General features: G+C 42.3%; 2 protein-coding genes across 2 annotated transcripts; one reads left to right on the top strand and one right to left on the bottom strand.

The window, feature by feature from the left end:
* The first annotated feature begins 31,556 nt into the window (after positions 1-31,556).
* On the top strand, positions 31,557-50,358 carry LOC110529486 (transmembrane protease serine 9). Its single transcript, XM_021611717.2, has 10 exons — positions 31,557-31,769; positions 39,546-39,566; positions 44,872-45,034; positions 45,230-45,498; positions 45,636-45,781; positions 45,879-46,197; positions 46,694-46,865; positions 48,533-48,798; positions 49,080-49,189; positions 49,593-50,358. The coding sequence occupies exons 1-10, from the start codon at positions 31,715-31,717 to the stop codon at positions 49,887-49,889; spliced, it is 1,818 nt and encodes a 605-aa protein (XP_021467392.1). The 5' UTR covers positions 31,557-31,714; the 3' UTR covers positions 49,890-50,358.
* A 16,801-nt stretch (positions 50,359-67,159) lies between these two features.
* On the bottom strand, positions 67,160-71,501 carry LOC110529485 (zinc finger protein Pegasus). Its single transcript, XM_021611701.2, has 4 exons — positions 71,091-71,501; positions 70,663-70,808; positions 69,730-69,903; positions 67,160-69,516 (listed from the first exon to the last, which is right to left on the bottom strand). The coding sequence occupies exons 2-4, from the start codon at positions 70,793-70,795 to the stop codon at positions 68,549-68,551; spliced, it is 1,275 nt and encodes a 424-aa protein (XP_021467376.2). The 5' UTR covers positions 70,796-70,808; positions 71,091-71,501; the 3' UTR covers positions 67,160-68,548.
* Between the last annotated feature and the right edge of the window lie 588 nt (positions 71,502-72,089).

The following is a 72,089-nucleotide window of genomic DNA, read 5'->3' as shown; positions in this document are numbered from 1 at the left end:
TCATAACTAGTTTTTCAACCACTCCACAAATTTGTTGTTAACAAACTATAGTTTTGGCAAGTCGGTTAAGACATCTACTTTATGCATGACACAAATCATTTTTCCAACAATTGTTTACAGACAGATTATTTCACTTATCACTGTATCACAATTCCAGTGGGTCAGAAGTTTACCTACACTAAATTGTCTGTGCCTTTAAACAGCTTGAAAAATTCCAGAAAATGTTGTCATGGCTTTAGAAGATTGACATAATCTGAATCAATTGGAGGTGTACCTGTGGATGTATTTCAAGGCCTACCTTCAAACTCAGTGCCTCTTTGCTTGACATCATGGGAAAATCAAAAGAAATCAGCCAAGACCTCAGAAAAAACAGCAAAGGACCCTGTGAAGATGCTAGAGGAAACAGGTACAAAGGTATCTATATCCACAGTAAAATAAGTCCTATATCGACATAACCTGAAAGGCCGTTCAGCAAGGAATAAGCCACTGCTCCAAAACCGCCATAAAAAAGCCAGACTACGGTTTGCAACTGCACATGGGGACAAAGATAGTACATTTTGGAGAAATGTCCTCTGATTTGATGAAACAAAAATAGAAGTGTTTGGGCACAATGACTATCGTTAAGTTTGGAGGAAAAAGGGAGAGGCTTGCAAGCCGAAGAACACCATCACAACCGTGAAGCACGGGGGTGGCAGCATCATGTTGTGGGGGTGCTTTGCTGCAGAAGGGACTGGTGCACTTCACAAAATAGATGGCATCACGAGGGAGGGAAATTATGTGGATATATTGAAGCAACATCTCAAGACATCAGTCAGGAAGTTAAATCTTGGTCATAAATGGGTCTTCCAAATGGACAATGATCCCAAGCATACTTCCAACGTTGTGGCAAAATGGCTTAAGGACAACAAAGTCATGGTATTGGAGTGGCCATCACAAAGCCATGACCTCAATCCCTTACAATTTTTTGGGGCAGAACTGTAAAAGCGTGTGCGAGCAAGGAGGCCTACAAACCTGACTCAGTTACACCAGCTCTGTCAGGAGGAATGGGCCAAAAATAACCCAACTTATTGTGGGAAGCTTGTGGATGGCTACCCGAAACATTTGACCCAAGTTAAACAATTTAAAGGCAATGCTACCAAATACTATTTGAGTGTATGTAAACTTCTGACCCACTGGGAATTTGATGAAAGAAATCAAATTTGAAATAAATCATTCTCTCTACTATTATTCTGCCATTTCACATTCTTAAAATAAAGTGGTGATCCTAACTGACCTAAGACAGGAAATTTTTACTAGGCTTAAATGTCTGGAATTGTGAAAAACTGAGTTTAAATGTATTTGGCTAAGGTGTATGTAAACTTCCGACTTCAACTGTAAATGCAACATGCAACAATTAACCATTTTAACCCACTGGGGATCCAGGACCTGCCAATCAGAATGAGTTTTTCCCCACACAAGGGATTTATTACAGACAGTCAGCTTTCTGGTCTCAGATGATCCTGCAGGTGAAGAAGCCAGATGTGGAGGTCCTGGGCTGGTGTGGTTACACGTGGTCTGGGGTTGTGAAGCCGTTTGGACTTACTGCCAAATTCTCTAAAACAACGTTGGAGGCGGCATATCATAAGTAAATTAACATTTAATTTTCTAGCAAAAGCTCTTGTGGACATTCCTGCAGTCAGCATGCCAATTGCACGCTTGAGACGTGGCATTGTGTTGTGTGACAAAACTGCAAATTGCTGTTTAATCAGCTTCTTAATATGTATTCATGTATTCGGGCTGGGCCCCTTAGTTCCAGTGAAGGGTTAATCTTAACGCTACAGTATACAATGACATTCTAGACGATTCTGTGCTTCCAACATTGTGGCAACAGTTTGGGGAAGGCCCTTTTCTGTTTCAACATGACAATGCCCCCGTGCACAAAGCGAGGTCCATACAGAAATGGTTTGTCGAAATCTATGTGGAAGAACTTGACTGGCCTGCACAGAGCCCTGACCTCAACCCCATCAAACAACTTTGGGTTGAATTGGAACGCTGACTGCGAGCCAGGCCTAATTGCCCAACATCAGTGCCCGACTTCACTAATGCTCTTGTGGCTGAATGGAAGCAAGTCCCCGCAGTAATGTTCCAACATCTAGTGGATATTAATGCCCATGAGTTTGGAATGAGATGCAGTGCATATGTTGAGTTAAAGTATTCAGTAAATTATTAGCCAACATTGGAGTCACAATTAATTACAATTCTAGAAGTTGGCAGCTAAGATATGAGGTGAAGAATATTCAGATAATAATCTGCTGCCATGGATAATAAACCTCACTCTCAGGCACATTTCTTACATCTCAATCCACTCTTTTAATGGCACCTCAAGATATCTACTGGCATTGTTTCTGCTGGTATTTCTACATGGCATTGTTTCTGCTGGCATTTCTACTGTCATCCTTCTCAGTTAATTTCATAAAAATACTGGAATATTTTAAAAAGTTATCCTTTTTAGATAAAACTATATTAAATATATTCACATGTCACCAAATAATTTATTAAAACACAGTTTTACAAAGAAGTTCCACAGTAGCCTCAGCAGCACTCTGGTCCACCATGGTGTAGCTGGAGGACAGCTAGCTTCTGTCCTCATCTGGGTACTCATTGACTTCAATACAAAACCTAGGAGGCTCATGGTTCCCACCCCTTCCATAGACTTACACAGTAATTGTAACAACTTCTGGAGAATGTCCTCCAACCTATCCGAGCTTCCAAAATTGAGACACAAGAGATTTTTTAAAACTTTCACACAGCTAGAAAATGCAGCTAACTAGTTTAGCCTACTCAAACACCCAGCTCAAACAGAGAGGGATGCTATGTTAGCTAGCTGGCTATGGCTATCCAATGCTGGAACTCTTCCAAGTCAAGGTAAGCTTTTGGTTTCATTCATTTATTGCCACCGGGGTACACTTGTGTAACTGCTAAACTGCTTTCCGACTGTACACTGTACTGCATGATTGTAGCTAGCGAGTTTACTAATGCATTAGTTCTAGTAGCTATATTAACTGACGTGACAACGATGTAGGCTGTGTGCAGTTAGCGGTCCTGATGTGAAGATTTGGTATGGAAAGTTTTTTTTGTTGCCTGGTCATACTGTATACTGATGTGTTGTGCACTGAAGTCCATAAGCGAAGGGAAAAGGTGAGAGGATGAGAGTACGTAGATAGTTGCGAGAAGGAATTATATATACAACAAGCAAAGTGTTCACGCTGATATGAAAAGCGAACTGTGTTTGCTTGTGATCAGGGGTGTATTCATTCCACCGATTCGGTTCAAATGTTTCATAAACGTAAGCAAACAATGAAACGGGATTAAAAATACCTGAATTTGTCCAACAGAAATGCACATTTGCAAGTGTTGGACTACTGATTGCTCCCTAGATCAGCTAGATGCAGGTAAGTGTGTGCAATGCGGTATTGAATGTGTCACTGTCTGTCCCCTTGAAAACTAAATGATCTACGTTGTAAACTTTCATTCATAGGCTAGGTTGTAGAAAACTCATGATGGTTATGGGGAAAATGTTAGTATCATATAGTAGCCTAAACTCAGCGATGATACATTGAGCTGGGTGAATGGAATTTGAATGACCGTCATCCAAAATGCTGTAATTGAAATAAGGTCATGCTTAAACTGCACTGACCATCACTGGTATGGGTATGGTCAAATATGCAAGCATGTGTGCCTTTCTCCACATGGAATTCAAAAGTGAACAGAATGCATTTACATTTTAGGGACCAAATTTTGCACAGTGTCAGGTTGGACACATTACATTTTTAACAATGCTTTTTCTGGTAAAACTGGTTCATTACATCGTTGCAACCCCTATTACTAGCCTGTTCAACCTCTCTTTCATGTCGTCTGAGATTTCCGAAGATTGGAAAGCAGCTGCGGTCATCCCCCTCTTCAAAGGGGGTGACACTCTTGACCCAAACTGCTACAGACCTATATCTATCCTACCCTGCCTTTCTAAGGTCTTCGAAAGTCAAGTTAACAAACAGATTACAGACCATTTCGAATCGCACCGTACCTTCTCCGCTATGCAATCTGGTTTCAGAGCTGGTCATGGGTGCACCTCAGCCACACGCAAGGTTCTAAACGATATCTTAACCACCATCGATAAGAAACAATACTGTGCAGCCGTATTCATTGACCTGGCCAAGGCTTTCGACTCTGTCAATCACCACATCCTCATCGGCAGACTCAACCGCCTTGGTTTCTCAAATGATTGCCTCGCCTGGTTCACCAATAACTTCTCCGACTGAGTTCAGTGTGTCAAATCTGAGGGCCTGTTGTCCGGGTCTCTGGCAGTCTCTATGGGGGTGCCACAGGGTTCAATTCTTGGGCCAACTCTCTTCTCTGTATATATCAATGATGTCGCTCTTGCTGCTGGTGAGTCTCTGATCCACCTCTACGCAGACGACACCATTCTGTATACTTCTGGGCCTTCTTTGGACACTGTGTTTGACAACCTTCCAGACGAGCTTCAATGCCATACAACTCTCCTTCCGTTGCCTCCAACTGCTCTTAAATACAAGTCAAACTAAATGCATGCTCTTCAACCGATCACTGCCTGCACCAGCCCGCCCATCCAGCATCACTACTCTGGATGGTTCTGACTTAGAATATGTGGACAACTACAAATACCAAGGTGTCTGGTTATAGACTGTAAACTCTCCTTCCAGACTCACATAAAACATCTCCAATCCAAAGTTAAATCTAGAATTGGCCTCCTATTTCACAACAAAGCATTTTTCACTCATGCTGCCAAACATACCCTAGTAAAACTGACCATCTTACCGATCCTCGACTTTGGCGATGTAATTTACAAAATAGCCTCCAACACCCTACTCAACAAATTGGACGCAGTCTATCACAGTGCCATCCGTTTTGTCACCAAAGCCCCAATACTACCCACCACTGTGACCTGTACGCTCTCATTGGCTGGCCCTCGCTTCATACTCGTCGCCAAACCCACTGTCTAGAGGTCATCTACAAGACCCTGCTAGGTAAAGTCCCGCCTTATCTCTGCTCGCTGGTCACCATAGCTGCACCCACCCGTAGCAAGCGTTCCAGCAGGTATATCTCACTTGTCACCCCCAAAGCCAATTCCTCCTTTGGAGGTGCCAATGACTGGAACGAAATACAAAAATCTCTGAAACTGGAAACACTTATCTCCCTCACTAGCTTTAAGCACCAGCTGTCAGAGCAGCTCACAGATCTCTGCGCCTGTACATAGCCCATCTATAAATAGCCCAAACAACTATCTCTTCCCCTACTGCATTTATTTATTTATTTTGCTCCTTTGCACCTTAGTATTTCTACTTTGCACACTCATCTACTGCCAAATCTACCATTCCAGTGTTTTAATTGCTATATTGTATTTACTTCGCCACCATGGCCTATTTATTGCCTTTACCTCCCTTATCTCACCTCATTTGCTCACATTTTATATAGACTTATTTTTCTACGGTATTATTGACTGTATGTTTGTTTTACTCCATGTGTAACTCTGTTTTGTTATATTTGTCGAACTGCTTTGCTTTATATTTCCCAGGTCGCAGTTGTAAATGAGAACTTGTTCTCAACTTGCCTACCTGGTTAAATAAAGGTGAAATTAAAAAATGTAAAAAATAAAATCTGTTTCATAATATTACCATATGTCCCAGCTGCTTGCTGTAGTTTTGAAGTAATCACGAAAAAACAGGCCTTATTTTAGGGCATTTTTCACCCTGCCAGCTCCTACTGTATTAGTTCTATTGAGCACTGTGGCACCAACTCGCCCTCTGAATGTTCTATTCCCAGTTTATTGTTCTACGTTACAATGCCTGCTTTGCTATTGATGGCAAAGAGACCTGCCCACGTTGCTGGTAGTTGTAAACTACCAAATGTAAACAACAACAAAAAATTACTCTGAGGTCGTCCTATTGTTTACTATAGGGAAATATAGGTATGTCTGTCTATTTTGCCAAATATCTCGCAATGTGTATATTTAGATTTGTTCAAATTGGACCCCATTTTAAACATGATAATTGTTATGTGTGTAAGATGGTGCGGTGTTGCCATCTGTTGGTAAATGTTAATTACTGCAACTCCAGTGTTTTTACCGGTGTACTTGAGATTCCTGGAGGTATTGCAATGTACTGAAAAAGACTGGTTACTCGCATCAATGCCTCTGTCTCGTCATTTAACATTCAAACATGGTGTCAGAGTCGGATAACTAACCATGATTTCCGCAAATTAGAGTCACCTGTTCTGGTTTACAAAAGAAATGACAGAGAAACTCCAACAGAGCAGAACTATCCCCAGATAGAGAAGGAGTGCCTCAGCATTGTGTTTGCATGCCAACGCTTCCACCACTACCTGTACTGGCATGGCAACATTACAGCAGAAACAGATCACAAGCCCCTAATTGCTATATTCAGCAAGCCTCTCCTGAATGCCCTTAAACGACTGCAGAGCATGCTACTGGCCCTACAAAACTACAACCTCATGAGTGACACGCTCAGCAGGTCTACTGCATCAGGCACACACACACACACGCTCCATGCATGAACAACACGCAGTGTGCAGCTTACAAACAGAGCAAGTGGATATTAAACACATCAACCAGGCTGAACACCTCAATGTTACGCACCAGCGCCTTATACAAATCAGACAGCACACAGATGAACAACTCCAGGCATTGAGGCATTGTGAGTCTGATGGGCTGGCCCGACTGCAAGGAAGAAACTGCTTTAGCCATCAGAGAATATTGGCCAGTCAAAGAGGAGCTCAGTGTTCAAAACGGAGTAATATTCAAGGGTCAGAGAGTCGTTATTCCCCGGTCTCTGCGCCCTGAGATGTTGGCGTGGGTGCACTCAAGTCACATAGGAGGTGAGGCCTGTTACAGACAAGTATGTGACACACTGTATTGGCCAGGAATGCAGAGTGAAATCAAAGACTATTTCAGTAAATGCACAATCTGCAATGAATATGCCATTGAGCAACAGAGAGAGACGATGATGTCCCACGAGCTACCGATGCACCCCTGGCAGATAGTAAATCTAAATCTCTTCCAGCACAGTGGCAAAGACTTTCTGCTGGTAGTCGATTATTACTCAGACTTCTGGGAGATTGACCTCCTCCCCGACCTCTTAGCAGAGACAACGATAAAAGGCTGCAAGGCTCAGCTTGCCTGCTATGGCCAGCCAGATTTCAGATAATGGACACCAATTCCTTCGACAGAAGGCATGGATAGCAGCCCGGCCCAGGGCCTCATGGCACGGTGCTTAAAAGCAGCTCTGCCAGTAGCCAGTACTCTCCTGGAGCCATGTGTGGTGACAGATGTGCTGGTGAAGCTATGTCATAGAAGACAGGTCTCCAAGTTCTTCTACAACAAATCAGCAAAATACTTACCTGAGCTCAGGGTGGGTGAAACAGTGCGAATGAAGCCACTAATGGACGTGCTACCTGTCCCAGACCTGCTATTTTCAACTCTCTAGAGACAGCAGGAGCGATAGAGATACTCTGAATTTTTGGCTGAATAATTGGCTATGAAAAGTCAGCTGACATTTACTCCTGAGGTGCTGACCTGTTGCACCCTCGACATCCACTGTGATTATTATTATTTTATCCTGCTGGTCACCTATGAACATTTGAACATCTTGGTCATGTTCTGTTATAATCTCCACCCAGCACAGCCAGAAGAGGACTGGCCATCCCTCATAGCCTGGTTCCTCTCTAGGTTTCTCCCTAGGTTCTGGCCTTTCTAGGGAGTTTTTCCTAGCCACCGTGCTTCTACACCTGCATTGCTTGCTGTTTGAGGTTTTAGGCTGGGTTTCTGTACAGCACTTTGAGATATCAGCTGATGTAAGAAGGGCTTTATAAATACATTTGATTTGATTTAGCTGCAAATAGATGACCACACCTTCAGGAGACATCTGTTACCCACGCCCAGTTTGACAACCTTACCATCCAACTGAAACAGCAGGAGCTCGACGACACACATCAGCCTGAACGTTGCCCTAACGTTCCTCTGATCAATGAAGTCCTGGGGCCTCATTTATGAATCATGCATAGGCACAAATCTGTGCATAAACCATGCATGGGATTATTTCCACTCAAAGTGTGAGATTTATTGATATGAACATTTGCTTCAGAGTGTGCATAAATTTACCCACAGCCATGACAATGAATATGCACAGGTGCCAAGTAGTGGAATAAGGGAACTGCTTGTCAAGCGTAGAATGGTGAAAATACTGTATCTGTTGAAAATCTCTGAAATTGTAAGAGTAATGAAATAATTGTTTGATTTCCATTGTGAATTCATGCAATATAACTTCACAGGCTATAGCATATAATTTGACCACAGTGAGTGCATTTGTTACCTTAAATCCATGCAAAGTACAGTCATTTGTTAAATTTGAGGCACATGTGAAAGTGACAAACCATTGTTGAAATACTATAACAATGTGATAATGGGAAATTGAATGAGAGATGGCTGATCTTCCTCTGTTGTAGGATTTGGCACACTCTGCAGAGAGCAGGGTTTTGGAGACAGGTGGGACTTTTTTGCATAAAGTACAGATTGGTTTTAGGAAACAAAATCTCCTAGGAGTGTTGCGAGGATTTAAGACCTGTTTTAGAAAAGTAAATGCATGCTTTTCCAGTGCACTTCCAAGTGCTATCCATCCTCGGGTTTTTGGCAATGGGCACTTTTCAGCAGGAGCTTGCCCATCGGCATCTCACAGCCCTCAATGAGCCAATGTTTTGCATGCAATCATCAGAAAAACTAACAGTATCATACAATATCCATGCAACATTATACAACAGGTTGAAGGTGAGGGGTTTCTTTGCCATCAATGGGTTCCTAAAACATTAATGGAGCGGTGGCGACCCGTCATTCAGGACAGGTGGGGAAGAGCCCCACCTGTTTTGAGCCCCACCTGTTTAGCAAAAAAAACAATTACAATTATTTTTTGTTGTTGCCTGTTTCGCATGTTATTTTTGAATTAATACGTGTCACATATCAGTTTGCAAACAATCCCAAAAATATTTGATTATGTTAATTAAGCCACCTACTAACATGGTCTCTTTTTTGCTTTCTTGAGTAAGGCAGCTCCAAAATGCAGGTGTTTCAGCCTAGCTCAGTGCTTTTTGTGGCTGAGGGGCAGCCAGTGGAAAATACAGAGCATAGGGGTTGGTAATCTTCTCTAGTTGCACCGTGATTGGCTCAGTGTTCTGTCACTCATGGGGACACTGTCACCAAAAAATCTTCAAGGAGAGCTAAGAAATTCAAGCCCCATTGGGTGCTGCCATAGATTTACAGTAAAAGTGTCTATCCAAGAAGGCTCAAGTCATTGGAAATAAATAAAATATCTACAGTAGCTTTGCTTGGACTAATGTCAAAATCAAAATTTTAGCTAGCAAGCTTGACACGCAGTCATCATGAATCACGTCAACAATCTACTGGCAAATCCCTTTCAATCCTTGTCATGTGAAGATAAATTGTAGCTAAAATGTATCGGTCCTCATCGGCCATAAACATTACATAAATTGGAAATTGCAAATTCAACAATAAGTGGTTTGTAAGGAATCAGTGCAAGCTAAATGCAAGCTTTTCAAAGCAATCACTATTTTTCTTACCCTGCTTGATCTTCGGTGGAGAGGGTGTGTGGTCAAAGTCTGAGTTTAAGGCTCTCTTTTTCAAGCTTAAAAGGATAAACATTCACACTCAACACCATGGGCCAGAAAAGGTTGAATACATTGGCCATGCTGTCAATCCAGCATGATTTCTGCCAAGATCAAAACAACTGGAAACTCAGAACTGGGAAATCTCAGACTTCAGTGAGTCCGAGACAAAACGAGCTCCGACTGGGAAAATACATTTTTGAACGGTCATCCAACTCGGAATTCAAAGTCGGGAACTCGGGACTTTCTAGAGCTCTGACCTGAAGATCACTGACATCATGATTCAACCTTGTTTTTTTCCCAGTTGTCTTGAAAAAAACATAAATCCAGAGAATGACAGACTTTGATGAAAGTTTCATGACAAAATTTGCCCACAAGTAGGAACGCCGCGCCACCTTCCTCTTCAAGTGAGCACAGCACAACAACGGTGAGTAACAATGTCTTGTATGCTGCTGCATAAATGATTAAATATGACAGGGAGACATGTATACTGTAGCTAAGAAAGTAATACTAAGTGTATGTTGTGTAGTAAGCTGTTAGTAGCCCATGTGCCTTACCCTAATAATTGGGTCCCTTTCCCCCTCATTACTTAGCCTACTGTTCTGACTTGCTGGTGTGCATGTAGCCTATAGCCTGTTTTAGGGAGATGTCAGCATCGAATATTGTAAGAGCTTTCATTGTCTTCTTATATACCCCTTTATTTATCCTACGGTTCTGACTTGGTTAAATGCAGTAAATGAGGCTGAATGAACTGTTTCGCTTCCAGACAAGGCTCTACTGATAGCCAGGTGTAGCAATGGTAAGGATTCACTCCATGGTGCTGAAAAGAAAGCCAAGCTGTCGGGACAGCTTTATATAGGCCCTAACAGTTTGTGGGCACAGTTTGTCACTGTTATAGTGCAATTAATGATCAAGGCCCTTCTCCTCCGATTGCTCAGTTTGGGCGGGTGACCAGCTCTAGGAAGAGTTTTGATGGTTCCACACTTCTTCCATTTGAGAATGTTGGAGGCCACTGTGTTCTTGGGGCCTTCAGTGCAGCAGAAATGTTTTGGTACCCTTCCCCAGATCTGTGCCTCGACAAAATTCCTCATGGCTTGGTTTTTAGCTCTGACATACACTGTCAACTGTGGGACCTTGTATAGACAGGTGTGTGCCTTTCCAAATAATGTCCAATCATTTGAATCAAGTTGTTGAGACATCTCAAGGATGATCAATGGAAACAGGATGTAGCTGAGCTCATTTTCGAGTCTCATAGCAAAGAGTCTGAATACTTATGTAAATAAGGTGTTTTTTATTTTTAATAAAATTGCAAACATGTCTAAAAACCTGTTTTCGCGTTTGTCATTATGGGGTATTGTGTGTAGATGGATTAAATACATCATTTTCCGGATACATTTTTGAATAAGGGTGTAACGTACTGTAACAAAACGTGGAAAAAGTCACTTGGTCTGAATACTTTCCGAATTCACTGTACATCAGCGGACATTTCTTGAGCAGTTTGAGGTGACGTTGCAGGCCAGCTCAGTGCTGCCACCTCTCATTGAGTATCTCAAGTTGAAGGCCGACCGGTGTACTGCAGGGGCTGCCAGTAGTAACTAAACTATCCTTCTTGTGTGCTTTTATTTTATAGAAAAAAATAATCGGTTTAAGGACATACATCTGGTGTAATATAATAAATGATTGGTAACAGGAATGAGTTTTAACATGAATATCGCACACGAAGATGGCCATTTTCCCCATTCACTATATCTCCTGGTTCGGGCGGCGTTCGGCGGTCGACGTCACCGGCCTTCTAGCCATTGCCGATCCACCTTTCATTTTCCATTGGTTTTGTCTTGTCTTCCCTCACACCTGGTTTCAATCCCATCAATTACATGTTGTGTATTTAACACTCTGTTTCCCCCATGTCCTTGTCCGGAATTGTTTCTTGTAAGTGCTTGTGCACGTATTGTCTGGTGTGCGTCGGGTTATGATTGTTCTGTTTTCCGGTGGGTTATTATTATTCAACTGCGCCGTTGGAAACACAGTTTTTGCTCTCCTGCGTCAGACTTCTCTGCCGCCAGTAAGCACCCCTTACAATTCCACTATAGTAAATGACAGATTGGAAGTCTGTACAGAACAAACATTTTCCAAAACATCTTGACAGTTTGAAATATTGCACTAAAATAATACTGCAATAAATGTGGCAAATAAATTATCTTTTTGTCCGGAATACAAAGCATTATGTTCGGGGCAAATCCAACACATCACTGAGTACCACTTTTCATATTTTCAAACATACTAACCTGAATGAAAAGAAAAAATATTTCAAAACATGCATACAGTTTGCAATAAGGCACTGAAGTAAACCTGAAAGAAATGCGACAAAGAAGTTAACTTCATGTCCTGTATTTGGGGCAAATCCAACAACACATCACTGAGTACCACTCTTCATATTGTCAAGCATGGCGGTGGCTGCATAATTTTATGGGTATGCTTGTCATCGGCAAGGATTTGTGAGTTTTCTGTTAGGATAAAAAGAAACGGAAGAGCTAAGCAAAAAAATTATAGAGGAACACCTAGTTCAACAGATACTTTCCAACAGATACTGGGAGACAAATTCACCTTTCAGCAGGACAATAACCTTAAACACAAATATACTGGATTTGCTTGCCAAGACGACAATGACTGTTTCTGAGTTTCCGAGTTACCGTTTGGATTTAAATCAGCTTGAAAATCTATGACAAGACTTGAAAATGGCTGTCTAGCAATGATCAACAGCGAACTTGACAGAGATTAAATTTTTTAAAGAATGATGTGTGAGTATCATACCATCCAGGTGTGCAAAGCTTTTAGAGACTGGGGCGGCAGGGTAGCCTAGTGGTTAGAGTGTTGGACTAGTAACCGAAAGGTTGCAAGTTCGTATCCCCGAGCTGACAAGGTACAAATCTGTCGTTCTGCCCCTGAACAGGCAGTTAACCCACTGTTCCTAGGCCGTCATTGAAAATAAGAATTTGTTCTTAACTGACTTGCCTAGTAAAATAAAGGTAAAATAAAATAAAATAAAATAAAAACTTACCCAGAAAAACTCACAGCTGTAATCACTGCCTAAGGTGATTCTAACATGTATTGAATGTAGGCAGGTATAATGTTGAGGGTGAAAATTGTTTAATAATATACAGTTGAAGTCGGACGTTTACAAACACCTTAGCCAAATACATTTAAACTCAGTTCTTCACAATTCCTGACATTTAATCATAGTAAAAATTGTGTGAGTAAAAATTCATTATACTCCACGATGCGTCGTGCCTAAGAACAGCCCTTAGCCATGGTATATTGGCCATATACCACACCCCCTCGTGCCTTATTGCTTAAATTGCTTAAAAGAAAACAACATTATCTTCAGTTAATGCGAAGTAGAATGTTCTGAAAGGTCATAACATTAACACACTATGTCACGTAGAGTAGGCCAGAAGGCTAAACTGGATAACCTAACCTCTATCAAAATAAAAAGATGGCGGAGCCGCAAAAGTTCTTCTGTGCAAAGGTGTTTATTTACAAGTGATTCCGGAACAAAAAACAACAGTACTGCCATCAACGTCTACCTTTTGGGACAGCTTAAAAACAATGCTGCCCCATCCACAGCTCAATCCAAAAAATGCCTTCCTTAGAGACTGGAGAGAGGCTCCTTTTGTAGGGCTAGCCCCTCCCCTCGGAACAATTAACCCTAATTAATTAATCAATTTACAATACAAACCTACATTTTCCATGAACTAAACATACTAAAGGATATACATTGCAACACGGTTTTAAACAATATCACAACATAACATTTACAACATTACATCACTACTGACAATATCTTTCAATATGCCCATATGCATTAATGAGCCATTTGGGACAGGCACTATAAAGCCAACCCAATTCCCTTAGCTCAGGTCCTTTTCCAGCATACCCGGAAGCTACAGAGATGGAGAGAGAGGAACAGAACAAACAAACAATGCGCTCATCCACAACATTGATAAGTATAATAATTATTGTATCTCTCAAATATGAACATTGACAAGTGTGAAATGCCTGCACCAAGACAGAAGTTAATTTGTGTGTCGACCCACATTGTTAACTTAATGGCGCAGGGAGGAGTGATGAATATGTGTGTGCGTTAAAGAACCAAATGCTGCCCGCGGCCAGTGACGGACTTCTACGTCACATTACCTTCCTCCTCTCCTGAAGCGACCATGTTCGGGAGCCTTGATAGGTAGTCTGCAGTAACGTTCTCTTTTCCTGCCTTGTGACGGACACAGAACCTGAAGGGCTGGAGCTCCAGATACCACCTGGTCACACGAGAATTCCGGTCCTTCATGGTCTGGATCCAGGTCAGTGCTCTGTGGTCCGTGTGCAGGTCAAATTCCCTCCCAAGAAGGTAGTAACGGAGGCTATCTAGGGCCCACTTTATAGCCAGGCCCTCCTTTTCGATTGTAGAATACCTGGTTTCCCTGGGCAACAGCTTCCGACTCAGGTACAGCACAGGAAGCTCTTCTCTTGGCTCCCCTTGGGCCAGTACAGCTCCAATTCCTACAGCCGAAGCGTCCACCTGCACGAGAAATCTCTTCTTAAAATCAGGGGTCTGGAGAACAGGGAATGAGCACAGTCGTTTTTTCAGTGTCATGAAGGCTTCCTCACACTCCTCAGTCCACTTCACAGGGTTGCTGGCCCCCTTCGAAGTGAGGTTGGTCAGAGGGACAGCGATGGTCGAAAACTGTGGAATGAATCTCCGGTACCACCCTGCCAGACCTAGGAAGGACTTCACCTGTGTCTTGGTTCTGGGTTGAGGGCTATTCCTGATGGACTCCACTTTCTCCACCTGAGGCCGAACTTCACCCTTACCCAGCTGGTACCCCAGGTACTTTGTCTCCTGTTTCACCCACTCACACTTCAGGAGGTTAAGCGTGAGGCCTGCTTCATGGATCTTCCCCAGGACGCTGCTAAGATGCTGTATGTGCTCCTCCCAGGAGTGGCTGTAGATCACCACGTCGTCCAAGTAAGCAGCACAGTAATCGTCACAGTCCTGGAGGACCTTGTCCATCAGCCTCTGGAAAGTCGCAGGGGCCCCATGAAGGCCAAACGGCATGACCTTAAACTGGAACAGGCCCATTGGCGTCCGGAATGCAGTGTAGGCCTTGGATTGTTCATCCAGGGGCACCTGCCAGTACCCTTTGCAGAGATCCAATGTGGTGATGTAATGAGCTCTACCTATTCTCTCCAGTAAGTCGTCAATGCGGGGCATGGGATAGGCATCAAACTGGGAGATGGCATTCACCTTACGGAAGTCCATGCAGACGCGCAAAGAGCCATCCTTCTTTGGGACAATGACAATAGGGCTGCTCCATTCACTTGAAGATGGCTCGACAACATCCATCTCTATCATGGTGTGGACCTCTTCCTTGAGGGCTACCACCAGCCTCTCAGGCACACGGTAAGGATGCTGGCGGACAGGGTTCTGGCCAGGTTTCAAACGAATGACGTGTTCCAGGACTTTGGTTCTTCCTGGTCTCTGACTGAAGAGGGCCGGATACTTGCCAAACAGCTGCTTCAGCTCATCTTGCTTGTCTTCTTCCAGGTGAGCCAGTATGACTTCTGCTCGTTCTTTCCATGCCTCTGTGACCCCATCCGACTCATCCTCTTCTACTCTGCGGACCAGAAAGGACTTTCCTTTGGAGAGTTCCTCTTTCTCCTCCCAGGCCTTGAGAAGGTTCACATGGTAGGTTTGCTTCTTCTTACCCTTGTCCGGGTGCAGCACCTCGTAGGTCACTGGGCCCATCTTCCTCCCGATTAGGTACGGTCCTTGCCATTGCGCAAGGAGCTTGCTGGTAGACGAGGGAAGGAGGAGCAGGACTTTCTGTCCTGGCTCAAACTCTCTGTGGCGAGCGTGCTGGTCATAGCCTCTCTTCTGGGCCTTCTGGGCTTGCTGAAGGTTTGCTCTAGCTTCCTCTCGGTACCGTTCCAACCTGTCTCGCATCTGGAGGACATACTGGACAATCCCCTGTCCTGAGGTAGCTACTGGGGAACCTTCCCAGCACTTCTTCAGCAGGTCCAGTGGTCCTTGCACTGGCCATCCATAGAGTTCGAAAGGCGAGAAACCTGTCGATGCCTGAGGCACCTCCCTGTAAGCAAAAAACAGAAAGGGTAACCACTTATCCCAGTCTTTACCAGTGTCAGCCACAAACTTCCTCAGCATGTTCTTGAGCGTTTGATTGAATCTCTCTACGAGCCCATCCGTTTGGGGATGGTAGGGAGTAGTCCTCAAGCCTTTAATGCCCAGCTGTTGGTGGAGTTGAACCATCAGTCGTGAGGTGAAGTTTGTCCCTTGGTCCGTCAGGATTTCATCTGGGATTCCTACACGAGAGAAGAGCTGAACAAGAGCACTGATTATTTTTGGAGTGGTTATGGAACGGAGTGGGAAGGCTTCTGGGAACCGGGTGGCATAGTCCCAGATCACCAATATATACTTGTAACCTGCACTACTCTTCTCCAAGGGTCCAACAATGTCCATTGCAATTCTCTTGAATGGGGTAGAGATAACTGGCAGTGAACATAGAGGAGCCCGTTCAGACCTACGGACAGCACTGGTTTTCTGGCACGTGGGGCATGATTTGCAGTATTTCTGTACATCAGTATACATGGAGGGCCAAAAGAAACGGGAGCCTAGCCTAAGATAGGTCTTATGTTGCCCTAGATGGCCTGCCCATGGAACTGTATGTGCAAGGTTGAGAACAAGTGGTCTACAGGTAGATGGCACCACCAACTTCCTGCTATCTGCCTCTGACCCAAGGTAGAGTATGTGGTTGTCTACTGTGTAAATCCCCCCACATGAAGATTGACTGTCCCCAGCTAAGGCCTTGTCAAACAAACATTTCAAGGTTGCGTCAGACTTCTGCAGTGTAGCAAAATTTTGTGGAACATCCCATTGCACCTCTAACCCAGACACATCAGCTACAGGTACAGGGGTTCCCACATACTTCTCAAGACGCCGCTGGCGGCGTGACTTTCTGGGCCCTTTGGTTCCCCCCTCGCACAGACTATCACACAAGTCAGGCAGAGGTTGTAAACCAGCTTTGGCCTGGGCACGAGTGACAACTGAACATGCCATCTGAACATCAGACTGGCAAACTGACTGCTCATATAGCTGACCCCCCACACTTCCCAACAGATCAGAGAGTACAGGCACATCCCTCCCCAAAATCATCTCAAAAGGTAGCTTCTCCATCCCCCAACTTTGAGGAGGTATTTCTGACCCTGAATCTCAACTGTGAGCTCAGCTGTGGGCTGCTGTGACTGGTCACCATGGACACATTGGATCAGTGTCTGATGACCATAATCAATGTCATTAACAGGTACATTCCCTTTTCTGATCAATGACAGGGAACTGCCGGTGTCAATCATTGCAGTAAGACTTTTACCATTCACTTTTACAGGTACCAAGCATGACCCTTCCCGAGTCTGTCTATTCTGAACGCCATCCCCCTCTCTGGGTACATAACAGTAACCTGAGAGCTTGGATTTACGTAGCGGACACATTGAAGCTTTGTGCCCCTGCTGCCGGCAGTAAAAACAAGTCAGACCCCTCCCATCAGAGCGAACTGCATGATCCCTTACCTCCCTCCCAGACACATAACCCCCAGAGTTACCTCCACCATCTCTGGCGTTTCTGATGTCCCTTGTGTCTCTGAGACTCCTTGGAGCGGGTGCTGCAGGTTGTGGTGGGCCCCCTTTACGTGCATTAAGATACTGCAGTGCAAGCTTGGCCGCCATAAGCCCGTCCTTGGGCTCGTGCTCTCGGACCCAGGTTCGAATGTCGTGTGGTAGAACTTGTAGAAGTTGCTCGAGGATGATGACCTCCCCGATTTCGTCCTGTGTCTTCTCCCCCGGTCGAACCCATCGTCGGTAGAGACCCTTGAGGCGGTGGTACGTCTCTGTCGGTGACTCACCCGATGGCGTTGATGCAGCTCTGAAGCGTTGACGGTAGGTTTCCGGTGATATGTCAAACTTCACCAGCAGCGCTTCCTTCAAGCCCTTGTAGACATTGGCCAGCCCCTCATCCATTGCTGTGTAAGCCTCTAAGGCCTTGCCCGTGAGCAATGGGACAAGCCTGCAGGCCCACTCTACCTCAGGCCACTGCCACGTCTTAGCCATGCGCTCAAACCTCAGCAGGTAGTTTTCAATGTCCTCCCCCTGCTGGTATGAGGGCATCTTTGGCTCCTTCCTCAGGAATGCTGGAAGATGGACGTTAACACTGCTGGACTGGTCTCCTGGTGCTGGCCTCATTACTGCTTGGGGTGCCTGCTGTGGAGTTGAAGTCCCTGCTGCATCGAGCCTTTGTCGTCCTGGTGTTGGAAGACCCAATCTTGGGCTCTCACTGACGAGTTCCGCCTGGTGGGGAGCTGTGAGGATAGATTGGCGTAGGCCACGTAATTCCTGCTTGAGGTCTTCGTCCCTCCTCTCAAGGCAGGTGAAAAGTTGCTGAAAAAGGGTTACCATGGTTGGGTGTGGTTCTGGTCCCCCAACTGCTCCTTCAGTCAGCAGCTCACCCAGTTCTGGTTGTCTTTGGCCCCGCGGTCGGGCTCCTAGTTTCTCATACTTGACCTCTTCTTCTCCAGACGATTCCATGGTATTCCACCCCGGTTCAACTTCAGGTACCTTTTCTGACAGTTGCTGCTGTTGCTGAGAACGCAATCCTGTACGCATTCCTTTACCTCTCTTGTTGGAATTCACTTATTTGCGGTACGCCATCCCACCACACATTAATTCAACCAGAGGTTTCATAATAGCCAGTGTGTGGATTAGTTACTTGGAGAAGTAATACATTACATATTACTTGTTATATTTAACAAAAGTAACGCATTACTTGACAATACTTTCATGAAAAAAATCTTTATCTCACCGTTAGTTTGACTGTTGGGGGGAGCAAGGCGAGCCGCGTGCGCTGTATCAAGGAATGTGAATATATTTAGGTGATTTAAATGATTAGGTTAACTTTCTAACTACATATCACAGACAAACTGAATTGGTCCACCCACACAGACAGCATCGTGAAGAAGGCGCAGCAGCGCCTCTTCAACCTCAGGAGGCTGAAGAAATTCGGCTTGTCACCAAAAGCACTCACAAACTTCTACAGATGCACAATCGAGAGCATCCTGTCAGGCTGTATCACCGCCTGGTACGGCAACTGCTCCGCCCACAACCGTAAGGCTCTCCAGAGGGTAGTGAGGTCTGCACAACGCATCACCGGGGGCAAACTACCTGCCCTCCAGGACACCTACACCACCCGATGTCACAGGAAGGCCATAAAGATCATCAAGGACAACAACCACCCGAGCCACTGCCTGTTCACCCTGCTATCATCCAGAAGGCGAGGTCAGTACAGGTGCATCAAAGCTGGGACCGAGAGACTGAAAAACAGCTTCTATCTCAAGGCCATCAGACTGTTAAACAGCCACCACTAACATTGAGTGGCTGCTGCCAACACACTGACTCAACTCCAGCCACTTTAATAATGGGAATTGATGTAAAATATATCACTAGCCACTTTAAACTTTAAACAATGCTACCTAATATAATGTTTACATACCCTACATTATTCATCTCATATGTATATGTATATACTGTACTCTATATCATCTACTGCATCTTTATGTAATACTTGTATCACTAGCCACTTTAACTATGCCACTTTGTTTACATACTCATCTCATATGTATATACTGTACTCAATACCATCTACTGTATCTTGCCTATGCCGCTCTGTACCATCACTCATTCATATATCTTTATGTACATATTCTTTATCCCCTTACACTTGTGTCTATAAGGTAGTAGTTTTGGAATTGTTAGGTTAGATTACTTGTTGGTTATTACTGCATTGTCGGAACTAGAAGCACAAGCACACTCGCATTAACATCTGCTAACCATGTGTATGTGACAAATACGATTTGATTTGATTTAGTTAAATAAAGCAACCCCTCCACTACAGGGAGGAGAGGAGGGCCCTGGCAGAGTGTTTCCAGGAAAATAACCTCTCCCTCAAAAAAATGAAGGAGCTGATCGGGGAGCACCCATCCACATTGATGGCACCGCAGTGGAGAAGGGGAAAGCGTAAACGTCCTTTGCATACACATCATTGGCAATCTGAAAATGGTCCACCCACACAGACAGTATGGTGAAGAAGGTGCAACAGCACCTCTTCAACCTCAGGAGGCTGAATAATTTATTCTCGGCCCCTAAGACCCCCACAAACTTTTAAAGATCCACTGCGCGCATCCTGTCGGGCTGTATCACCGCCTGGTATGGCAACTGCACCAACCTCAACCACAGGAATATCAAGAGGGGGCACACTGTCTGCCATTCCAGGACATCTAAAGCAGCCAGTGTCACAGGAAGGCCAAGAAGACCCCCCCCTCGAGTCACGGCCTGTTCACCCTGCTACCATCTAGAAGGCGAGGTCAGTACAGGTGCATCAAAGCTGGGACCCAGAGAGTGAAAAATAATAATTGTGTGACTTAGCAGTAAGCTAGAATTACAGTGCTATACAAAGTCTTACCAAGACACCAACATTTGCGTTGAGGTAGGCTATTATGAAACCTCTAGTTGAATTAATGTATTAATGTTTTTTCCTTTCAGAACATGCTACTTGGCATTAATTGAAAACTGTTGTTTTCAGTTTTAGATTTACTCACACTAACATTACATAACAAAAAGATGGAAGCAACACAAAGCTCATCTTTCAAATAAAAGTTAATAATATACTTTTTGTGTGTTTTTACAACAACTTGTTGTAGGGGCAGTTGACATATTTAGAAACGCTTCCTGCTTCCTTGAATATTTCAGCTGACAACACAAAAGGAAACCTGAGAAGGGTGATGCCGATTAGTCATGAAGTCGAGACAATCGGTTTCTTGAGAATTACACTCGCAAACTAGATGGAAAAACCACAACTGTATTATTAAGCCATTATTCACCCTCCACATCATACTTGTCTAGCTAAAACTAACATACTGACCTCAACCATGTTTCCATCAATAGTTACACAAAACATATAAAACATGTATTATTGATTTAAGTACATAACCATGTGCTTAGATTGAATACATCTATGTTACATAGTCCTTTCCTGCAGTCAATCACCAAAAGCACCCTCTTTGGCCTCATGGGTGGAATGTTATTAATATTTTTCATAATTGGTAGATACATTCTTTAAAAAAATACGAAAATCCAGTGTTTTTTGCTAGAGGTCAACCGATTATGATTATGATACCGGTTATTGGAGGACCAAAAAAAGCAGATACCGATTAAATTGCTCGATTTCAAATAATGACAATTATAACAATACTGAATGAACACTTTTATTTTAACATAATATAATACATAAATAAAATATTTTTAGTCTCAAATAAATAATGAAAAATGCTTTATTTGGTTTAAATAATGCAAAAACACAGTGTTGGAGAAGAAAGAAAAAGTGCAATATGTGCCATGTAAAAAGCTAACGTTTAAGTTCCTTGCTCAGAACATATGAAAGCACATATGAACATATGAAAGCTGTTCTAATAGGCACTATAGTATTGCCAGCCTAATCTCAGGAGTTCAATATTCCCAGTTCTTCAAACTACCCCGTAAAGAAATATTAGGTTGCAGTTATTATAGGAATGGTCACGTGAACTATTTCTCTCTATACCATTTGTATCTCATAGAACTTTGACTATTAGATGTTCTAATAGGCACTATAGTATTGCCAGCCTAATCTCAGGAGTTGATAGGCTTGAAGTCATAAACGGCGCTGTGACCAAGCATTGCTAAGAGCTGCTGGCAAACGCAGTAAAGTTTGAATGAATGCTTTCGAGCCTGCTGCTGCCTACCACCGCTCAGACAGACTGCTGTCGTGTCTTTGGCTATGCCGGATTAAGTGATATGACATGCTATTCTATAAAATCATTTCTCTGTAATTAATATCACCTGATTGAGCTAATCATGTAAATGTAATTAACTAGAGAGTCGGGGCACCACGTAATAATATTTATAGAGCTGTTATCTCCCAAATAAACTCTTAAAGACCTAGTAATATTTTACATCAATAGCAGTCAATATTAATCGTCACCTTAATTCAGTCTCATCTGAAAGTTGTAAATTCTTGGTCTTCACGAACCCTGGCTAACAAGTTGAATCAGCAATACAAAATTGGGTTTAATAATTTATTTACTAAGTACCTAACTAATCACACAGAATTACACATACACATAATTAATCATAACTTGATTACAAATGACGTCATAAAGGAAAAGGTCCCTAGCGGGCGGAACAGATATGACAGCTTGTTACACAAAAGAAAAGGGGCTGGGTTTGACTGAAAGAGCGGGAAGATTGAGGAACAAAGGGCGAAGCTGTGCTATTGTAAATACAGTATCCGATGCATTCTAAATTACCGCCCATTTGGAAAAGGAAAATGTAATACATATTTACTCTGAGCTGCGCTTCGGTAGGTTGGTGGTAGATGGAAGGCCGTGTTGCCAAACAGAGTCCTTTGTCCTTTGAAGAATGTCTCTGGTGGTCAATTGGATACGTTGTAGTAACGTCGTTGTGTGATAGACGGGATACTCTGTCTGTTCCTTCCTAACCCTCGTTTGCAGCTGCTGTTGCTAACTCAACGGCTAGGAGGTATCACTTCTGTAGTGAAGTTCAAAGTTCATATCATTTGCAACCAAAGCTCACGCTGATGTTGGCTTCGTTCTGTTGTTATTATCTGAACCATTCTGACATCGGACCTCACATCCTCGGAACAGGAAACGTTGTCGTCAAGGCTTTATATAGGGAGAAAAGGGGTGTGTTTCATAGTTTACAACCTATGTCTCTTCACGTGGGCGGGCCACTGAGTCGTGCCAAATTCACTCATGAAAACCCAATTATCACATTTTAGAAGCTATAATCACAATTCATCCCATCACAAATAATTTCATATTCAAACATTTAAATTGAACAACAATTCTATGTGAATCCGATAACTCTGATGTGTAGACTTTACACTGTAGAGTTTATGTCATCTTATCATTGATGAGAATGTATCAGATGACAACCGAACTGACATCATATTCATTAAGTACCACTGCATATGTTCAGTTGGTCAGATTGCCAGAATATAGTTAATTTCCCCCCACCTTCTGATGTTCCCAGAATCTCTATGTTAACCAAGAGGTTTGCAAATGTAACATCAGTAGGGTAGAGAGAGAGGAAAAAGGGGGAAAGAGGTATTTATGACTGTCATAAACCCCCAGGCCAACGTCATGACACTGCTCTATCAAATATCAAATCATAGACTGAATTATAATATAATAAACACAGAAACACGAGCCTTTGGTCATTAATATGGTCAAATCCGGAATTTTCATATCGGAAAAAAACATTTATTCTTACAGTGAAATACGGAACTGTTCCATATTTTATCAAATTGTGGCAACCCTAAGTATAAATATTGCTGTTACATTGCACAACCTAAGTATAAATATTGCTGTTACATTGCACAACCTAAGTCTAAAAATTGCTGTTACATTGCACAACCTTCAATGTTATGTCATAATTACGTAAAATTCTGGCAAATTAGTTGTTCTGGCAAACTGTTGCATATACCCTGACAGTGTGTGCAATGAACGCAAGAGAACTGACACAATTTCCCTAGGTAATATTGCCTGCTAACTTGAATTTCTTTTAACTAAAAATGCAGGTTTAAAAATGTATACTTCTGTGTATTGATATTAAGAAAGGCATTGATGTTTATGGTTAGGTACATTTGTACATTTCGCGAATGCGCCTTTGTTATCTAATCATCACCTATTTGGCAAAGTAGGCTGTGATTCGATGATAAATTAACAGGCACTACATTGATTATATGCAACACAGGACAAGCTAGTTAACCTAGTAATATCATCAACAATGTGTAGTTAACTAGTGATTATGTGAAGATTGATTGTTTTTTATAAGATACGTTTAATGCTAGCTAGCAACTTACCTTGGCTCCTTGCTGCACTCGCGTAACAGGTGGTCATCCTGCCACACAGTTTCCTCATGGAATGCAATGTACTTGGCCATAATCAGTATCTAAAAATGCTGTTTACCGATTGTTATGAAAACTTGAAATCGTCCCTAATTAATCGGCCAGTTTTCGCCCATAAACATGTGTGTGAGGTTTATACTTTTGATTCAAAGCAGATGTTTTTAAGACTACCAAGAATCACTCGGTGTGACTCTGATTTAGCCACTGCAATAAAAGGTTAATTACTGCTCTTGACTACGACAGGGGTGGACTAGGACAAGAAACCAGCCCTGGCATTTTATCCACACCAACCGACACCACTGAGCACGCTGCCAACTCATTTGTTTACTTCCCGAGCAAAGTCCATTTTTTGTCTCCTAGACTGTAGGATGTTGCTCAGCCTCTGAATGTCAAAGAAACAAAACAATTCTATCCCCATATGCATTGGAGTCACGTTTCTCCCAGGTATTTTACAACTTGTTTCTAGCATAAAGCATTGTCAACCAAAGCGCTGTTATAGATCAATTCATATAATTATATCTGTTTTTATATTCTTCAAAATCTTAAGTTAACAATGTGTATGCCTATGCATTTTGACATTTTCTTCAATAAAAAAGGTAGGCCTATGGCATACCATCTCATACCCCCCCAATTCGAGTCCTGGTTTAAACTTAACATCCCTTAACTAACACGGAGGTAGGCTATTTAAAGAGTGCATGGTGGGTGGCCGCGACCGGGAGGCCGATGGGGCGGCGCACAGGGTTAGGGGAGGGTTTGGCCGGCAGGGATATCCTTGTCTCATCGCGCACTAGCGACTCCTGTGGCGGGCCGGGCACAGTGCACGTTGACACGCCAGGTGTACGGTGTTTCTTCCGACACATTGGTGCGGCTGGCTTCCATGTTGGATGGGCATTGTGTCAAGAAGCAGTGCGGCTTGGTAGGGTTGTGTTTCTTAGGACGCATGGCTCTCAACCTTTGCCTCTCCCGAGTCCGTACGGGAGTTGCAGAGATGAGACAAGACTGTAACTACTACCAATTGGAGATCACGAAATTGGGGTGAAAAATAAATAAAAAAGTTTTGGACACACTCATTCAAGTGTTTCTTTATTTTTACTATATTCTACATTGTAGAAGAATAGCGAAGACATCAAAACTATGAAATAACACTTCAAAGTAGCCACCCTTTGCCATTCTCTCAACCAGCTTCACCTGGAATGCTTTTCCAACAGTCTTGAAGGTGTTTTCCTTCACTCCGTGTTCCAACTCATCCCAAACCATCTCAATTGGGTTGAGGTCAGGTGATTGTGGAGGCCAGATCATCTGAGGCAGCACTCCATCACTCTCCTTCTTGGTCAAATAGCCCTCACACAGCCTGGAGGTGTGTTGGGTCATTGTCCTATTGAAAAACAAATGATAGTGGGGCTAAGCCCAAACCAGATGGGATGGTGTATCGCTGCAGAATGCTGTGGTAGCCATGCTGGTTAACTGTGCCTTGAATTCTAAATAAATCAGACAGTGTCATCAGCAAAGCACCCCCACACCATCACACCTTCTCCTCCAAGCTTCACAGTGGGAACCACACATGCAGAGATCATCCATGCACCTACTCTGCATCTCACAAAGACACGGCGGTTGGAACCAAAACTCTCAAATTTGGACTCATCAGACCAAAGAACAGATTTCCACCGGTCTAATGTCCATTGCTCATGTTTCTTGGCCCAAGCAAGTCTCTTCTTCTACACTTCGAGGGGTCACTCAGACTACCTCACCTCTCACATTGAGAGTCATGCTGAAACTACACTTCAAGGACGTTTCGCTCGTTCACCCTGTGTATGTTACCAGCCTCAAAACTGTAACCCCGCTACTTGGAGCAGACTTGATGGATCGGTTACTCCCACTGATGGATTGGAAAACCAACCAGGTATGGTCACAGGCCACCGTGCCTTCTCCACTGATTACACTGTCTTCCTCTAACGCTAGCTGCAACGCAGTCATTCACGAGGGGTGCCTGTCGAAAGCACCCCTTGGGAAAAATAAGTTTAGAAACCTCTTGGGGCAGAATCCGATCCAAGGAGATTTTACGATATCTCGACACATTCCATCAGCCAACATGACAGACCATTCTTTTCATGATTTTGAGCCAGCTGTCTCTGTGAGTACGCAACTTCCCTCCACCATGCAGTCGTGTAATACGGTAGTTGAGATGAACTCCTCTTGCCCTTAGGACACTTCCGCAATCACTGCGGCGGTCTCAGCAAGAAAAACATTGATGCGCAGAGTGTACTCTGCTTCCCATGATACACCTTCCGCTTTGTTGGGGACTGTCACCCCTTACAATTACACTAATGGCGTCAGTCCAGCAACTGACCCGATGACTCCCACTAGTGAAACTCTTTGCGATATCATAGACCGATATCCTCGTCTCAGTTAGCAGGTACTGAAGAGGTTGCCACAAGCTGACACGGTGGTGACTGACATGCCTCTGAGCGTTTTGAAGCACAAACACCAGGAGATTTGGTTGAAAGGTTACAGCCATTCTCATGACAACGCGGCCGCTGACAACTCGTACATAGGGTCCGACCTTTTCGTTTGCGCCTCAGACACCAACACCATCCGCTGGTAGGGGGGTCCGGAGACACAAAGGGGGGGAATAGTAGCCCAGACCCATGATGAGCCTCATCGAGGCCGGTGGGGGGGTCGAGACTACGGACAACACCACCGTAGAGGCCGCCAGAGCATAAATTAAATCTAGTTGTAAACTCCTCTATGAGAACAGTGAGGAGCAGACAGGCCCCTAGACAGGGATTATCTTAGAACACATCTAAGATAGTACTGAGGTGTACCACACTGGTCATAAAGGAAGTCCAGTGGACTTGTCCACGTACAAAACAAATGGCAACAATAATAATTCCTTGCCATGTGTAGGTTCAACTGCAATACAACTAGTAAAATGCTCCAATCATTATGTTCCGGTAGTATAATATTTCAGAATAAATCGGTAGGATAACTGGTCCGTTAGAGCACCAGTACCAATACCAGCGACAGTCAGTCTAGCTACAATCAGTAAGAAGGTTAGAGACCTAACCAATCAAATTACCTTTGACAATAGCGACATAGGAGTCACTCAGAGCGCAACACGTGGAAGGGAATCTCCAGTGCACTCTTCCAATGGTTAACACACATGTCACTAATAAATAGAATCCTCCATTCAGGAGGAAAATTATTAGAATCATTAACCACGATCACACCATGTACGACTGGCCCAATACTTAAAGAGTACTTCCGTCGTGAGGTTAGCTCCTCCATGTATAACATAGCTATGAAATAGACTTCATACCTATCACCACTACAATAGTGGAAGACACAGTGACTTGTCGAAAAAACTACTACAGACTCCCTTGACAACAATTCTGACTGACCTCCAGGCATTGACCTGAAAATTACCTGACTACGTCAGACTCATTCTGATCAAGTTGTAATCTGCCAGGATACTTGGTTTTCTTCCCTTGAAATGGGGCAGAATCACATGCGCGCTTGTGTAAGCATAAACGCACATGCACAACGGAACATCCAATTAGGATTTATGCTAGGATCACTCAAGGGTCATAGCAAAATACCAGCCTTAGTAAATAAGGTTGAACATTTACTTCTAGGCATTTGACTCTACAGCACTCACCAGTTTCTTCCCAGAAGTCCATAGGTCATCCCTGTAGACTGACCAAAACTAGTGCCTTACAGCTGTAAACTTATCATATAGTTATCAACTTAGGATAGTGCCTAAGCAACACACCAAGTAGGAAAACCCTAGATATGGCATTAGAGACAATTCCATGATAGTCATTTTGCAAGAACATTAGACGTACATAGAATACAGTCCAATTAGATGATTTTGGTGTGAGAACTATATTTTGTAAATCTTTTGTTTATGCTTTCATTCCTTTTCGGTTCAGTTCCTTTGACACTTAGGAAGTGATAGAGCCCTAAACAAAGTCCCCATACAACCATCACTTAGTGCCACAATGCCGCTCAATGGGGAATTAAGGCAATTATATATATTTCATCAGTGTGTGTGCGTGCGTTGTTAACATCTGCCTAAGTTACTGCCCGGATCTTCCAGTCTGGACGACGACCAGATGACGGGTCCGGAACGGCAACCCCAAACCCGGACACCCACGGCCCTTCATTGTGGCGGCATGACCCGCTGTCAGGGAGCCTACCAAGGTAAACTACCAGGGGGGGGGGTTCCGCAACGGCGATCACCAACCAGGACATCCCCTGGCCCTTGCAGCTTCCAGGGAACCTATCAAGGTACATCACTAGAAGGGACCGCAACGGCGATAACCAACCAGACATCAACTGCCATCCTTGTGGTGGACTGCAACGCTTTCAGAGAAGCCTACCAAGTTCAACCACCAGAGGGGACTGCAACGATGATCTACAAACAGGACATCACGTGTTCATGATTTTATGTTGATTTGTAACTTTCAGGACAAACAAGATCCAAACCACCAGGGGGGGTATGTCATGACTTTGGCCTCTTTGGGTATAGCAACCCCATCCCCCTCTCCCTGCCTCCCCCTTGCCTCCTTCAACTAGCTGCTGTGGTCAGAGGTCGTAAATTCCTGAGAAGACCCTGCCACATGGCCACATAGTAGAGAGAGAGTACATTTTCATAGAGGACAAAGGAAATCCCTCCACCTCACAGAACTTGAGGTACAAACAAATTTCATGTTCTGGAGAAAGTATAAACGATCGATGAAGAATCCAGCTACGAACTGATCCGTTTGTCACAACTTGGGAAAGCTCATGGGAGACGGTGTGGCCACATTACCATAACGATGTTTATATAATAGCCTCAGATATGAGGTTTACATCTTATTGTTGTATAAGATGAATGAGTGAGTATGATACTGTTTGTGTAATTGTGTAATATGACTTTGGACTGTTTAATGAAGAAAAATACAATTCCCTTTTGATTTTAACTAAATCAGAGGACTGCCCCTGAGCCCAGTTAGGGTCAGACATCCTGGGACAGCCCGCTTCAGCCCTTCCGAATAAAACCCCCACTCGGGTTTTCGATCAGCAGACCGAGCTTACCTCAATTACGAGATGGTTAAAGGTTGCAGACCATGATTCTCTCAATCAAGGGAGGACAAAAGGTTGCAGACCATTGCTGAATATTTTAACCATACCACATGGTTAAACTCTTAGACTATTGATACCGACAGAGTAAGAACAAGTCTTTGATATTAATTACTAGTCTGCAGCTAGGAATTTGGTATCATTGAACGCGTAGAACGACAACCGCCAAAAACATTCATTCTATAACGAATGTCACTCTGAACAATCACCAATAACCATGACAGAGAGAGAGAGGGAGAGAGACAGACAATTCAACAAAATAAATCACCAGCAATCAAAACGACACACTGAGCGTAAATATATATATTGATTACAATTGTTCCCGAATGAGTGAGTGTTATCACTCTGTAGTGACTTCTTAGTCGACCCCCACTTCCCCTTTTGTCTAACAAGCCGCCATGCCGGTTTAGCCCACTAGGGCACATTCTCATATCATTTAATGTCACCACATTTACCTTGTTTGTTTGTTTATGCAATTCTGTGAATTACTTAGTTAGTAAAAAATTAATGATTTAAGACAATTGATGTATGGATGACTCATAGTGAAGACTGGGTTCGTGCAGATAACCAACAATTTACGACGTTTGGAATGAGACTAACGTGAGGTAAAGTAAATAATTCATTAATTCGAAGACTAATTGATCAGATAAAATATCTGAAAAGTTATTTTAGGAAATTATATTTTGTAATCTGAATATTTTTCCTTGGTGTCCCGACTTCCTAGTTAATTAGTTACGTGATTAATCAGTTGATCGCGTAATAACTAATTACAAAGAATCTTTGATAAAAACTATCAGTCTTCAGTTAATGATAGTAAAGACACGACAACAGTCTGACTGAGTGGTGGTAGGGAGCAGCAGGCTCGTAAGCATTCATTCAAACAGCACTTTTCTGCGTTTGCCAGCAGCTCTTCGCAATGCTTGAAGCACAGCACTGTTTATGACTTCAAACCTATCAACTCCCAGATTAGGCTGGCAATACTATAGTGCCTATAAGAACATCTAATAGTCAAAGTTATATGAAATACAAACGGTATAGAGAGAAATAGTCCTATAATAACTACAACTTAAATCTTCTTAACTGGGAACATTGAAGACTCATGTTAAAAAGGAACCACCAGCTTTCATATGTTCTCATGTTCTGAGCAAGGAACATAAGCGTTAGGTTTTTTACATGGCACATTTTGCACTTTTACTTTCTTCTCCAACACAGTGTTTTTGCATTATTTAAACCAAATTGAACATGTTTCATTATTTATTTGATACTACATTTATTTTATTTATGTATTATATTAAGTTCAAATAAAAGTGTTCATTCAGTATTGTTATAATTGTCATTATTTTAAATCAGCCAGATTAATCGGTATCGGCATTTTTTGGTCCTCCAATAATCGGTATCGGTACTGGTTGTGGTGAAAGTAAGGAAAACAATAACAAGAAAGTGTTATTCAAGTTTAAGTAGTTGATGGTTATGTTGTTTGAGCACAAATTTTAACACTGTCAGTTCTGCAATCTTTGTAAGAACATGTGACAAAGAGCTGCACTTTTAAGAGGTTACTGTGCATTTCACAGTAACTTAATTGCAGTTAGTTGCCTGGAAGTTGCTGTGAATTTTACATTACTAGCTGTCAGTAAGTTGTTGTCAAATTCACAGTAATTTAATAGTCAGTAACTGCTAGTAACTTGCAACTAGCTGTCAACTGGACATTACTGATTACAAGATTGTTTAACATTAGTTGACAACTACTAAGCATTCTTTAAGGTAACCACACTTGGGACTCAGCCTCACCTGGTCTCAACCTCTTGGTGGACAGCAAACTGACTTTCCTGACACATTGTCAGGTCAGTGAGTGTGAAAGATCACCCAGAACAAGTTTATGCATTAACTACTTGCAGCGAGCTGACACTATTATTGAAAAATAAACATTAACTTCCTGATGACCAACTCCCATTAAGTTCCTCGAAAATGCAGTAACCACTCAACAGTGCAGTTGTTGATTGTCACAAGCGTTTACAAAGACTGTAGAACTGGGAGTAGACAAATGAGGTGCTCAACCTTCATCAAAATAACAACAAAGACAAATACCAAAACACATTGGCACAAATACAACATATTTTAGACCATGCCCCCAAATATGCTTTTAATAATCTCTATCATAACCACAGGCCCGGTGGCGTTGGAAATTCAGGTTGATTGCAACCGAGAGGTTGTGAGTTAAAATCCCAAGTGAGGTTGACTCCGAAGTAATCAGAATACAGCAGCATACTGTCCCTTACAGCAATAATACCTTATCCAGTTCTAAAAATACATGAACTTTTTGTATATTTACAGTTTTTTCACTGCAACCACCCGGGAAATGTTTAACAGTGTAATGAAGAACCATACACAAAGGCTTGTTCAAAGAACTGATATGAAAAGGTTCTCCACAATTAAAAAAAAGTGTTTCCCCCTACAAAATGAATAACCTTGTTTTGGTAGTAACTATCACTTTGTTTGAGAATGTAGGGTTAATGTTTAATTGATGGAGATGAATGGAAACCACTGTACACTATTCTTAGCCTTTCCAGCCTTATTAAATGACCTAAGCACAAACACATATCACAGCTAATCAGTGTTTGGCCATACCTGTCTAATGAGTGGCCTCAGGATAGCCAATGTAGACCAACAAGGAAATAAAGTTGAGTGATTAGAAGAACAAAAGAAGAGGGTGTAGTGTGTGGGGTGTCATAAGGGAGGGGTGTAGGCAATGAAGGATAGCATGAGGGATATTTAAAGAGCAAATACATGGGCTTTGTACATAACACTTAAGAAATGTCTGTGAAGAAATTGGTATGTTTATTGACGGTGGCAAGTCTCCTAATTCAAGGTAAGTCTTTTTGAGCGTATTAGATTGACCACTATACTTTTCTGTGGCAGGAGTGGGATTGTCTACGGCCTTGTCCGAATACCCATACTAGTGTACCACATACTTAAACTACATACTATTTACTCATCGTTGCATACTATTAAGCAAGTAGCCTACTGAAACAGATCATTTGGTTCCATATCAACATATTTATTAGTTAAACCAAAGCGCTGTAACATATATAGGCTAAATATAAAAAGCCTAGGACACACACCAACATTTTTCAACTGTTCAAATCAAAATGTTATTGCACAGAAAAACGTGGACCGTCGGGTGCAAATTCAGTCACAAATTCAGAACCACTGGACAGCAACATTACAAACTAAAGCACTGATCATTGGGAACGAGATCAGAATGACTGCTAAGGCTTGATCCATAAATTAAATGCATGCCTACAAAACTAAAGCAATCTGTTAAAATCAAAAGGCCTGAATAACATCACATCAATAACAAGACGACACATTCATAAATCAAAATATGGTTTAGTATTTAGTTGAAAAGCTCTGACGAGAACAATAAACACTTTTCAGTGAGAAAACAGAAATACACTCTGGGTAAAAAATGTAATAAAAAATACTAATGTTTTCAAAGATGTAACCTAAAATACAATTTTCATTATACTTTTAAAAAGAACATAAACTACTTTGCCTACATTTGAGCACCACCACAGAATCTTTGGGAATCTTCCCAATGAACTAACCTGGTTTTGTTGTTGGTTACCTGAAGAGAACTAGCGCCTATCACTCACAGCCCCCCACTTCCAATGCATTGTGGAAAAGTATTAATTCAATTCTAATAGATGAAGAGCTGAAATTAGTGATGCATCCTGGAATTTAAACCATATTTGATTTTAGAAATGTTGCATACTATCAAAGATTATGGATATAGTGACAAGATACATGGGAGCTGTTGTCCACAAATATTTTGAATAGTTGCCATTGTTGAATACTTGTTTCAGATTGAATTGGGGTGTGTTCGTAAATTCAATTTGGTGTGCCAGAGTGCACCCTAGTAGAGCTGGTCAAATCAAATCAGATGGTTAGGCTAGTTAGGCTGGTTACATGTTATCCAGAGCGTTGTTTACTAACTGTGCAGCTGGCAACAATTTAATTAAGCATTTTTGCCGACGTTTACTGACACCGAACATTTTTGACAGGTGTTATTCTGATGTGAATTTACAAACAAACTAAGAAAGGGATAATCAGCAAGAGGCAATTCATTCTATGGCTAAATTCACAATCTGGCCTTCATACCAACATGGCCATCTAATCATCTCGAGTTTACAATTGTCTCATTGCTTGTCAAGCATCACTACTCTGGACAGTTCTGACTTACAATATGTGGACAACTATAAATACCTAGGTGTCTTTCTAGACTGTAAACACTCCTTCCAGACTCAAATTAAGCATCTCTAATCCAAAATTAAATCTAGAATCGGCTTCCTATTTTGCAACGAAGCATCCTTCACTCATGTTGCCAAACATACCCTTGTAAAACTGACTATCCTACTGATCCTCGACTTCGGCAATGTCATTTTCAAAATAACCTCCAACACTCTACCCAGCAAATTGGATGTAGTCTATCACAGTGCCATCCGTTTTGTCACGAAAGCCCCATTTACTGCCCACCACTGCGACCTGTATGCTCTCGTTGGCTGGCCCTCGCTTCATATTCGTCGTCAAACCCACTGGCTCCGGGTCATCTATAAGTCTTTGCTAGGTAAAACCCCGCCTTATCTCATCTCACTGGTCACCATACTGGTCACTGTAGCATGCGCTCCAGCAGGTATATTTAACTGGTCACCCCCAAAGCCAACTCCTCCTTTGGCCACCTTTCCTTCCAGTTCTCTGTGGCCATTGACTGGAATGAATTGCAAAAATCTCTGAAGCTGGAGACTTATATCTCCCTCACTAACTTTAAGCATCAGCTGTCAGAGCAGCTTACCGATCATTGCACCTGTACACAGCCCATCTGTAAATAGCCCACCCAACTACCTCATCCCCTTATTGTTATTTATTTTTTTGCTCCTTTGCACACCAGTATCTCTACATGTACATTCATCTTCTGCACAACTATCACTCCAATGTTAATTGCTAAATTGTAACTATTTCACCACTATGACTTACAGTATTTATTGCCTTACCTCCCTAATCTTTCTACATTTGCACACACTGTATATACAGTGCCTTGCGAAAGTATTCGGCCCCCTTGAACTTTGCGACCTTTTGCAACATTTCAGGCTTCAAACATAAAGATATAAAACTGTATTTTTTTGTGAAGAATCAACAACAAGTGGGACACAATCATGAAGTGGAATGACATTTATTGGATATTTCAAACTCTTTTAACAAATCAAAAACTGAAAAATTGGGCGTGCAAAATTATTCAGCCCCCTTAAGTTAATACTTTGTAGTGCCACCTTTTGCTGCGATTACAGCTGTAAGTCGCTTGGGGTATGTCTCTATCAGTTTTGCACATCGAGAGACTGACATTTTTTCCCATTCCTCCTTGCAAAACAGCTCGAGCTCAGTGAGGTTGGATGGAGAGCATTTGTGAACAGCAGTTTTCAGTTCTTTCCACAGATTCTCGATTAGATTCAGGTCTGGACTTTGACTTGGCCATTCTAACACCTTGATATGTTTATTTTTGAACCATTCCATTGTAGATTTTGCTTTGTGTTTTGGATCATTGTCTTGTTGGAAGACAAATCTCCGTCCCAGTCTCAGGTCTTTTGCAGACTCCATCAGGTTTTCTTCCAGAATGGTCCTGTATTTGGCTCCATCCATCTTCCCATCAATTTTAACCATCTTCCCTGTCCCTGCTGAAGAAAAGCAGGCCCAAACCATGATGCTGCCACCACCATGTTTGACAGTGGGGATGGTGTGTTCAGCTGTGTTGCTTTTACGCCAAACATAACGTTTTGCATTGTTGCCAAAAAGTTCAATTTTGGTTTCATCTGACCAGAGCACCTTCTTCCACATGTTTGGTGTGTCTCCCAGGTGGCTTGTGGCAAACTTTAAACGACACTTTTTATGGATATCTTTAAGAAATGGCTTTCTTCTTGCCACTCTTCCATAAAGGCCAGATTTGTGCAATATACGACTGATTGTTGTCCTATGGACAGAGTCTCCCACCTCAGCTGTAGATCTATGCAGTTCATCCAGAGTGATCATGGGCCTCTTGGCTGCATCTCTGATCAGTCTTCTCCTTGTATGAGCTGAAAGTTTAGAGGGACGGCCAGGTCTTGGTAGATTTGCAGTGGTCTGATACTCCTTCCATTTCAATATTACCGCTTGCACAGTGCTCCTTGGGATGTTTAAAGCTTGGGAAAGCTTTTTGTATCCAAATCCGGCTTTAAACTTCTTCACAACAGTATCTCGGACCTGCCTGGTGTGTTCCTTGTTCTTCATGATGCTCTCTGCGCTTTTAACGGACCTCTGAGACTATCACAGTGCAGGTGCATTTATACGGAGACTTGATTACACACAGGTGGATTGTATTTATCATCATTAGTCATTTAGGTCAACATTGGATCATTCAGAGATCCTCACTGAACTTCTGGAGAGAGTTTGCTGCACTGAAAGTAAAGGGGCTGAATAATTTTGCACGCCCAATTTTTAAGTTTTTGATTTGTTAAAAAAGTTTGAAATATCCAATAAATGTCATTCCACTTCATGATTGTGTCCCACTTGTTGTTGATTCTTCACAAAAAAATACAGTTTTATATCTTTATGTTTGAAGCCTGAAATGTGGCAAAAGGTCGCAAAGTTCAAGGGGGCCGAATACTTTCACAAGGCACTGTACATTTTTCTATTGTGTTATTGACTGTACGTTTGTTTATCCCTTGTGTAACTCTGTGTTGCTTGTGTCGCACTGCTTTGCTTTATCTTGGCCAGGTCGCAGTTTTAAATGAGAACTTGTTCTCAACTGGCCTACCTGGTTAAATAAAAGCTAAATAAAAACATATATTTTAAAATTGATTAAATAGTTCATCAATCTACACAATATCCCATAATGACAAAGCAAAAACAAGATTTTAGAAATGTTTGATAATTTATTAAAAATAAAACACTGAAGTATCACGTTTACATAAGTATTCAGACCCTTTACTTAGTACTTTGTTGAAGCACCTTTGACACCGACTACAGCCTTGAGTCTTCTTGGGTATGACGCTACAAGCTTGGCACACCTGTGTTTGGGGAGTTTCTCCCATTTTTCTCTGTAGATCCTCTCAAACTCTGTCAGGTTGGATGGGGAGCGTTGCTGCACAGCTATTTTCAGGTCTCTCCAGAGATATTTGCTCTGTCTGGGCTCTGGCTGGGCCACTCAAGGACATTCAGAGACTTGTCTCGAAGCCACTCCTGTGTTGTCTTGGCTGTGTGCTTGGAGTCGTTGTCCTGTTGGAAGGTGAACTTTCGCCCCAGTCTGAGGTCCTGAGAACTCTGGAGAAGGTTTTCATCAAGGATCTCTCTGTACTTGGCTCCGTTCATTCTATCCTTAATCCTGACTAGTCTCCCAGTACCTGTCGCTGAAAAACATCCCCACAGCATGATGCTGTCACCACCATGCTTCACTGTAGGTGTCACGCTCTGACCTTAGTTCCTTTGTTTTTGTCTCTACAGACAATTCCTTCAACTTCATGGCTTGGTTTTTGCTCTGACATGCATTGTTAATTGTGGGACCATATATTGACAGGTGTGTGCCTTTCCAAATCATGTCCAATCCATTGAATTTACCACAGGTGAAATCCAATGAAATTGTTGAAACATTTCAAGGATGATCAGTGGAAACAGGATGCACCTGAGCTCAATTTTGAGTCTCATAGCAAACGTTCTGAATACTTATGTAAATAAGTGTTTCAGTTTTTTATTTGTATTTTTTTTTCTAAAAACTTGTTTTCACTTTGTCATTATGGGGTTTTGTGTAAAGAGTGCTGAGGATATATATTGTTTTAAGTAACCACTGGTGCAGTACTGGTACTAGAGATGATAGAGACACTATGGAGACACTATTTGGCATGTTGCGACTTTAAAAAATAGTTTTAAACAATTTTTCATTAACAATGTTTGAAATCCAGAATGTCTGTCATTCTAAAGTAAGAACCTGTACAGCACTGGTGAGAGAGAATGAGGCTTAAAAATCCTTCTTTACCTTTTGCCTCCCCTTCATCTACACTGATTGAAGTGGATTTAAGAAGTGACATCAATAAGGGGTCATATCATTCACCTGGATTTACCTGGTCAGTGTCAATGAAAGAGCAGGTGTCCTATTGTTTTGTACAGTCAGTGTATACATAGGCGTCATGACACTTTTCATGCATCTTTCATTGCCCTTTTTGAGTGTTGCAGTATCCTTCCCAGAGATACATCTCAAAAGTAAATAGTTAATGTAAAAATATGTTTTTCTATAGAATGGCTTGCTACTATAGTGAGAACAAAACAAGCCAATTGTTGATGAAAATCCTTTACTGACATGATGTATTACGAACGGTTTTGCATGTTATTTTGGCATTAATACGTCTCACATATCAGTTTACAAACAATGTAAAAAATATATATTGAGTTAATAAAGCCGATTTCTTGAGTAAGGTAGCTCCAAAATGCAGGTATTTCAGCCTAGATCAATACTTTCTCTAGTGGTGGGACAGCCAGTGGAAATGCAGAGTGTGGGGTTCGGTAATGTTCTCTAGTTGCGCCATGATTGGCTCAGGGTTCTGTCACTCATGAGGACACTCCGTCACCACAAAATCTACGGACAGAGCTCGAAAATTCAAGCCCCTTGGATGCTGCCATAGAGTTATATTTGAAGTGCCCATCCAAGAAGTGTGAAGGTCATTGGCCACAGATAAAATAATGTCAACTCACTATCTACAGTAGCTTTGATCGGACTGATCGTGTCAAAATCATACTTTCAAAATCTTAGCTAGCAAGCTAGCAGTCATCATCATGAACCAACTTGACAATCTACTGGCAAATCCTTTTCAATTATTGTCATATCCTTGTCAAATTAAGAGAAATTAGAGATAAAACGTTGCGGTGCTCATGGGCCATTGGACATAAACATTACACAACAAGTCGGAAATTGCAAATTCAACCATGAGTGGTTTGGAAGGAAGCAGTGGCTAACTGCAAGCATTCTAAAGAAATAATTTTGCTTCCAAAATATTTTGCTTCCAGTGGAGGGTGTGTGGTTCAAGTCTGGGTTTAAGGGTTTAAAACATCTGTCTGAAAGAGTGTAATTCCAGTTCATATTGCGATTGTTTTGTTTGTGCAATGCTCTGTCAGTGCTTCTGCATATTGTCTATAAAAGTGGATCCTTGTGATTGTATTCTCCTTCCTTTTTACATCACACTGGCCTAATAAAATACTTCAAATGGCAGTCTAACCGCTGATTCTGGGTCTCTCTCTCTCTCTTTCTCTCTCCGTGGTGACTTAAAGAAGAGTAAAGTTAAGTCCTCAACATCTTGCTGAATTTATCTGAACTAATATCTCTCTGAATTTCTGTCGCTGTCCATTTCGAAAGTGCTGAACCAGGCCTACCTCATCGCAGCTCGTTTGCTTGAACTTGCTTATACTTACGAGCTACGTATTATTTATATAAGAACAAATATTGTGAATTTACTGAACATAAATGTGATAAAGTTTGTGTATGGTTCAAAAGTCAAAATGTCGACATTCATTATTATTGAAGGAGAATGTGGTTCTTATCTAGTTACTGTACACAAATCCACAAGGAGTCAGTAGAAACCATATGAAGCAAGTCAGCCATAAGCTCCACACTCGGGACAGCTTTATGTAGACCCTAAGAGTTTGTTGGCAGCGTTTGCCACCATTAAAGTGCATTTAATGCACAGTTTAGAGATGTGTAGTGGCTTCGCTGGCCTGCATCTATAAAAAAATGGTTTGCCCCACCAAGATTGACATGCTAAATTCGCCACTGGTCGGATCACACAAAAAGTTACATATTGCAACATTTAAGTCATCACATTCTTAAAGAAATATACGTAGATACTTGTAAAATAAACATGTATAAAATACATAAATGTATAAAATAATAAAACACTACAATCCAACTCATATTACAACATCATTCCATTTCAGAGTCTTTTCAGTTTTATGAGTTGAAAAACAAAAAAATATATGGCAAATAGAAATCAAAACTGGATGGTCTTCAGAGATAGATGGGAGGGGTTGAGGGTAGCTGAAGGCTGGGACTAAAAACGATTGTAAAATATACTGTGTCCATAAAATGTATATAGTATGTATAAACTGAAAGTAGAAGCCTAATTGTTGTAGTGCATTCGTTTAATCCAATTAGGGGAAGGATGTTAGGGTTAGGAGAAAATAATAAAGGAAAATATTGTTTTTTTATATGTATGGGGGGATTGTAAATTATGCAGACAATTACATTGATGGAAGCCACAGTCTATCTGCAATATTAAAGCTAAACTGCCCCCTAAATAAAATATTAAATAAAACACTCTAATCCAACTCATATTACAACAGCATTCCATTTCAGAGACTTTTCAGCTTCATGAAAACATGAATTTAATGTTTTAGCTTTATTTGTTTGATCCACTACTGAAGAAAAGGTGCAGCTGATGCAAGCTAGCATGCAATGAGGTGTGACATGTTCAACAATTATGGTTATACACAAGCTGCATTTTCACAAAAGCAAACATGTTTAATAGAGGCAATCAGACAATGAATTAACTCAATTACTTCCTCTCTTTCTCAGAATCATATTGTCAACTTGATGGTAAGAACATGATCTACATTTTATTCTCCAGACGTGTACAGAAATGAATGGTCATCACTCCCATTGCTGCCATTTCTTTTTGCTATTTGTTTAACTTAAAGAGCATGATCGATTAGAACATACTATAAATGTCAACCTTTGAGATATTCTTTGTTTTCATTATTGACAAAATGTAATCAGTCCACATACCTGCATGCACATTTTGACAGCTGCCATGATCTTAATGATGTGCTGCTAATGTTTTAATGTCTGATTATTTTATTTTTCATGTATACTGTGTATCATGTTACTGTGAAGCCAAAGGTTAATTTCCACACTGTGTCACCAATCATGTTTTGGTAACACTTTACTTGACACCCAGTGTCATAACACTTTATGACACGATCATAAACTTGTCATAATATGTCATAACAGCTGACATACTTGTCATAACCTGTCAGAATATGGTCATAACACTGTCATGGCCCATATATTTACACCTGTTGTGACGTACACTACATTCCTAAAAGCATATGGACACCTGCTCGTCGAACGTCTCATTCCAAAATCATGGGCATTAATATAGAGCCGGTCCCCCCTTTGCTGCTATAACAGCCTCCACTTTTCTGGGAAGGCCTTCCACTAGATGTTGGAACATTGCTGCTTGGACTTGCTGCCTTTCAGCCACAAGAGCTTTAGTAAGGTCGGCACTGATGTTGGCCGATTAGGGCTGGCTCGCAGTCTGCGTTCCAATTAATCTCGAAGGTGTTCGATGGGGTTGACGTCAGCGATCTGTGCAGTCAAGTACTTCCACACCGAACTCGACAAACCATTTCTGTATGTACCTTGCTTTGTGCATGGGTGCATTGTCATGCTGAAACAGGAAAGGGCCTTCCCCAAACTGTTGCCACAAAGTTGGAAGTACAGAATTGTCTAGAATGTCATTGTATGCCGTAGCATTTAGATTTCCCTTTACTGGAACTAAGGGGCCAAGCCCGAACCATGAAAAACATTCCCAGACCATTATTCCTCTTCCATTAAATTTTACAGTTGGTACTAGGCATGGGGGCAGGTTTTGGATTGCCAGATGATGAAGCTTGGTTCATCATTCAACAGAATGCATTTCCACTGCTCCAGACTCCAATGGCGGCAAGCCTTACACTACTCCAGCTGACGCTTGGCATTGCACATTATGATCTTAGGCTTGTGTGCAACTGATCGGCCATGAAAACCCATTTCATGAAGCTCCAGACGAACAGTTCTTGTGCTGAAGTTGCTTCCAGAGACAGTTTGGAACTCGGTAGTGAGTGTTGCAACCAAGGACAGACAATTTTTATGCTCTACGTGCTTCAGCACTTGGCGGTCCCATTCTGTGAGCTTGTGTGGCCTACCACTTTGCCGCTGAATCGTTGTTGCTAATAGACGTTTCCAATTCACAATAACAGCACTTACACTTGACAGGGCAGTTCTAGCAGGGAAGAAATTTGACGAACTGACTTAGTGGAAAGGTTGCATCCTATGATGGTGCCACGATGTAAGTCACTGAGCTCTTCAGTACGGGCTATTCTACTGCCAATGTTTGTCTATGGAGATTGCGTTGCTGTGTGCTCGATTTTATACACCTGTCAGCAATGGGAGTGGCTGAAATAGCCGAATCCACTAATTTGAAGGGGACGTCCACATACTTTTGTATATATAGTGTATATTTCGTTATTTTATGGCTGGATATGACACCTATATGTATTCAAATGTGTTTTTTCCCTGACAAAAAGTTTCCTTTCGTTTGAAAGTTTGTTTCTTAAATCGTTTGTTGTTTTTGTCATAAATTGTTTACAGTCATCTGTTTCCCTCATATTTTTATAACTTGTAGAAAATACACTTTATGACACTCTCAAGAAGCATTATGACCCTCCTGTGTCACTTTAATTGGACTAAGAAAATACACTTTATGACACTGTCAAGAAGCGCTATGACCATCATAATCATATAAGCCAAATAGCCCTATCACGTACAGTGGCTTGCAAAAGTATTCACCCCCTTGGCATTTTTCCCTTTTTGCTGCTGTAAGGGATTTCCTCCTCTTCTTCCGAAGAGGAGAGGCGAGAAGGATCGGAGGACCAATATGCGGCGTGGTAAGTGTCCATGGTTCTTTTAATAAGAAATAGTACACATGAACAACTGAATACAAAAAACAATAAACGTGGAATGAACGAAACCCAAAACAGTACCGTGTGGTGAAAAACACAGACACGGAAACAAACACCCACAAACAAACAGTGAAACCCAGGCTATCTAAGTATGATTCTCAATCAGAGACAACTAATGACACCTGCCTCTGATTGAGAACCATACTAGGCCGAAACATACAAATCCCCAAATCATAGAAAAACAAACATAGACTGCCCACCCCAACACACGCCCTGACCATACTAAATAAATACAAAACAAAGGAAATAAAGGTCAGAACGTGACAGTACCCCCCCCCCCCCCCCCCCCCCCCCAAAGGTGCGGACTCCGGCCGCAAAACCTTAACCTCTAGGGGCGGGTCTGGGTGGGCGTCTGTCCGCGGTGGCGGCTCTGGCGCGGGACGTGGACCCCACTTCACCATAGTCTTAGTCCGCCTCATTGTCCGCCTCCGTGGCTTCCTAACCACGGTGACCCTTCTAAATGACCCCACTGGACAGAGGGGCAGCTCGGGACAGAGGGGCAGCTCGGGACAGAGGGGCAGCCCCGTACTGGCTGACGACTCTGGCAGATCCTGGCTGACTGGCGGCTCTGGCAGATCCTGGCTGAATGGCGGCTCTGGCAGATCCTGGCTGAATGGCGGCTCTGGCAGATCCTGGCTGAATGGCGGCCCTGGCAGATCCTGGCTGAATGGCGGCTCTGGCAGATCCTGGCTAAATGGCGGCTCTGGCAGATCCTGGCTGAATGGCGGCCCTGGCAGATCCTGGCTGAATGGCGGCTCTGGCAGATCCTGGCAGAATGGCGGCTCTGGCAGATCCTGGCTGGCTGGCGGCACTGGCGGCTCCTTGCAGACTGGCGGCATTGGCGGCTCCTTGCAGACTGGTGGCTCTGGCGGCTCCTTGCAGACTGGCGGCTCTGGCGGCTCCTTGCAGACTGGCGGCTCTGGCGGCTCCTTGCAGACTGGCGGCTCTGATGGTGCTGGGCAGACGGGTAGCTCAGGCGGCGCTGGGCAGACTGGAGACTCCGGCAGCGCTGGAGAGGAGGAAAGCTATGGCAGCGCTGGATGGAGGAGCTCTGGCACCTCTGGACTGAGGGGCGGAAGCTCTGGCAGCGCCGGACAGGCGGGAGACTCCGGCAGCGCCGGACATGCGGGATAACCTGTAGGGAGGAGACAGAGAGACAGCCTGGTGCGTGGGGCTGCCACAGGACCCACCAGGCTGGGGAGACCTCCAGGAGGCATGGTGTTAGGAGGAGGCACCTGAAGGACCGGGCTGTGGGGGAGCACTGGAGCTCTGGTGCGCAGCCTTGGCACCACTCCACCAGGCTGGATCACTACTCTAGCCCAGACCCTCCAGAGTGCAGGCACAGGTTAAACCGGGCTGTGGGTAAGCACGGGAGCTCTAGTGCCTACTACGTGCACCTCTCCCTTAGGCTCCACTCCCACATTTGCCCGGCACGAGCGGAGCGCAGGCATAGGATGCACTGCACCCTCCCAGCGCCCTGGAGACACAGTACGCAGAGCCGGCATAGGATACCCTGGACCAAAACTGCGTACCGGCGACCAGACACGCTGAGAAGGCACCATACGCCCTGGCTCGATGCCCATACTCGCATGACTACTTCGGGGGGCTGCCCGATAGCGCACCGGGCTATGGGCACGTACTGGCGACACCGTGCGCTTAACTGCATAACATGGTGCCTGACCAGTAACGTGCTGCTTATAATAAGCACGAGGAGTGAGCTCAGGTCTGAAACCCAGGCTACCTAAGTATGATTCTCAATCAGAGACAACTAATGACACCTGCCTCTGATTGAGAACCATACTAGGCCGAAACATACAAATCCCCAAATCATAGAAAAACAAACATAGACTGCCCACCCCAGCCCTGACCATACTAAATAAATACAAAACAAAGGAAATAATGGTCAGAACGTGACAGTTGCCTTACAGCATGGAATTAAAATAGTTTTTTGAGGGGGTTGTATCGTTTTATTTACACGCCATGCCTACCACTTTGAAAATGCAAAAATATTTTTTGTTGTGAAACAAACAAGAAATTAGAAGAAAAAAAAGAGAAAACTTAAGCATGCATAACTATTCACCCCCCTAAGTCAATACTTTGTCACCTTTTGCAGCAATTACAACTGCAAGTCTCTTGGGGTATGTCTCTAGCCACTGGGATTTTTGCCATTCTTCAAGGCAAAACTGCTCTAGCTCCTTCAAATTTGATGGGTTCCACTGGTGTACATCAATCTTTAAGTCATACCACAGATTCTCAATTGGATTGAGGTCTGGGCTTTGACTAGGCCATTCCAAGACATTTAAATGTTTCCCCTTAAACCCCTTGAGTGCTGCTTTAGCAGTATGCTTAGGGACATTGTCAGGCTGGAAGGTGAACCTCCGTCCCAGTCTCACATCTCTGGAAGACTGAAACAGGTTTCCCTCAAGAATTTCCCTGTATTTAGCACCATACATCATTCCTTCAATTCTGACCAGTTTCCCAGTCCCTGCCAATGAAAAACATCCCCACATCATAATGCTGCCATCACCGTGCTTCACTGTGGGGATAGGGTTCTCGGGGTGATGAGAGGTGTTGGGTTTGCGCCAGACATTTTCCTTGATGCCCAAAAAGCTCAATTTTAATCTCATCTGACCAGAGTACCTTCTTCCATATTTTTGGGGAGTCTGCGCGTTGGGGTGGCTGCATATCTGACATCAGTGTGTGTGCAATTACAATGACAATTTAATATGGTAAATTTAAAAAATATATATATAACATAACCATACTGTTGACACACAGGCTATGGTGTTATGGATTGTTTTGCCTTGTGTGGTAGGTTTTGGGTTTTTTGACACTCTTATGTAGGTGTCATAATCAGCCATAAAATAACGCAATATATGTCACAACAGGTCTAAATATATGTTTCATGACAGTGTTATGACGATATTATAACAGGTTATGACAGGTTATGTCAGCTGTTATGACATATTATGACATGGTTATGATGCTGGGTGTCAAGTAGTGTTACCCATGGTTTCATATTGTATTCTATGGCTTAGTGACTCAATTCAGACTCTGATTATATCTTATGTTCCAGTATGTGGCACCACTCCACTCATCATTGTTTATCTCTGTTTAAGTGTGTGGGACCACTTCATTCAACAACAAAATAGTGGGGGGTGAGGATGCCCCTGCAGGAAGTTGGCCCTGGCAGGCTAGCGTACACCAATTTGGTGGCCATGTTTGTGGCGGGTCCCTCATCAACAAGGAGTGGGTGATGTCTGCAGCCCACTGCTTTTCTGGGTGAGTTAGCGTGAGATACAGAGGACGTAAAGGTTGTAGCTCAAGGAATATGTCAAACTCTCTGTAATGCAGCTGAGTGCAACTCTTACTTGAAATAAGTTTAGGAAAAATCAACTTTAGTTTAATGGGATTATTATATTTTGTAAAATTCTCATATGATGCAAAAATATATATAATCTTCCTGTTCCAACAAAGCTCAAGCCCAAATGATTGGAACATCATCTTAGGTCGACAGAACCAGGAGGGCAGTAACCCCAACGAAGTGTCCAGAACTGTTGCTCAGATCGTCTTACATCCAGTTTACGACAGTGACACCAATGACAACGACATTGCTCTGCTCAGACTCACCTCACAAGTCAACTTCACAAACTATATCAGACCCGTCTGTCTGGCAGCAAGTGACAGTTTTTACCACAATGGAACTGATAGCTGGGTCACTGGCTGGGGCAAAATCAACGAAGGAAGTGAGCAGACCTTTGCATGGAGATGTCATTGACATATTGTGTTGTGAGAAATAGCAGTACATTGCAGACCGAAAACATTATTTTTCCAATGAAAATGGAATGTTCATAACGAGTCTGTCTCTCATCCTCTACCTCAGAATTCCTCCCCTCCCCTCGGGCTCTGCAGGAAGTGGAGGTTCCAGTTCTGGGTAATAGACAGTGTAACTGCCTCAATGGGGTCGGCTCAGTCACAGACAACATGCTTTGTGCTGGTGTACTGACAGGGGGCAAGGACTCATGTCAGGTAGAGTCCATGCTAACCCATTTCATTATTGCTCTGTTCCTAAACTATTCTTTGTTGTTTGCTGGATTGGAAGACTTACCTTGCTCCATCATTTCAGGGTGACTCTGGAGGTCCAATGGTGGCCAAACAGAACTCTGTCTGGATCCAGTCTGGGGTTGTGAGCTGGGGTTTTGGCTGCGCTCGGCCCAATCTCCCTGGGGTGTACACCAGAGTGTCTCGCTACCAGCCCTGGATCGACTCCAAGATCACTACCGACAAGCCAGGCTTTGTCCAGTTTACCTCCAGTGGGGTAGATACTGACAGCAGTTACACATGTCCTGGCCTACCACCTCCTGCTACAAATGTACCAACTAAACAACAACTAAAAACAACAACAACTAAAGCACCAGATATCGCTGTCATTTCAACTGCAGAAGGTGAGTTTTTCATTTTAGGTTCAGCATCGACAAGCTAGGCTTCGTCCTGTTTACCTCCTGTGGGTTAGATGCTGACAGTAGTTATACCTGTCCTGGCTTGCCACCAACCAGGATCCCAACTGGAAGTACAGCCACCACTGCTGCACATAAGTTTCCTACCTCTGTGGCTACACTCTTAGATAAAGGTTCCAAAAGGGTTATTCGGCTGTCCCCATAGAAGAACACTTTTGGGTTCCAGGTAGAACCTGCTGTGGAAAGGGTTCTACATGGAACCCAAAAGTGTTCTACTTGGAACCAAAAGAGTTCTACATGGAACCAAAAAGGCTTCTTCAAAGGGTTCTCCTATGGGGACAGCCAATAAACCCTTTTAGATTCTAGATAGCACCTTTTTTTCTAAGAGTGTGGTGTCTTAACTTGTATTTTTTATTTGCTGAGCTGTGAAAGACTACGACACTACTTTGTATCATTACTTACCGTTTTCTTCTTTCCCTTTCAGGGCGAGTATGTGGCCGTGCTCCTATGAGTCCCTGTCTAGGGGGCAACAGTTATTATGTTGCGGAGGGAACTTGGCCCTGGATGGTCAATCTACACAGAAATGGGATCCATATTTGCAGCGGCACACTTATTACAGAGGAATTTGTCCTTAGTGCTGCCCAATGCTTCCCTGGGTAAATTAATGTTGCACTGAGCTTTACTGAGAACAGTTGGATAACACTTTCTATGAACCCATAACTAAACTCAGCAAAAAAAAAGAAACGTTCCTTTTACAGGACCCTGTCTGTCAAAGATCATTTGTAAAAATCCAAATAACTTCACAGATCTTCATTGTAAAGGGTTTAAACACTGTTTCCCATGCTTGTTCAATGAACCATAAACAATTAATGAACATGCACCTGTGGAACGGTCGTTAATACACTAACAGCTTACAGACGGTAGGCAATTAAGGTCACAGTTATGAAAACTTAGGACACTAAAGAGGCCTTTCTACTGACTCTGAAAAACACCAAAAGAAAGATGCCCAGGGTCCCTGCTGTGAACGTACCTTAGGCATGCTGCAAGGAGGCATGAGGACTGCAGATGTGGCCAGGGCAAAAAATTGCAATGTCCGTACTGTGAGACGCCTAAGACAGTGCTACAAGGAGACAGGATGGACAGCTGATCGTCCTTGCAGTGGCAGATCACGTGTAACAGCACCTGCACAGGATCGGTGCATCTGAACATCACACCTGCGGGACAGGTACAGGATGGCAACAACAACTGCCCGAGTTACATCAGGAATGCACAATCCCTCCATCAGTGCTCAGACTGTCCGCAATAGGCTGAGAGAGGCTGGATTGAGGGCTTGTAAGCCTGTTGTAAGGCAGGTCCTCACCAGACACCGGCAACAACGTCGCCTATGGGCACAAACCCACCGTCGCTGGACCAGACAGGACTGGCAAAAAAGTGCTCTTCACTAACGAGTCATGATTTTGTCTCACCAGGGGTGATGGTCGGGTTCGCGTTTATTGCCAAAGGAATGAGCGTTACACCGAGGCCTGTACTCTGCAGCAGGATTGATTTGGAGGTGGAGGGTCCATCATGGGCTTTGGTGGTGTGTCACAGCATCATCGGACTGAGCTTGTTGTCATTGCAGCTTTTCTCAACGCTGTGCGTTACAGGGATGACATCCTCGTCCCTCATGTGGTACCCTTCCTGCAGGCTCTTCCTGACATGACCCTCCAGCATGACAATGCCACCAGCCATATGCTGCTCATTCTGTGCAGGATTTCCTGCAAGACAGGAATGTCAGTGTTCTGCAATGGCCAGCGAAGAGCCCGGATCTCAATCCCATTGAGCACGGAGGGTGAGGACTAGGGTCATTCTCCCCAGAAATCTCCGGGGCAGGTGCCTTGTTGGAAGAGTGGGGTAACATCTCACAGCAAATCTGGAGGAGGAGATGCACTGCAGTACTTAATGCAGCTGGTGGCCACACCAGATACTGACTGTTACTTTTGATTTTGACCTCCTCCTTTGTTCAGCGACACATTATTCCATTTATGTTAGTCACATGTCTTTAGAACTTGTTCAGTTTATGTCTCAGTTGTTGAATCTTGTTATGTTCATACAAATATTTGCACATGTTAAGTTCGCTGAAAATAAACGCAACTGACGGTGAGAGGACGTTTCTTTTTTGCTGAGTTTATAATGCATTTTAAACAAGCATAATTACTCATAATCCAGTCATATTGCAGTATATGTGTACATGCATTGTAATCAACATTGCGGAGAAAGATTGGCCTGTAAAATCTATTTTTAAATGCTTTTCGAAGACCATATCTGTTTTCTGTTCCTGTAGTTCACATCTAAATCCCGACGAGTGGACTGTGTTTCTGGGAGAGCACAAGCAGAAAGGATCTGATGTCTTTGAGGCTTCATTGGGCATTGTGAACATCACCCTGACCAACCTAACTGGGACCAACATTGCGCTGCTGCAGCTGGAAAACTTTGTGAATTTCAGCAGCTGCCTTCAGCCTATATGTGTAGACCTGAGCAATGATGGACGTTTCCCACCTGGGACTCAGTGCTGGGTGACAGGCTGGGGAAACCAGGACAAAGGCAAGGGTAAGAAACTGTGTTTGTTTGCAAGATGCTGGAAGGCCATTCAGTGTTCAAGTAATGGATGCACATGACTCAATAATTCATCATTTCTTTAGGGAAAATGAGATGATGAAAACAGTTAAGTTTTGTTCACCATATTATTAGGACATTCCTTGTTAGTTTATTCTACCACAGGCATGTGGTGGAATATTTCTATGCGTGTAATTTTACTTAAATTATAGATACCAATTGACCATGCGTATTAGCTGATGTTTTTAACCCAACTAAATGAATCACTATCCTAGTGAACGGCACCACTGGGACGGGTCTATGGGAGCAGCAGGCTAATGTGATGAGCTGTGGCAACATCTCCTCCACTGAGAACATCTGCACTACAGCGATGAACCTGGAACAGGTAACAAGGGCTACTTTACTTAAAGCATCCAGGTATAATGCATTATGATACAGTTATAATGCATAGTAAGACTTGTCATGTACAATCTCTTTATAATGTCTTATGAACATATCTTAATGATCGGGACAAAATAACAGTCAGTTTGAGAGTTGTGTATTGAATGCATAGAGAACCATTGCATACTGTATAGTCCATGTTATAAGGCATTATAAAGGTTCATACATGCTTATAACAAGTCATAAAGAATTACACTTGGATGCTTTAATTTTTGTTTCTTCAAAATTGTATGCATGGCGGAGAGTGCTAGGCATTGCTGTTTGGTGTAGGTCAGAAGTATTCTCTCTGTTTAAGTGATTCTCATTAACATCCCATTCTATTTATTTCTGCTTTGTTTTTTATACAGGGAGATGTAGGTGGTCCCCTGATGTGTAAGTCTGGGTTGGCATGGTTCCAGGCTGGAGTGATAACAATGAATAAGGATGAAAATGATACCAATTTGCGAGCGACCAAGATGCAGATTTTTTCCAAAACCTCCAGATTCGTGTCCTTTTTTAATAAGATGATCAGTGACTTCCCCACCCCGTCAACAACCACTGTCCCTAACAACACAGGAAATGCAGCCCCCAGCCCCCTCTCTCTTTCACTCTTATTTTATTTTTTTCTCCCCATTCTTGCCATGGTCTTGCTGTCAGGCTGGTAGTTCCTCAATCTCTCTTTTTGGTAGTGTCTACAAAATATATAACTTTATGCACCAGAACCAGGGTAATGAAATTTGAGGATTACATTTGTGGCACCAAAGAAAGAAACTAGCAATTTGACAAATGCGTGAAAGTCAGGAATAATCATACAATGAAACTAATGAAGGTAACACTTTATGTAAAACATTGTTATAACTAATTGGTGGAATCTTTTATGTGAAATAATGTTTTTCAAGCAAATAACTGTTTAATTGGTACTGATTAATAAACTACCTATAAACCCTTTATAAAGTATTGTATACTTCAATGTAAAGTTCCAGTGAATGATGACATGTTTAACATATCAGTTTTACGGCGGTAATGTACACAAACAAAATAGGTTGGCATATATTATGTTTTTAAAGTAATGTTATCTATTAAATATAATAATTGTATACTGTAAAAAAAAAAATGAAAATAAATGTTTATCATGAATGCATAAATATGAAGGTGTTTTGCTTCTTAGGTAGTTTGTTTATTTTATTGAAATATCTACATGTATACTCAGGTTTGGTATGTTTCAATAAACTAAACTAACTCATGACATTTACTCTAAGCTATTTTAAGCTTCATTGCAAATGTATATCTTCTCCTTGTGTTACTTGGAAACCAACGATCATGGTTACTATTCCCTAAACAACAAAAAAATCCAATCTTCCAGCTGGCAAGCTTTATGAAGTTATCTAGTTTCTGTATCTATTAATTGTAAAGAAAAATAAAACAAACAATTACTTTGTAGCACAATGTCTCTGACATACAACTACCAAAAAAGTTTGTAAGATTTTTTTTTATTATATAAAAGCTGCAAGATTCCTGATTTATAAAGCAATTCTAATGGATTACTTCACTGTTAAACACTAATTGTAATTAGTAATAATGTTCTATTTTTACATCTCTATTAAGATGCTATTGCTGTAAAATGACACTTGGGATTCAACTTCACCTGGGATTTGAATTTACAACCTCCTGGTTGCCAACGACCTGAATTTTCGTGCTTTGTGGGTATGATAGAGATCGGCCACATATGAATTGGGACCATACATTTCAGCACTTTGCTAAAGGTTCCCAGTACATTACTGGCTACTGGTGTTGCAAAAAAAAATACAGGATCTACAATTGACTGTATTTTTTCAGATGAAGTAGGGTGGTATTGCTGTAAAATGGCTGTAATCTGATTACAGTGAAATCTTCTAAATTACAATATTAACTGTATTTTTACTGCAACCTCTTGGTTGCGAGCAAACTAGTGGTTAGAGCGTTGGACTAGTAATCAGAAGTTTGCGAGTTCAAACCCCCGAGCTGACAAGGTACAAATCTGTCGTTCTGCCCCTGAACAGGCAGTTAACCCACTGTTCCCAGGCCGTCATTGAAAATAAGAATGTGTTCTTAACTGACTTGCCTGGTTAAATAAAGGTAAAAATAAATAAAATGTAAAAAATTAAAAAATGAATTCCCTGCTACTCTACAAGGTCTCTAGGCATGACATTGGGGGCGGGCAAAGTCAGATTATCTGACAACACCAACATAAATACCACAGGGCACAGGGACACGATGTAAAGGAATTTTGGTCTTGGGGTGTGTTGATGTTTCTGCAGTGCCACCAGGTACATGGTGGCACAGAAAGTATTCAGACCCCTTGACTTTTTCACATTTTGTTACGTTACAACCCTATTCTAAAATGGATTAAATTGTTTATTCCTATCATCAATTTACACACAATATACCATAATGACAAGCAAAAACATGGTTTTTAGACATTTCAGCATATTTATTTATATCACATTTACATAAGCATTCAGACCCTTTACTCTGTACTTTGTTGAAGCACCTTTGGCAGCAATTGCAGCCTTGAGTCTCAGGTACAACGCTCGTCATGACATGCCCTGGGGGGAGTATCATAGCCCCTCTCTTCCTCTCTCTCTCTCCACAGTTTTATGACTTAACGACAGGTCGTAAATATCTGTAAGGGACCCTCTCCCCTTTGGACATGCAGTATTGAGGGAAAGAGAGAACAAAGCACGAGACTTGGCCAAACTCCTAATCCCCAAAATGGGAGAATTAAACAATATCTCTACTTTTGAGAATGTGGGAATGGTCCGTGGACACTTCAGGGACAGTTACGTAGAGTGTGTTTCATTTGGTGATCTCATCAAGGACAGGAAAGACACATAACGGTATCTCTTAAATTGTACATTTCCCAGCTGTCAGGTTTGCATCTAAATATTGTGGAACGTATGGGATTAAACATGAAACTATTTGTGAAAAGATGCAATGTGATGTTAATCTTCTAAAGGAGAGTATGGATTTTCATATAAAGATGAACTAGTCAGTGGCCACTCCCACGTGAGCATAGACATTACGTTGGCGTCATGGAACCGCCCTTTTCGACTGAAAGGTATAAAACCACCCGTGACAAAATGTACACTTCACGCCAAAGAGACCCACGGTAAGCCGGACATCTCGACCACGCAAACCCCGGTGTAAGCTAAGGTTGCAAATGGTTCAACTCTGAGACTATTGCTCACTACAGAATGAGAGCAAATCTTAGATGTGTAATTACTAGTCTGCAGCTAGAAATTACATAAGTCTAGAACGAAAAAACAGACAACCGCCGAAGCACCTATCTATGACAACATTTCTGAATGGTACTCTGAAGTATCCATTCTAACCTAAAACCACAAAAGACATTGTGACTTCTGGTAAAGTTAACCAGAGACTCTGATGAACCCTACAGGACGATCGAGGATTCCAACAGAGAAGACAACCACGCCATACGGGCGTAAATATATAAATTGCAATTATTCTATAATGAGTGGCCGTTCATGTGCAAAGGATTAGCATTTCAATTAATATAATTAGAGACTGTGTGTAGTGAATCCATTTTGTTTTTCCCTCTTTTTCTCAGTCCACACCCCCTTCCCTTTGTCTGCCAAGCCATCATATCGGCTTAGCCCTCTAGGGACATTTCTATTATTGTTAGTAACCAATATCTACTGTTTTTTTGTTATGTACAGTATTTCTATGTGATTATTTATTTAGTTAGGAAATGAATAATTAAGCCAATTTTGTAAATTGCTGATTCATTATGGAAACTAGGGTTCGTGCAGATAACCAAGAATTTAAGACGTTCATATGAGACTGATAGAAGGTAAAAAATAATTAATGACTGAAATGTAAGTGCTCTTTAGGTCTCTAAGAGTTAATTCGGAGGACGGAACTCCTTTTAACTTGGGTTAATTCGGAAGACGGAACTCCACTGTTTAACTTGGGTCAAACGTTTTGTGTAGCCTTCCACAAGCTTTCCACAATAACTTGGGTGCATTTTGGCCCATTCCTCCTGACAGAGCTGGTGTAACTGAGTCAGGTTTGTAGACCTCCTTGCTCGCACACACTTTTCAGTTCTGCCCACAAATGTTCTATAGGGTTGAGGTCAGGGCTTTGTGATGGCCAATCCAATACCTTGATTTTGTTGTCCTTAGGCCATTTTGCCACAACTTTGGAAGACCCATTTGCAACCAAGCTTTAACTTCCTGACTGATGTCTTGAGATTTTGCTTAAATATATCAACATATTTTTCCTTTCTCATGATGCCATCTATTTTGTGAAGTACACCAGTCCCTCCTGCAACAAAGCTCCCCACAACATGATGCTTCTACCCCCGTGCTACACGGTTGAGATGGTGTTCTTCGGTTTGCAAGCGACCCCTTTTTTCTCCAAACATAACAATGGTCATTATGACCAAACAGTTCTATTTTTGTTTCATCAGACCAGTAGACATTTCTCCAAAAATACAATATTTGTCCCCATGTGCAGTTGCAAACCGTAGTCTGGCTTTTTTATGCCGGTTTTAGGGCAATGGTTTCTATCTTGCTGAGCGGCCTTTCAGGTTATGTCAATATAGGACTAATTTTACTGTGGATATAGATACCTTTGTACATGTTTCCTCCAGCATCTTCACAAGGTCCTTTGCTGTTGTTCTGGGATTGATTTGCACTTTTCGCACCGAAGTACGTTTATCTCTAGGAGACAGAATCCGTCTCCTTCCTGAGTGGTATGACGGCTGCGTGGTCCCATGGGGTTTATACTGCGTACTATTGTTTGTATAGATGAATGTGGAACCGTCAGGCGTTTGGAAATTGCTCCCAAGGATGAACCATTATTTTGGATGTCTACAATATATTATATTATATGGCTAATTTCTTTTGATTTTCATCCACAGGTACACCTCCGATTGACTCAAATTATGTCAATTAGCCTATCAGAAGCTTATAAAGCCATGACATAATTTTCAGGAATTTTCCAAGCTGTTTAAAGGCACAGTCAACTTAGTGTATGTAAACTTCTGACCCACTGGAATTGTGATATAGTGAAATATAAGTGAAATAATCTGTCTGTAAACAATTGTTGGAAAAATGACTTGTGTCATGCACAAAGTAGATGTCCTAACCAACTTGCCAAAACTATAGTTTGTTAACAAGAAATTTGTGGAGTGGTTGAAAAACGAGTTTTAATGACTCCAACCTAAGAGTATGTAAACTTCGACTTCAACTGTACATTTGCAAACATTTCAAAATAACTGTTTTTGCTTTGTCATTGTGGGCTTTTGTGTGTAGATTGATGAGGGAAAAAAAGCAATTTAATCAATTTTAGAATGAGGTTGTAACTTAACAAAATGTGGAAAAAGTCAAGGGGTCTGAATATTTTCCGAATGCACTGTAAGTGCCTTTGAGCAGCGTATGGTAGTAGCTGCCGGGCGTACTGGTTAGAGTGTGTCTAGAACTGCAACACTGCTGGGGTTTTCACACTGAACCTTTTCCCTTATGTATCAAAAATGGCCCACCACCCAAAGGACATCCAGCCAACGGCAGGCCATTGGTCGAAAAAAAAGGTAATTGATGAAATAGGACAGAGGAGGCTGACACAAAAAACAAGAAACTGCGGTAGCTGCTTTGGGCTAAGGAACAAAAACCCTAGACACTGGAGAATTAGAAAAACATTGCCAGGTCTGATGAATCCCTGTTCTTGTCGTGTCATGCTGATGGGAGGACTAGGGTATGGAGAAAAACACATGAGTACATGCATCCATGATGTTGTGTTTCAACATTGCAGGCTGGTTCTAGTGGTGTGGTGGTGTGGGGTGTGTTTTCATGGCACACAATTGGGACCCTTGATAAGTGGAGCAACGTTTGAATGCCAGAGGATATCTGAACCTCATCGCCAATCAGGTGCATCTCTTCATGGCACCAGTTTATCCATCTTTTTTTTTTTAAATTGAGGCAAAAGAGGTTGCAACTCAATATTTGGAAGGTGTTCCTAATGTTTTGTACACTCATTGTACATTCCCATTTAAGTTGACATTTGACAGGGGTTAGCTACAAATTATGTGAAGATCATTTAAATTAAAAACCCATTTTTTCAATAAATTATCAAATAGTTTGATAACCATGTTTGTAAGCTTCCAAATGATGAACTCAACTGTTTATCTTTTTCAGTGATGAAGAGATGGATGTCTCATCATAGGGTTGGGTATAAAACATTGGTTGACTTTGAGCATCTCCTGAATGTTTTTACAAAAAGTAATGTCTGATTACTTCTACCATGGGCAAACATGTATAGAACATTTTGTTCAAATCCAAAGGGGTGGAGTCAAAAAGTGATTGAAATCATATGGTTGGTTGAAAGCAAGTTATTCTTAAATTCAAAGTAACTTAGTGTGGCCTATCTCTGTCATGCCCACTGAGCTGACGCCATAGCAGGAAGGCCAGGTTGCTGACAAAGAGATTGGGAGTTCAAATCCCAGGTGAGGCTGAGTCCCGAATGTGCTCACAGTGGATCATTATTTTCTCAGTAAGATACCCATAGGTTTTGCAGTTGTCAGAAAGATTGTGAAACTACAGTAACTTAAAAACAGCCACACTAATCTTCAGCTAACTTTAGCGAACAGTCAATGGAAGTGACGGATTTTTTGTCAAATCACCCTTTACTGCACACATTATGATAGAACCATGCAAAAAAAATGCATAATTATTTGTTCTCACTTCAAATGGCCTCAAATAAAAATATGTAGAATAATGTTTTGAAAAATATGATTTAAGTGTTATTGTATGGTATGAGGCCATATGGAAACACTATGTAACAGTAATACTATGCAACTACTGTCATAAAAAATGGGTTTTCAAATAGAAATTCGGTGTTTGAATTATAATTGTATTGTTTTATTCTTTCACACTTCAAGAAATTATGTTTTTTTTTTTTTAAAGTATTTATTCCAGCCATGTTATTTTTACATGATGAATATTATAAATATTAAACATAATTGTTCATGTATGTAAGGGATTTCCTCCTCTTCTTCCGACGAGGAGAGGCGAGAAGGATCAGAGGACTAATATGCAGCGTAAAGTTCATGGTTCTTTAAATCAGAGAAACTATACATGAACAGAATACAAAACAAGAAACGTGAAAACCCGAAAACAGTCCCGTGTGGCACAAACACTAACACAGGAGACAACCACCCACAAAATTCCCAAAGACTATGGCTGCCTAAATATGGTTCCCAATCCGAGACAACGATAAACACCTGCCTCTGATTGAGAACCACAACACTGAACACAACCCCATAAATCTAATAAACCTCTAGACAAGACGAAACACAATAAATCACCCATGTCACACCCTGGCCTAACAAAAATAATAAAGAAAACACAGATAACTAAGGCCAGGGCGTGACAGTACCCCCCCCCCCCCCCCCCCCCCAAAGGTGCGGACTCCTGGCCGCACACCTAAACCCATAGGGGAGGGTCTGGGTGGGCGTCTATCCACGGTGGCCAACATAGTCTTAGTCCGCTTACTTAGCGTCCTTTGAGTGGCGACCCTCACCACCGACCTTGGCCTACGAACCCTAACAGAGGGCCCCACTGGACTGAGGGGCAGCTCCGGACTGAGGGTCAGCTCGGGACTGAGGTAGCTCAGGACTGAGAGGTAGCTCAGGCTGGTTGACGGCTCTGGCCGCTTCTGGCTGAATGGCGGTTCTGGCGGATCCTGGCTGACTGGCGGCTCTGGACAGACAGGAGACTCTAGCAGCTCCGGACAGACGGGAGACTCTAGCAGCTCCGGACAGACGGGAGACTCTAGCAGCTCCGGACAGACGGGAGACTCTAGCAGCTCTGGACAGACGGGAGACTCTGCTAGTGCTGGAGAGGAGGAAGGACAACGAGACAACGATGAACACCTGCCTCTGATTGAGAACCAATCTAGGCAACCATAGACGTACCTAGACAACTACACTGAACACAACCCCATAAATCTAATAAACCCCTAGACAAGACGAAACACAATAAATCACCCATGTCACACCCTGGCCTAACCAAAATAATAAAGAAAACACAGATAACTAAGGCCAGGGCGTGACAATGCATATATAAATAAAATTGTTTGGCCGTATATTATCTTTACCAAAAAGTTGTTTCAATCATCTTTCTCATGCCAATATTACTTGAAAATTACAGAAAATTATGATTTCACTCTCTCTTGCATATGACTTCCAGGTCCCTCCTTGAATTGCAGTGTCACTATCACTCAGTGTTTCTGCTTGGCAACAAACACATTTGATACATTTCCTTAGAACAAATTCTAGGAAAATGTGATTTAATGTTGAATATCAACTCTTAACTAACCCGAGATTGAGTTTCCCTTTTATATAGAAAAATAAATGATTGTTTTATGAGAACAATTTGTGGAACATTTGAATAGCTAGCTCTTAGCTAGTTATGTGCGTGGGAAAAGGAGGAGGTCCGTGTCATGTGACTACGCTGAAGCTCATCATTGGCTACTCTAATGCCTGGTTACCAACTGGTTACCATCATAATTAGAACAGTAAAAAGTAATTTTGGTTTGTCATACTCGTGGTATCCGTACGGTCTGATATACCACGGTTTTCGGCCAATCAGCATTCAGGGCTCAAACCACCCGGTTTATAATTATAATTACACATACGTGCAACCCATGACAATGAAATTTGGGTCTGCCCGGGGTAATCGGGTTCTGGTGGACCAGTGAAGAACCCTAGTCTACACATGGTAATAAAACGTGTCTCTTATCTTCCCACTGTGTCCTTATTGTGACCAGATTCCCTTATCCCTCTAAGTTAATCCAACCTACCTTGGACCTCCCGTTAAGACACAAGTTGTTATACTCTCCATCATTACAGACAGATTTTGTTATGCAATGATTTAAGACTGGGCATAATAGGATACTGTCCTAAAAACCTTAACCTTGACCTGTCCACAGCCATACAAATAAATATTCAGAGAATCTCTCCCATTGCTAAAAATTTCACCACACGAACAAGCTGAGTATCTGAATGTGTGTACCAATTATAATGAATGCACAGTACAAAGAAAAATGACACTTAGGCCCTAATGCACACACTAAAAACAGAAACAACAATAACCAACAATTCAGTTACGAACACTTGCATGACAGTTTTGTTTTGTTTTGCTCTAGGATGCCCACAGGCCTCACAAGACTCCTTTGAAGGTCCCCCATACCAGTTGAAAATAAATGGAAGTATATACGGACACTGTTAAATGCCAAAAACATTGGGTTAAATAAAACATTTTCTCAAAACAAAAAAAAAATAGAAACTCAGCAAAAAAATAAATGTCCTCTCACTGTCAACTGTGTTCATTTTCAGCAAACTTAACATGTGTAAATATTTGTATAAACACAACAAGATTCAACAACTGAGACAAACTGAACAAGTTCCACAGACATGTGACTAACATAAATGGAATAATGTTTCCCTGAACAAAGGGGAGGTCATAATCAAAACTAACAGTCAGTATCTGGTGTGGCCACCAGCTGCATTAAGTACTGCAGTGCATCTCCTCCTCATGGACTGCACCAGATTTGCCAGTTCTTGCTGTGAGATGTTACCCCACTCTTACACCAAGGCACCTGCAAGTTCCCGGACATTTCTGGGGGGAATGGCCCTAGCCCTCACCCTCCGATCCAACAGGTCCCAGCCGTGCTCAATGGGATTGAGATCCGGGCTCGTCGCTGGCCATGTCAGAACACTGACACTCCTGTCTTGCAGGAAATCATGCACAGAACGAGCCTACAGGAGGGTACCACATGAGGGATGAGAATGTCTTCCCTGTAACGCACAGCATTGAGATTGCCTGCAATGACAACAGGCTCAGTCCGATGATGCTGTGACACACCGCCCCAGACCATGATGGACCCTCCACCTCCAAATCAATCCCGCTCCAGAGTACAGGCCTAGGTGTAATGCTCATTCCCTCGACGATAAACGCGAATCCGACCATCACCCCTGGTGACACAAAACCGTGACCGACAAAAAATGACAAAACTGACCATCACCCCTGGTGAGACTCGTCAGTGAAGAGCACTTTTGCCAGTCTTGTCTGGTCCAGCGACGGTGGATTTGTGCCCATAGGCGATGTTGTTGCTGGTGATGTCTGGTGAGGACCTGCCTTACAACAGGCCTACAAGCCCTCGGTCAAGCCTCTCTCAGCCTATTGCGGACAGTCTGAGCACTGATGGAGGGATTGTGCGTTCCTGGTGTAACTCGGGAAGTTGTTGTTGCCATCCTGTACCTGTCCCGCAGGTGTGATGTTCAGATGTACTGATCCTGTGCAGGTGTTGTTACACGTGGTCTGCAACTGCGAGGATGATCAGCTGTCCATCCTGTCTCCCTGAGGCACTGTCTTAGGCATCTCACAGTACGGACATTGCAATTTATTGTCCTGGCCACATCTGCAGTCCTCATGCCTCCTTGCAGCATGCCTAAGGCACTTCACGCAGATGAGCAGGGACCCTGGGCATCTTTCTTTTGGTGTTTTTCAGAGTCAGTAGAAAGGCCTCTTTAGTGTGCTAAGTTTTCATAACTGTGACCTCAATTGCCTACCGTCTGTAAGCTGTTAGTGTCTTAATGACAGCTCCAAAGGTGCATGTTCATTAATTGTTTATGGTTCATTAAACAAGCATGGGAAACAGTGTTTAAACCCTTTACAATGAAGATCTGTGAAGTTATTTGGATGTTTCGGAATTATATTTGAAAGACAGGGTCCTGAAAAAGTGACATGTCTTTTTTTGCTGAGTTTAAATGTTAAAATTCAAAATCAAATAGCAAAATGATCCTTGGTATGACCTTCTTAAAACAATTCCATATAGCTTAGTAGAACCCCTCCGGCCCCGGCTTAGAGAGGACTGTTTAGTGCAAAAAATAAGGGGTTCAAAACATATATCTTTTTGAAACTAATGTTTCCTGATCTTTCGTTTACTGTAACTTTCAGATATAGGACAGACACCTCAGAACAAACTTCCTTTGATTATTTTTTTGTGGACCATCTGTTGTTCCATGTCGTCAATCTGTTATTCAATGCGTTTGTATGGGCTAATAGCAGGAAGTCCAAAGTCTTAGACAGGATTAGACTCTTATAGGAACAATGGTCAAGTTAATAATTACGCTGTGAATGATATATTAAACAACCCAGTAACTGACTGACAGTGCTAACTGGCACAATGAGAACAGTAGTACTTTGATAAAGTAATTTGTTTTAATGATAAAGGTGAATAAACACATGGGTTAGATCATCAAAATTCTTGCAGAACAGAGCAACACACAATAGACACCGCTCAGAAACATTGTCAAAATGCAGAGTTTGGAACATCTGTTGGAATATCTGATATGGAATAATCTGTATCTGGCCAAGGTTCTGTGGGAAATAGAAATGTCATTAGGTTACATCCAAAATAGCTGAGGAAACCTCTGCACACTTATGGTCAGTGCAAATACAGTGTTGATAGAAAAATATACACCCTTGAACTTTTTTCACATTTTGTTGTGTTACAAAGTGGGATTGAAATAGATTTAAATTGGTCTACTCAAAATACTCCATAATGTCAACATGAAAAGAACATTTTACAAATGTTTACAAATTAATACAAAGTAGATAACTAAAATATAGTTGTTGCATAAGTATTCATCAAGTATTTGTTTAGGCAAGCCTAAAAGAGTTCAGAAGTATCTATCTATCTATCTATCTATCTATCTATCTATCTATCTATCTATCTATCTATCTATCTATCTATCTATCTATCTATCAGGTCCTTCAGTCAAGTATTGAATTTCAAGTACAGATTCAACTACAAAGACCAGGGGGTGTTTTTAAAGCCTCATAAAGACGGGCAGTGATTGGTAGATGGGTAACAATAACAAATCAGACATTAGATATATATTTAAGCATGGCTAAGTTAATCGTTGTGCTGGGAATTATTTAGTAAACCATCCAGACACATAAAATATGTTCACTATGGAAACAATTTTGAATTTCCAGCAAGTTAATGTCTCTTATAAAATCAAGAAGAGACACAGTCAGTCTTTCCCCAACTCTCAGACAAGAGAGACTGTCATGCATGGTATTCATATCAGCCCTCTGATTACAATGAAGAGCAAGACGTGCCTCTCTGTTCTGGGCCAGCTACAGCTTAACTAGGTCTTTCTAGTGCTGCCAATGGTAATTCTAACATGTAATGTCTCAGGGGGATGGATACTTATCTAATCAACATATATTAGTGTTTTCATTTTCATTCATCTTTAAAAATATATATAATTTTTATTCCACTTTGACATTACAGGGTATTTTGTGTAGATTGTTGACAAAAAAAGACAATTACATTTTAAACCCACTCTGTAAGACAATAAAATGTGAAGAAATCCAAGAGGAATCCTATAGACTTTCTATAGACACTGTAAATCTGAAATGTCAGAATAAATCTGAAATTTTTATTAAAATTTCACACAAAAAAAGTACCAACTACTGGATGTTATTTGGGAGAAGAAATCAGCTCATCAACAATACTTACCCAATGTGGTCCAGTATCCTGAAACGAGAAAGTACGAGCACTTGAGTAAGACTATTTAGCAGTCTTTGACAGAAATAGCCAATGGATGTGCTACTACAACTCTATAATTATAACTATAGTTACACACAAACAATACTTACGAAGACAGACATCAATAAAAACATACACAGTAGAATGAATACATTGCCTTGAGCTCCATGTGTGGCTATCACAGAGCAAAGAACAAGAGTGGTATCAATCTCCATGTTTCACCTTCCCCTTGACGATGCCACATTTACAAAACTGTAAGACTTATATACCCAAAGGCATGCCTTCAAACAACCTTACAGCACAAAGTGCTTGAAAGCTGAATTTGAGAAATCATTTAAAACTCAATGTGTGAGAAATGTTCCACCTGGGCTCGTGGCCATAAAGTAACCAGTTCACATGGTGAACATATTTGATGACTTTCCGCAAACAAAATTAATGTACATTTGGGCTAGAAGAGGGTAAGTACATTTTTTAATATAGCACATATGAAATAATGTATTTTTATGATAGTGACAAACAATTACTTTAGAACAGGCTGATAGAGAATGTGTGCAAAACACAATGTGCGTCAATTTGGGCTACAGAGCAGAAGTGAATTATTTTAAGATAGCTAGGAGAGACAACCACATTTCAGTCATAGTAAGTACCTTTTTCTTCAATAAAGTAGCAATGAGCATAGTCAATGTTTGTAAGAAGAGACAATTATAGTCCGTGTTTGTAAGAGACAAATAAAGTCAGTGTTTGTAAGATGAGACAATTATAGTCAGTGTTTGTAAGATGAGACAAATATAGTCAATGCTTGTAAGATGAGACAAATATAGTCAGTGTTAGTAAGATGAGACAAGTGGTCAGTGTTTGTAAGATGAGACAAGTGTGAGTGTTAGTGCAGCAAGTAGTTATCATAAAGTAGGTCATGTATCAATTAATAGCCTATGGGGAAGGTCTAAACTAGTCACCATCATGGTATTCCATTCATCTTTCCTGTCTTCGACCATAGTCTTGAAGGTGACTTCAACTGTTGGTATGATGTCATCTCTGTCTACGATGGCCCTTCCATCAACTACCGACTGCTGGGGAAGCTGTGTGGAGGACAGAGCTCAACTTTTTACGCCACTGGAAATTCAACAATTCAAAAGTGACAGCTCCTCAACATACAAGGGATTTCAGGCAGAGTATCATGCAGTGGGTAAGGCACTGAGACGAGGGAAACATTCATAAAGACATTCATTGCATAGGATGTCAGAGGTGAGATATGCAAATATAAAAAATGAGCAGGCCATATAAAATGCCTTCTCTTTTACTCACGATAATACTAATACTAATTTAGAAGCTTGTTATAATTGCTCTATTATAAGCAGTGAAGGTTCTTGTAGATACATCGGTGGCTATCAGGTCAGCAACTGGTCCTGCTCGTCTTCCTGTGAATACAGGGGAGACTGTTGCCAGGACTATCAACAACCACAATATTGTAACAGTGAGTGCTCTTCCGGCGTTAAAATGTTAGCTTTTGTGCCATTTGATCTACTTTGTATAGAGTACTGTCCTGGCACAACCGCAGAACCCAGCACCGATGCTCAAACCGAAATACCTGCAACCACAATTTTTTCTCTCCCAAAACTGAAACCTGTAAAACATTCATCTTTGCCGGCATATAGTTTGGCGACCCGTGTAGAAAATGCTGACCATATCAATAGTAAAATGTGCATGTTTTAAACATTTGGCCTCACAAGTGATATTATAGTTTCTAAATTGCTTTCTGTCATACAGCCCAGGCTTCCTGGAGGTACAGACTGCTGTGGTTACAATTTTGGAAGCTGTTCATGCTCCAGCTCCTGTCAATACTATGGCAGCTGTTGCTATGACTACAACAGTATGAGTCTAATACAGTAGATCAGATGGTTCAGGTATTCTCTGTGAGAAAGAATACTACAGAGTTGGAAAGGATTTGATTTGCAGTATTTGATTTGATTTTTTGATTTGAATGTGGATAAATTCTGGGTAAGAATACAAATACTGTATCTTCCACCAAGACTTATGCAAAGTCCCAGGTAATCCGAAAATAATATTGTAACAGTGGGTGTAGCAACCGGAGGCATTTCTTCAGCTGTGTCAGAATGTTGCTGTACAACTAGCGTAGTTCAACAAAATTCACTTAAATCATTTTTCATATTTCAAAGCTTTTTGGAGAATGTAACATAATGTAAACATAAAAAATGAATCATAAATAATCAAATGCTTTGTTCATGTATCAAAGCTTTGGTCCGACAGATAAAAAGTTCACTGGATTTCCAGTAACTTTGAGTAGTGTGGTGTTATTATAACTAACTTAGTAAGGAAATTACTTTCTGTCCTGCAGGGGCTTCCTGTAAGTACAACTGTGGTGACAAATTTGGAAGTTGTTCCTGTCAATACTATGGAAACTGTTGCCATGACTACAGCAGTAAGTGTCCGAGACAGACAGTAGATTGGATGAGTCATTTGATTCTCTGTGAAAGAGCACACTGCAAAGTTTGCACACAAAAAAATAATTTGGGGCAGAAATACTAACCCCTGCTACCAAGACTTGGGTTGCGCATCCACTCTAAGTAGGCCTATGTAAAATATGTACCAGATAATCTGAAAATAATATTGAGTCATACATCCTGTTAATATGCAGTTGAAGTTTAGCTTTGAACAATCTTAAAAAATGAATGCAGTATAGTACCAGTCACATTTACTCCAGTTTGGTTTGGATACTTCTCATTCTTATGTTTTCATTCACACAGCATACTGCCCCACCACCACACCAGATATTCCATCCACATCAGCTATTTCAACTTCCCATAACATCTATTAAAAAAGTTGACTCAATAAGCTGTAGAATGACAGAACACAAGTAAAGATCAATGTGCAACTAAATAAACCTTTGACACCAAAAATGATTTACTGTAGTAAGAGATCTCTCTTGAAGTCATTTAAATGGATTTTGTGTTTCGTTGCTCTTCCCAAGTCTCAGGGACTCGCCCCACCTGTGGAAAAAACCTGCATGGCTCTGGTTTCATCTCCAGTCCCTACTATCCAGAATATTACCATGACAACACCTACTGTGTATGGGATCTATCAGCTCCCTCTGGCCTCAGGATCTTCCTGTCATTCACTGACCTGGAGTGAGTGAAGATTCCTCTTCAGAAATGGTTCCTGTGATTAACCTCATTTGTTTAATCTTAATGTAAAATATTTGAGTAAGCTTCAGCTTGACAGTTCCCTTTCAAGAACAATCTAATGGATTTCAATCATTCTGAATGTGCATGAAGACAGATCTCGAAATGGAGTTCACATTGACATCTATTTCAAAGTCCCCTACACAGTAAATGTATGCTCTTTGTTGGTTCAGGTTGGAGAACTGCTGCTACTGTTATTACATCTCTGTGTACGATGGGTCGTCTGTCTACTCGTCTGATACGTACAATCTGACATCAACAATGGCACCTCTTCGGATGCCTACCACTCCTCTAACTAAATCACGGTTGTCTTCCACTCTGACTACTCAGGGGTCAGCAGGGGCTTCAGGGCCATGTTCAGCAGCTCCCTCACATGCAGTTATCGAACACATTTATCTCAGTTATTCTGACATCGATATTAAAGCTTAGGAACTTAGGTTGATTTTATTTATGTTGTTGTGTTTCAGGTCGAATAGACTGCTCCTCAGACAACATGAACATAGTGATTCAAAGATCCAACCCAAACTCAAGGGGCTACGACACCTACAACTTGTTCCTGAACGACCAGCACCTCAGGTCAACAGCTAGCAGGTGGTGCTCAGCTTCCCGATCAACACCTGTGGGACCCAACGAACGGTAAATGAACTCACCAAAAGCAAAGCGATTACTACTATGTTTGGTATGTAAAAATCTACATAGAGCTCTATCTATGGTGCTGCAAATGTTTATGTTTTATGAACAGTGGATATAGTTACATCGACTAGCATCTACATTTTCCAATCACTTTCTATTTCTTGTCCAATACCTTTTTGTTGCCTCACACTCTAAACAGTTTGAGAATGGGAGAGTAGATTACACCAACGCCACCCTACCGGTCCGACTCAGGCGAGATCACACACCTTTCTCATTTCATGCTGCGAGTGGTATGTCTTATGGAGCAGGACACCATGTTCTAGATTATGCACAAGACCAAGCATGATGGGGATAAGAGTACCATCACAGGCATGGGCAGATTCAATGGAACAAATGGCCCTCTTTACCAGCAGCAACTTCTACACCCAGATAGCCCAGACTCCATATGAAATTACCCTCAACCAGAACTTGTACATCCAGGTCCATCTGAGGGGGTCCGACAGCAGCCTACATGTTCCTGGACACCTGTGTGGCCTCTCCCTCCCCTCATGACTTCCAAACCAGATCCTACGACCTGGTGCGCAACAGGTAAGAAACAGACTGCTGACCTGCAGAGCCATGAGATATCGTGGAGAAGGAAACATTCTGGGTCCTATACTTTATCAACAAGTGCTTATTCTTCAAGGATCTTGAAGATCTTGATCTTGGTACCAGTGGCGACACCCGCTTCACCTTCCAGGCCTTCAAGTTCCTGTGAGCCCACAAGTTTGTGTACCTGCAGTAGGTCACCATTTGTTAAGCCACCGACTACAAACTCCAGCTGCCGCCGAGACAACCGCAGCCGCAAGACCAGGGACCCTCCCAGGAGAGCCACACCCTGGTCCTAGGACCCATCCAGCTCAAAGGTCAGAAGTCAACTCTTTGTAGGGCCATGAAGTCATGATTTCTCTAGACATACATGGACATACTAACCTGGGCACAGATCTGTATGGGCTAATATTTGCTGCTGATGTCTGCTTTAGGCTGTTGAAAAATCTCAAACAATTAGGAGCACTATCATAGTCTTCTGAATTTTCTGCATGTTATCTCTCTGGTTCAGACACAATGTCGACATAAACAGGTCTTCCTTTCCTCAGACCTGGAGAAGCCAGATGAGAAAGTGTCTGATAAGGAAGAGTTCCAGGCTAAGGTGGAAGCGTAAGACTAAGCTGACCAGCCTCAACAAACTATAATCATTAAAACTATCAATTCATTTCACCTGAGGCAATGAAGTATTTTCACTGCTACTGTACACAATCATGTATGTCTTTGCTACTTTGGCAAAATGATTAAAAGCATTCTCAAAAGACAATTATTGGTGTCTGAACATCTTATTCCATGTGCTAGCATTGAAACAGATCAAATATGTGACATTTCGCATTCTGACAGAATGTTAATTCAGAGATACCAAGAAAAAGGACAAAAGACAGTTGAGACAAAGAAACAATCTGTTAGAAAACACTTTACTCAGAAATGTGTTAATATTTCCTCTCACATAAAATTTGACCGCCAAAACACTTCAACATTCACCTGTCCCATAAGACACAACACAAACAAATACCCTTACAGGTGTTTCTTCTTCTGTGAACTTCCCCCTCCAACATTGGATGCCTGTACGCATGTTGACATGCAACTAGTCCTAGAAAAAGTAACTATTCTTCACAAATGTTGCTATGCAACAGACAACAGTTTCCAATATAAAACAACCCTGCTAAGGCAGTAATCTTCACTTCAGCATAATGTCAATGTCATTGACAACACCCATCAGGCCAGAAAATGTAGAATAGAATACTCAATAAATATTTAAAAAAGCATTGAGATCCACAATATGCAATGCCTTAATTAATGCAGGACAGGAGGAATCCCAAGGCATCGCATGTATGCTAAAACATGGCATCTCTGGTGCTACTTGGCAATTTTTCAACTCAATAGACATGACAAAGGAGAAGAGAGATATGGTGATACTGCTTTGACAGTAAAGCTGTTAGATCTCGCAATGACATATGTTATTTAAAGGTCAGAATATAACATGATGTATAGGTTAGGCTTTATTCTATGCAACATCCAAATAAGTTGCTCAAATAAGAAAAACACTTATTGTCACATACACCGGAGAGGTGCAGTGAAATGTTTTGTTTTACAAGGTCCGCCATAGTAGTACGGTGTCCCTGGAGCAAATTAGGATTAAGTGCCTTGCTCAGGGGCACAGATTTTTCTCCTTGTCGGCTCGGCATTCAAACCTGCGACCATTCAGTTACTGGCCCAACGCTCTAACCGCTAGGCTACCTACCGGTGGTTAAAGTAGGGCACTGTGTACCGATCCATCACAAATGACAAGAAGAAAACGAACGCAAAAACATCTCAACATATAAGATGTGTCCATTTCAGTACAGGTAAAGAGATTGTGAATATCGCAGGCACTGTTGGGAGGCATGAATGGTGCAGTCTTTCACTCTGAAATGGTTTAGTTGTGTATGGTTACAGCCACTAAAGAGCACTCTCACAAAGGGGTTAGCATCATCTAGAACTATGTTCGTAAGGCGGAAAATAGTGTTCATGTCAAAAACCCACATGAGGAACGTTCATGATCAAACAGGCCAAGTGACATGTACCTCTAAAACCACTCCATCCCTACACTCTAGCTACAAATGCATGGGCACCGTCAAATATGTTATTATCCCCCTATAAAATCTAATTCACTACATGGAATTTGCAGAGGCTACATCAAGGCCAACTTCAGAAAGTTCAACAGCAATAAATAAAATCACCATCATGGAATTAAATAAAAACAACCTCCATACATTCTCTCCAGTCACTGACCCGGCAACAAGTCACTGCTTATGCTGCCCTCTGGCAAAATGGCAGGCAAAGTCGTACTTGCTCCTGCACCTGTGGCCACAGATGTTGCACTGGAAGGGGTTCTCGTAGCCGTGGCAGCCCATGTGGATTGTGTACAGGATGTTATCAGGAAAGTAGATGTCACAGTGCTGGCAGTGGTGCAGCATCTGGGGGTCTTGATGCAGAGAGGGCAGGCCCGGGGCTGGTGTGCTGGGCTGGCTGTTGGTGATGCTGGGGGTACTGGTGCGCCCACTATGCTCACTGCGGGGATCTGCCCCGGGGCTGCAGTTGCTGTGTGGTGGGGGCCTGGGCTCTGGGGTGATGGAGGAGGAAGAGGCGTGGGCAGTGCTGGCTGACACAGCAGCAGGAGCAGTGGCTGGGTGAGGCTGCTGGATGAGGAAGGGCTTCTCGTCCACACAGGACTCTGCACCTGGAGACATGGAAGGCTGCTGGGTCTGGTCCTCAGCCTCCGAGGGCAGGCTGGCCAGCTGGCCGGCCAGGGTCGAGAGTTGGTTGAGGGGGTTTTCCATGACCAGGTTGTGGTGATGATTGTGGTGGTCGTCCATTGAGCTACCATCTCCACCAGCGCCCTGGTTGTCGTAGGTCTCCTGGCGCAGGTGGGGCAGCTCGTGGGAGTAGTCATCCAGGTGCTCGGTCTTGTGCACCACCATGGAGGGGGGGCTGAAGTTGATGAGGAGCCGGCGACCGTACCCCAGGCTGGTCTTCTTCTGCAAGGCGCTCAGCATCTTCTTGTGGGAGAGAGAGGAGCGAGCACCCTTCATTGGTAAGAGCTTGTGCCGGCGGCGGCGGTGGTGTGACAGGTTGCTACGGTCACTGCAGCGGAAGGAGCACAGCTCACACTTGTAAGGCTTCTCTCCTGTGTGGGAGCGCATGTGGGCCTCTAGATGGCGCAAATAGGCAGAGGCGAAGGGGCACAGGTGGCATCTGTGGGGTTTCTCTCCTGTTTGAGAAGAGAAAAGAGGGAGATAAAGAATTAGTAGGAAGAATAAGGTCTTAGGATGAAATGTTTTTTTGTCATTGATTGCTCTAACTAGGCCTAATGAAAATAAAGGGTGCCAGCTTTGTATAAGGGAAAATACTCAACTAGTGATGAATCTAGTCCTACATCACCTGGTAGCATGTGCATGGTGTTATCGGGTCCATTCAAGCTCACCTGTGTGAATGCGGATGTGCTCAATTAATCGTGCTGTGCCTCTGGTGGCATAGTTACAGTAACGGCACTTGAGTTTGCCATCATATGTTCTCTCGAAGCCATCCACTAGCATCCCTGAGCCGTCGTCAAGGGACATATCTGCTGAGGGGTGGTCCAGCCCATTCCGACTGCAGTCTGCACAGGTACAGGAATAATCACAGCACACAGTTTCAAGGGAAATATATATTATAGAGAAATAATTACATTCACTCACATTAATGGATTTTATAATGATAACAGAGTCATGGATATAACAGTTTGGATAGTCAAATTATGGTCTGCGTGTTGATGCCATAGTTAGGCCTACCGTACACCATTCATAGACGCCAACTACCTTTCGCGCCTGTTCATAAAGCTATCTTCTTCCTGGGGGACCTTTGTTAAGAGCTCCTATGCTCGGTCTGAACGGGAACACACATTGCTTACGGTACAGTTTTGGAAACATAAGGAACGTATCTTTCATATCAGTGAGAAATATTAGTAATGAAAAAATGTATAGGGTTAGGGTTCCCACATGGCCAAAATGTATAGGGTTAGGGTTCCCACATGGCCAAAATGTATAGGGTTAGGGTTCCCACATGGCCAAAATGTATAGGGTTAGGGTTCCCACATGGCCATATCTCCATGTTGCAGAGTGTGTTTATGGAAGACAGATGGAAGGTGACCACCTGTGTGGGTGACGGAAGAAGGCCATCATAACTGTTATAACTGAAAAATACTGTTGGCTGCAACTGTAATAAAGCCTGGATGTGATATGAAAGTAAATGGCTTTATGTTCCTAGAACTGTATCGCAAATTACATTGTTTTTGTGGAGTATTTGGCTCTTTAGAGTGCCAGAGTCAGTCTACCTCTGAAACTAACAGAGTTCCTTAGACATTCTTGGCTAGGCCTACCTGCTGGCAACTCGTCCACCTCTTTGACGCCACTGACAGAGCCTGAGATCATGTTCACATGTTGAGTCTGCTGACTGAGATACTCTTGGAAGTCTTTGACGAAGTCCAACGTCTCTGGCTTTTCCTCGCCCATTGGAAGTTAGTGACTGTTTCAGGTGAAATAACATTAATAAAACTGTATCCATCACAACACATTATGAAATATTATCAATTGGCAGACAGATGACAGAAAAACATGACAACATATTGACATAACGTATTATTTAGCAGGTCCTTTAAGCTAACCAATGTCATCGATCATTGTGAGAGCATCCAAAATTGATTGCTGGAACATCATCCAACACTGATTGCTGGAACAGCTGACCGTAACCTGGTAACCAAGGAGCTAACTTTCGTAGCTAGTCAAGTTAGCTGGCGAATCAACTTACCTTTTCAAAATGTTAGCAAAGTGTAAGTAAGCATGAATGTCTGTACTAAGTAACGTTAATTGACCAGTGGCGACAAATTATTGATCAGCTCCGTTGTAATAGCGTTCCCATGTTGTTGTTGCGAAAGGTCAGGTTAGCCAGCTCGCTAGCTATGCTATAATATCGTTCCAGAGACAACATTGTTTTTGTTCGTCTTTCGCAAAGCACAACGGTTCCGTCTAGCTACATAGGCATCACTCAACTACGGCTGTTCCTATGGAAGCTATCAATCGGGTGGTCTCTAAGCACACAAATATGCAATGCAACGCTAGCTGAATCAAAACAAAGAATCCGTTTGTGGGGGTGAAAGTTCATCCAGTGCACCTGCGAAATTCCTCCCGCCTGATGTGCAAAAATTTCACGAAGTTCTGTTCCTACGTGTAAACTGCTGTAGCTAGTAGCCTAGATCTTTAAAAGAAAATCTGTGGTAGAACTGTAGGGTGACTTTAATTCTTTCTCAAGATCTAAGCAATGCAAGTAGACTACACTAACTAACTAGATACTAAAAATATCTATCTTTTTTTTTGTCAGTGCGTAATAGTCACCTGTACTGAATCACCTTAACGGGTCTGAACTGACTTATTTAGCTTCAGTTTGCGACTGAGAACAATATTTGGGTCTTGGAGGCCTGCTTTGATCTGTGTCTCTTGTTGCAACCCGGTCTCAGAACATTTTGTAATGAAACAGCAGGGAGCAGGTCTCGAACCCTCAACCTTCTAGCCCTAAGTCCAGCGCGCTATCGACTGGGCGGTGGAGTCGATATCCCTGCTTATAAACCCAGGGTCTTTACACTACTCCCTCCTTTCAAAGAGTGTGTCCTAGCACTAGCTTGCGACTCTAAGTCTTTTAGGAATACGCTCACTGACCAAGCACACACACTGTCGTGAATGCAAGATTCGATCACTTCTGACACCAGTGTAATGACACAGGCAGGGAGCAGGTCTTGAACCCTTGACCTTC

This window comes from Oncorhynchus mykiss, chromosome 1, assembly GCF_013265735.2.
Source record: "Oncorhynchus mykiss isolate Arlee chromosome 1, USDA_OmykA_1.1, whole genome shotgun sequence".
NCBI lineage: Eukaryota > Metazoa > Chordata > Actinopteri > Salmoniformes > Salmonidae > Oncorhynchus > Oncorhynchus mykiss.
Note: the sequence above shows the minus strand (reverse complement) of the source record. Positions and strands in the feature narration are given on the sequence as shown.

Coding starts and splice junctions, on each gene's coding strand:
- LOC110529486 (XM_021611717.2), top strand. CDS start 31,715: ATGTCTGTGAAGAAATTGGTATGTTTATTGACGGTGGCAAGTCTCCTA. Junction 31,770..39,545: donor GGCAAGTCTCCTAATTCAAG/GTAAGTCTTTTT, acceptor TCTCTTTCTCAG/AATCATATTGTCAACTTGAT. Junction 45,782..45,878: donor GGGGCAAGGACTCATGTCAG/GTAGAGTCCATG, acceptor CCATCATTTCAG/GGTGACTCTGGAGGTCCAAT.
- LOC110529485 (XM_021611701.2), bottom strand. CDS start 70,795: ATGGGCGAGGAAAAGCCAGAGACGTTGGACTTCGTCAAAGACTTCCAA. Junction 69,904..70,662: donor GGTGGACGAGTTGCCAGCAG/GTAGGCCTAGCC, acceptor GTACCTGTGCAG/ACTGCAGTCGGAATGGGCTG. Junction 69,517..69,729: donor GCACATCCGCATTCACACAG/GTGAGCTTGAAT, acceptor CTTCTCAAACAG/GAGAGAAACCCCACAGATGC.